Raw genomic sequence first — 72089 nt, forward strand, 5'->3', positions numbered from 1 at the left:
TGTTTTTGATGTTAGCTGTCCATTTTAGATCTTGCGATATGATAGAACCTAGAAATTTGAAAGTTTCTACTGTTGATACTGTGTTGTCTAGTATTGTGAGAGGTGGAAGTATGGAAGGGTTTCTCCTAAAGTCTACCACCATTTCTACGGTTTTGAGTGTGTTCAGTTCCAGATTGTTTTGGTTGCACCACAAGGCTAGTCGTTTGACCTCTCGTCTATATGCGGATTCATCATTGTCTCGAATGAGACCAATCACTGTTGTGTCATCTGCGAACTTCAGTAGCTTAACAGATGGATCATTGGAGATGCAGTCATTGGTATAAATAATAATAAAGTAATATCATAAAATAACCTCCCATCCCCACCTCCCCACCCTGGCGGCAACACAACTGGGTATTTTCCTTGCATACCCATCTAACTTTGTTGGTATCTGTTTGTGCATTCCAGGTGAACGGGCTGCCGGTGAGAATCCCATTCGAGATCACCAACGTGGTGAAGTCTGACTTGACCGGTGAAGTGATTGTCCTGCAGATATCTCGGGTTCAAATAACATTTGGCCCAAACCGCAGAATAGCCGTGTCTGTCAGCCCAGCTTTGGCAGGGAAAGTGTGCGGAGCATGTGGAAACTTCAACTACACCCCGGCGGATGACTTGAAGGGACCAGGTGGAGTGGATGTCGGCAACGTTCCAGAGCTCTTGTTGTCTTGGACGGCCAGAGATTTCGCTTCTCTGGTAAATTTTTGATTATTCCTCCCTCCAGATCCTTCCTGCTCTGTCTCCCAGGCTAGTCTACTGATAATAAGGCTTTACTTGAATTAAGGGGGAGGGGCACGATGTCTCAATGGTTAAGGACGCTGAGCTAGTTAGCTGGAAAGTGGACAGCCCATGTTCGAGACCCAAACGGCGCGAGACGGGGTGAGTTCCTGTCCTTGCCCCAGCTCCTGCCCACCTAGCAGTTGGAAAGTTATGCAAATGTGAGTAGATAAATAGGTACCACTTTGATGGGACGGTAACAGCATTCCATGTGCCTCGGCATATAGTTCACATGACCACAGAAGTGTCTTTGGATGATGCTGGCTCCCTCGGCTAAGAAACAGAGATGAGCACTGCCCCCTAAAGTTGGACACGACCCGATAGAGGAAAACCTTTACCTCTGCTTGAATTAAAAACAGCAAGCTGAGCCATCAACTTTCTAAAAGAACCATTGACTTGAAAGTCTAATGGAGATTCTCAGTCATCCAGGTCATGGCTGTTCCAAAGGTGCTTTTTTCAAGCGGCACCTGCAACTGGACTTTCTTGGTTTTTTTTCTTTGAAGACGTTTCGCTTCTCATCCAAGAAACTTCTTCAGAGCTGAAGAAGCTTCTTGGATGAGAATTGAAAAGTTTTCAAAGAAAAACCAGAAAGCCCAGCTGCCTCTTGAAAAAAAACACCTTTGGGACATTGTCTTGAAACCGCTGTAGGGCAGCAGTGCTGGGGTAAGAGAAGAACATTCGTTGACATTTCAAAGGCTTCTTTATGGCTTTGAAATGCAGTGAAGGTATTTGCGGACATCGGTTTTTCCATTTAACATTTTTGATGCCCTTCTCTGGCTCTTAGCCGGGGATGGGATTCACATAATTTACCAACCGGTTCGCTGAGCACCGAAAATGTGAGCGTGCATGTGCATGGCCTTCTATGTTTTGCTTGCACGTGTGGCTTCCACGCATGTGCATGGCTTGAAAATGTGGCTAAATAAGACGGCATGGCACCAGGATGGGAGGGCAGGTGGGAGGGCAGGTGGGCGAAGGCAGGCCCATCCCACCCCACCTACAGATCGTTACTACCGGTTCGCCTGAACGAACCGGCTGAATACCACTTCTGCTCGTAGCTATTGCCTCCAATGGTTTCTCCAAAAATGCTCTGGAAAACGGACGGTGCTTTGATGATGACCTGGTGGTGTTTGGAAGAGGAGAACGAGGGGCCACTAATGTTTGACAGACAGAGCTAAGAGCTTCTGCTGCCCTCAATGCAGGAGAAGGATATGCTTGCATTTGGAAGCCATTTGTCACTCACCGGAACGTTTCCCCTCTGAAATAGATAACAGCGTTTTTTATTCTGTTGTAAATCATGAAACTGTAAATGTACCAGAGCGAATGGCTGGAAATACTGAAGTCTGACCTCCTGGACATATTTAACAGAGATCAGATTTATACACATTCCCTTGCAGTGAAAATGCTCTGGTGTGTACCTTACGTCTCCCAGACGCTCCATCCATTTTAGAGGAAGCATCAGGGTTCCTGAGGCTTCTCTTTCTGCAGACACGAATGAAAAAAAGAAAAAAAAATCTGCATGCAAATAAAGCTTTGGGTGGCATACGTGGGACTTTGCAGATCATTCCAGAAAGCAGGTGCCACAACTGTAAAGCATGTCGCCTGGTCCCATCCGATGGCATTGTGTCGGGGAAGGAACATGAAGTATGCCCAGTCTTTTGGAGGGTATGGGATGAGTATGTATCAATATCTGCAAATAACTTGCGCAATGTAGGGCGGCAAACAGACCTTGAACTACCAATCATCATCATTTAATGACCCCATAATCCCTTGTGGAGTGGAGTCTGGGCAATTGAATGGAGCTAGCAGAGTGTTTTAATGGCCGGATGCCCTTCCTGTCGCCAATGTGGAACAGGGTGCAATTGGGGAGATTAAATGGAGCTGAGCATTTAATGGCTGGATGCCCTTCCTGACGCCTATGCAGAGGTCACAGCAGATGTATTCTCATTGTGCCCAGAGAGAGAAATATCTGCCTCTAGCTAGGATCGAACTCACAGCCCCCTGATTGTGAGGCGAGAGATCCACCTCTAGGCCACCGCACCACTCAGACCTTGAACTACCAATAAAGGAGAATATTTGTAGCTCAGGGTTGAAATGAGGCATCCTTGGTGTTCCCTAAGGAAGAAACCACACATCCTCCACACTGGCAGAGCAAGCTATGAACAGAGAGCAAACCCCACATTACTTGCACTGATGATGTTATCAAGTTGGGTAACGAAATGTCTGCACTTGGGTTATTTTTCTTGCAGACATTTCATTACCCAAACTAGGTAGCATCATCAGTACTGGCAGCAACCAAGCTGTCGTGTCCCACTCCTCCGCTGACGGCTGGGTCAGGGAAATCCGAATCAGGCTTGCCTCTGCAGCTCTGCCCAAAGTCCTAGCAAAGTCCTCAGAGCAGGCAGGAGACCAGTAAGTGACTTCAGCAAGATAAGTTCGACTTTTGCCTGACTCAGACACTGCCAGAAAGCAGATCCTTTATATAGGCCATGGGGTGTGGCTCCATGACTCAGCACTCATTAAGGCCTGCCCCTCCCTTCCTTCTGTTGCCTCCGCCTCTCCAATCTTCTGATGCGAGGATTACTCCAATCAGCTGTTGTTGGAAGTAAACTTTCCTCAGGCTCACATGCTGTGGAGGAGGGGGAGGGGTCTAGCTGCTCCGTTTGCCTGGGCATGGAGCCAGGGCTGGGGCCGGGGGATGCTCCCTCTTCTGCAGCCTGCTTGGGCATGGAGCCAGGGCTGGGACCGGGAGGTGCCCCCTCCTCTGCAGCTTGTCTGGGCATGGAGCCAGAACTGGGGCCGGGAGGCATACATTCCTCCGTGTTCAGGAGCAGATAAGCAGACCCCGGCTGCGGTGAGAGCGGACAAGACACAACACAAGCTCAGAGAGGACCAAGGACCCCTCAGACCTTGAATTGCACCTGGAACCTATAGGAAGCCATTGTAGTTTGGAAATGAGTGGTGTTGCCTGGGGCATACTTAAATGCACCTTCGCTACTCGTGCTAATGTATTTTAGATCAATTGTAATCCCTGAGTGATTTTCAAGGGCAGCCCGTGTAAAGTGTAGTACAGTAATCCAGTTTGGAGGTGAGCAAAGAGAGTATCCATGACAGTGAACAGGATCTTCTGATCCAGGGCAAGGCACGGTGGGATTCAACCGGTGTAACAACCAGTTCGCTGAGCGCACGTGTGCCAAATGCGCGCTCCGTTTCCTAACTGGTCTAAAACCTACCTTTGACTGCAGCCCCAGTGAGTAAAAACAGCTGAGGCATGGCAATCCACTCTGCCATGCCTATCAGCTGGGCTTCAAAAAGAGAAACTAAAGGTCAGTATAGCGCAGCGGCGGGCGGGTGCACATAATCGTCATAGCGAACCGGTTCGCTCTCAGCTGATAGTCGGCACAACCTGTTCGTCTGAACCGGTCCGAATAGGTTGAATCCCACCCCTGATCCAGCTCCTGAGTTGTGCAAAGGCTCTCCGAGGGGCAGTTGTTCTGGAAAAACATGTAGCTCAAGATTGAAATGTTGGGAATTAGGTGTTTGTTGTTTATTCTTGTAAACAGTATATCACCAAACCAGGCATCATCATCATCATCAGAGCTTTGGCACAAGGTAGTGATGGCTTCTTATGAATGGCTGCCTTTGACCCTATTTTTTTATAGTTTGTGTTCTTCTTTCTCATTGATCTACTTGGCTCAGTCACTTCCCTATCACAACTCTCAGCCGTCAACACACAGATAAAGGAGAACCCACATAATAGATCGGAACGGCTGAAGATGAGACAGGAAAGTTAACCAAGCCAAAGGAGACCAAGATCTCAGCAGTAAGATCGGTCTGATGGGGAAATTAGTATCCTAAGTTCTCTTGTGCTCTCTAAAAACTCCTATTTGCTTCGTGTTCTTTGCTAGATGCCGTTTCTCAAACATCCTTCCTTTTTCTCTTACACATTTTTACTCCTTAGTGTGCCTAGGGATAAGTTTGAACCGGCTGATCTGATGATCGGATGGCGGATTGTAATCAAGAAGAAAGTCTTCAGCAAGCCTCACCATCAAAGGACATTGACGTGAGAAACAGAACTTTTCGGAGGTCTGAGTTTCCATAGGAATTGCTCCAATGAAGCTAAGCGACGCGGAATTTAAAAACTCTGTAAAAGTAGATTCTCTTAATTAAAAATTGATTCGTTGTACGAGGAGCCCCTTGCCATAATTTAGTTTAGTGTCATCCTGTGGAAGAGGGTAACAAGGCTTGTATTTTGTGGAGAAGGGTGAAAAAAAGGCTCATCTGATCATCATAACAAAAGGAATAAATGAGAGCAGGGAAATTGGGGTGCTGTTTTCATGGCCAAATCTAACTACCTCATTGCCCATATAGATTTGGTTGCTTTTTCTGTCTGCCTGCTTAATGATTGTCAATACACCTTTTCCATCTCTTATCAAATCTTTTCTCAATCTATTGTCTTTCTCGCTATATCTCAGTCGGTTTTGCTGGGAGCCCAGGAATCACTGCTATAGGGTATTTTAATAAAGAATCTTGCTTCAAATCTTCATTGTTTGGATTGCTATTTTTTTTGCCCCATGGCAGCTAGATCTTGGTTTAACTTCCTCCTCTTGCTTCTAGCATGAGGCTTTGCTTGTGACGAGGGATCATTGTTTATTAAAATGGGCTAGTGGGCTCTTTGAATGCAAGACAGGTGATGGATGGGAGGTTTGAATGAGAGAACACGTTTACGGAATTCTTCTGACTTATCTTTGGGGCCGAATCAATGAAGCAGCTACAGCCTTCAGCAAAGTTGTAGGTGGATTTCTTCATGTGTACCTGCATTTGGTTGCCTCTGTGTGTACAAGAAAGATTTAAAACCCAAAGACATTGCAACCAATTAAATTCTACCTTCCCCTATTCTCACCATTCTACAGAGCCTGCTGAATTCTGCCTCCTCGGAATGGCTTATATAGAAAACTGTATGAGTACAGTGTAAATGTTTCTGTTAAAGCTGCAACAGGTTTAATGTAAACAGCATGGAAAACTGCAAAATCTTTTATCAAAAGCTTTAATTGATTCTAACAGTTTCAACAGCGCTAGTTCAAAATGATTCAAAACACTCAACCTCCCTCACCAAAAAAATAAAATAAAATAAAAGCTATATATCTAAACCTTATGTTGCCATAAACAGCTACTATGTATATTTAGAGATACCATGTATATTTAGAGCTACCATTATCTAGATTGCAAGTATCTGAATAGCCACTAGACAGCAGTGAGGAGGTGGAAATCTCTGGTGATACCTTGTGGTCAACTGAACTTTTGCACCTCAAATATGGTAGCGACATTAATTCAGCAGATCATGTTGGTGTTTTGTAGGTAAACTAATGTAAAACATCAAAGAAAGTAGATTTTTTTTTAAAAAAAAGCAGATCCTAGCTAGAATCCGAATTAAGTACAATCATCTCAACTGCTGGGGCTTCAGTATTTGTGAATCAATGGCGGAATTCAGACATCACCGTTACATTAGTAATAATGTTGCTTGTTTGATGTAGGCTTCGCTCAGTGTTAGAAACAAACCAGAGCTTATGCGGGTGATCTCAATTAATAAGTAGGTTTATAGGATATGTGAATCCATTTGGTGGGAGGTAGCTGTTGGCAATAGAACAAAAGATGCTATGTTGTGCTTACAAGACCAATGGCTCACTTGTGGTCTGGGACCCTAGAACAAAATTTCCGAACCTTGGCAAATTTAAGACACATAGACTTCAACTCCCAGAATTCTATAGCTAGCTTTAGACTATAGACAACTTTAAGAAATGTGTACTTCAGCTCCCAGAATTCCCCAACCAGTCATGCTGGCTTAAAGTTACTAAGGTTAGGAAACCTTGCACTAGAAGATATTCCTGCTTGTAGGAAAAGGTAAATCTGTCAAATTTGCTGAATTTCCCAGCATTCAGTATTCAATATACATTTTTTTAAAAAAATACATGAAAATTCACACAAAATTTGCACACATTGGGGAATCCCTTTCTCATCCATTTCCCTTAACGCAATGCCATTGTGGATTCTCTTCTCCAAATACTTACGCGCCTGTGGATTTTTAATATACATAATTTTACCATTTTAGTTGTAAACGCCACTGCCCAATGTGCTCAAATGCAGATTTTTCAGAGATGCTAATCGAATGGGCTCATATAAAGAAAAAAAATTTCTCTTCCATCCATCCGTGATATAGTCCAGACTGCATTCCTGGGAATGTTGGTGTTATGAAAACTGATCTTGAATCAAGGTGCTGTATAGGAGTGGCTTTTGAAATAAGCTTAAAAAAAAAAAAAAGGAAGGAAAAAAGTGTTTGGTTTTTTGAATTTCCAACAATCATATACCACCCCTCCCCCTCAGGCAATAAATGCTCACTGCAACAACATTGTCAAAAAGGCATTAAGAGTTGTTAACCTAATCTTGTGTAGCTTCTTCTCCGGTAATATTGTACTGCAAACTAGGGCATACAAAACCTTTGCTAGACCAATTCTCGAATATAGCTCTTCTGCCTGGAACCTGCACTAAATATCTGATATTAATACAATCGAGCGAGTCCGGAGATATTTCACAAGAAGAGTATTCCACTCCAGAATAATTTATGCCACCAGGTTTGAAATTTTGGGATTATAAAATTTAGAACTACGTCGCCTTCGGTCTAACCTAAGCATAGTACACAAAATTATCTGCTACAACGTCCTACCTGTCAATGACTACTTCAGGTTCAACCGCAATAATACACGAGCACACAATAGATACAAACTTAAGGTAAACTGCTCCAAACTCGATTGCAGAAAAGACGACTTCAGCAACAGAGTGGTCAACGCCTGGAATGCACTACCTGACTCTGTGGTTTCTTCTCCAACCCCCCAAAACTTTAACCTTAGACTGTCTATTGTTGACCTCACCCCATTCCTAAGAGGTCTGTAAGGGGCATGCATAAAGGCAACAACATGCCTACCATCCCTGCCCTAATGTCCCCATTTATTCGTATCCTTATACTGTATTCATAATCATGTTTTATACTTATATCTGTTATCTTACGTGTTTGACAAATAAATAAATAAAAATAAATGTATGTTTAGCACTTCCATATGAAGCTTGAAAAGACGTTAACATTAAGAGGGGCAAACATTTAGTAGATTCTTAAGCATGAAGGGTCAAATGCCAGGCTATGGAGCACTAAGATGTTTGCACCAGTAGGCAGTGATGGGAACATGATGGTCAGTTTCTTCTTTAGCAGAATAACATTGGAAGAATGAGAATAAGTTGGAAGGGACCTTGGGATTCTTCTAGTCCAACCCCCTGCTTGAGCATGAAACCTTATACCAGCGGTTCACAAACCTCAGGCTGAGGGCTGTCATTGGGCTGCAGCACGTTCGGAACTGGGCTACACCAGTGGCGGTTATTCATGCTCGTGCATGCAGCTCCATTTGCATGAGCAGTGGGCACTCATGCTTGCACACGAGGCTCCATTTGTAAAAGTGGCAGGTGCTGTCTCTCAGAAAACTCGAGTTGTGTGAGCGGTAGGTGCATGGACCTACCACCTGCGCAAATGGAGCCACGCATGTGAGTGTGCATGCCCGCTGCTTGTGTGGAATCATACCCTTACTCACCCCACACCGCCAGTCTGCAAAGCTGGAAAAATTGGAGACCCCTTCCCTATACCATTTCAGACAAATGATTGTCCAATCTCTTTTTTTAAAAAAAACTTCCACTGTTAGAGCACCCGCAACTTCTGGAGGCAAGTCATTCTACAGATTAACTGTTCTGTCAGGAAATTTCTCCTTCGTTCTAGGTTGGTTCTTTCCAGGGGTGGAATTCACTTACCTTCCCTACTGGTTCACAAATGTGCGTGCGCCGCGTGCTCGCTTGCTTTGCTCACACACATTGTCATCCACGCACGCGCAAAGCCTTCTGTGCATGCGCAAAGGTTGAAAATCGTGGCAAAAACGGGACATCAAGATGTCCGTGCAGGTGGGTGGGGCTTCAGGCAGTCGGCCCTACCGGATTGCGCGATCCGGATAGAACCGGCTGAATTTCTATCCCTGGTTCCCTCCTGGATTAGTTTCCACCTTATTGTCTAAAGATGGGGTTAAATTAGAGAGCCAAAGTGGAAAAATGTTAAGAAAAAGGAATAAGACGTTGCTATCCTTACATACCTTGTTGTATTCCTGTTCTGACTCTCCAGTAGTTTAAGACCTCAGTAATGGTGTGGGCCTTCTTCCCATGTGGAAGCCTCAGGTCATCTGCACCGTTACCATTGAAGTTCCCACAGGATCTGAACACTTTGTTGGCCAGGGTTGCGCTGATTATCACTGTTAAGTCACCCCCAGTACTATAGAGAACCCGTACACCTGATTCATGTGCTACGATCACCGTATCTTGGACGAGGGTTATGGATACCTCCTTGGAAGGTTGAGCTGGGAGGTGCACAGGATGTCCATTCACCTAGAAAATGCAAATCCACAGGTTACCTGAAGACATCATGCACTGAATTGTGGAAGATACGTGAGGAAACCAGCAATGAATAAGAATACTAGAAAGTGGCAATTTCCCCCCCTAGAAAAATCAGTACTTACCACAGCCAGAGAATGCAATGTTGGCTAAATTTACAGTTCCTTTAGCATCAACACATGTTAGTGTTCAGTCTCTTCATTTCTGTCACATTTACTCTCTAACAAGCAATTTGGCTTCAGAAAAAAAAAAAAGCCTGTCCTGCAATTTGCAACTCTTACACTGCAAAAACATATGGACTTCAAAACTCGACCAGGGTAAATCAATAGACACAATTTATATAGACTTCTGTAAAGCCTTCGATTCAGTGGTACACAACAAACTACTTCTAAAACTAAAATCTTATGGCATTTCCAGATTCCTGCATAAAAGGATAGCTGCGTTCCTGTCAAACAGGCAACAAGTAGTCAAAATAAGGAACACCTTCACCTGTTAACAGTGGTGTCCCCCAAGGTAGCATTTTAGGGCCCACATTCTTTATACTTTACATAAATACCCAAGGTATTTTTATACCTTTATATATATCTTTATACTTTACATAAATGACCTTTGCGATCATAATATAAGCAACTACGTTCTCTGCTGATGGTGTAAAACTATTCAACACTGCTACTCTACAAAAAGACCTTGACTATGTGTCAGTTCAGCCAAAACAATGCAAGAGCACACAATAGATGCAAACTCACGGTAAATCGCTCCAGACTCGATTCCACAAAATACGACTTCAGCACCAGAGTGGTCAATGCCTGGAATGCACTCCCTGACTCTGTGGTTTCTTCCCTAAACCCCCACAACTTGAACTTGATTGTCTACTGTCGATCTCACCCCAGTTCTAAGAGGTCTTTAAGGTAAAGTGACCAGATTTCAGCGATGGCAAAGCGGGACACCATTGATGGGGGGGAGGGGGGGCTGCGCATGTGTGCTGAGTCTTGCCATCTGCCTGAAGGAGGAGGAGCGGCTGCTGCTTCTCCGCTCTTCCAGGCAGACTCGGCTCTTCTCTTCCTCTCGGGTGAAGTCAAGCGGCGCCTCTCCTCCCTCTTGCGCCCCCTTCTCTGCCACTCCCCCTTCTCCTCCTCCTCCTCCTCTTGCATTGCTGCCTCCCATTTTCAGAATGGGAGTGAAACAAAAAAAAAATCGGGACTTTTTGGAATTGCCACGGGACGCGGGACAAATTATTAAAAAGCGGGACTGTCCCGCCAAAAGCGGGATGTCTGGTCACTATACTTTAAGGGGCGTGCATAAGCACACCAGCGTGCCTACTGTCTCTGTCCTAATGTTCCCTTTTTATTTGTACCCATTTCATCTATTCATAATCATGATTATACTTGTATCTGTCATCAAATACATGCTTGACAGAAATAAATAAATAAATAATAAAATAAAAATTTCCTTTTTTTTAAAACTCAAAACCTCACTGCCAAGAATTGTATTGCCTCTCTCCGTTCGCTGCTGTTTCACATTATGCAATTTTATTAAAAGGTGCTATCAGAACCTTTTTACCTCTCTTCTAGGGTTGTACAGGAAAATCTGGTTCCTGAATTAATCCATTTTCTAAGTTTTCCTAATATATGAAATCATAAATTAACCAAGTCGTCTGGTTTCATTCAAAAGTCTAGGCCACAACAACAAAAGTTTATTCTAACCAAGCTTACTACCTGTGTTTATATTAGTTAAGCCTACTGTGCTGGTTTGGTTCTGCAACCCAACAAGACAGACGCAGACTTCAGAAGATAATTAGAACTGCAGAAAAAACAATGGCTACCAACCTGCCTTCCATTGAGGACCTGTATACTGCACGAATCAAGAAGAGGGCTGTGAAAATATTTACAGACCCCTCGCATCCAGGACATAAACTGTTTCAACTCCTATCCTCAAAATGATGCTATAGAGCACTGCACACCAGAACAACTAGACACAAGAACAATTTTTTCCAATTTTGGGAAGGAGAAACAGGTATTTGAATGTTGACCTTTTAAGATTTTCTGCTTTTCCCCCCCACAATGAATTTACTTTAACTAGATTTAACTGCCTTCCATTGAGGACCTGTATACTGCACAAATCAAGAAGAGGGCCGTGAAAATATTTACAGATCCCTCGCATCTAGGACATAAACTGTTTCAACTCCTACTCTCAAAACGACGCTATAGAGCACTGCACGCCAGAACAACTAGACACAAGAACAGTTTTTCCCCCGAAGGCCATCACTCTGCTAAACAAATAATTCCCTCAACACTGTCAAACTATTTACTAAACCTGCGTTACTATTAATCTTCTCATCGTTCCCATCACCCATCTCCTTCCATTTATGACTGTATGACTGTAACTTTGTTGCTTGTATCCTTACGATTTATACTGATATTGTTTCCTGATTGCTTAATTGTAGCCTACGCCTATCATTAAGTGTTGTATCATTAAGTGTTAAATTTGTACCCTATAACTATCATTAAGTGTTGTAAATGTTGTACCTTGATGAAGGTATTTTTTCTTTTATGTACACTGAGAGCATATGCAGCAAGACAAATTCCTTGTGCGTCCAATCACACTTGGCCAATAAAAAATTCTATTCTATTCTAAAAGTCTACCCACACTAGTTAACACCACGTCCAAATTAACTTCCAGACTTTTGTGTTTAGAAGAAAGAGACCGGACATTTCAAGTAGAATGTCACTTGTTGGGGTTCCTGATGGATCCTCTTCATATAAAACTCAGGACGTAGAGCCTTCAGGGGAGATGGATTAGTTAGGGCCTTGCAAGAGATCCCATAGATCAAATGGATCAATTGGGTAGTAGGGTACAGTTGGGCCTCCCACTAGAATTTCAAGAGTTAATTATAAATCTACAAACCTTTGGCTTTTTTTCCTGAAGCCTGTGATCTCAACCCTTGGTTTTTTTTCTCTTGTCAATCTACTTCTCTCTCTTCTTGTTTCTGCTTCACATTCTTCCAGACTTTTCTTCCTAATTCTCACCAGCTTCATCCCCTCGGTTTATCAATCTGCACCTACTTCTTCCATCCTGAATTGCCATGTTAACTCACAGATGCTTAATCTCTGGTATATACAGTCAATGTTGTAGCTACTAAGATTGTTGGATGAGCAGGTACAAAAGCAGCCAGGGAAGTGGTTCCCTGGGGAACAAGCCAGTGGTGAAATCCACATATTTTTTTTTATTACCGGTTCTGTGCACGTGGCTTGGTGGGCGTGGTGTGGCTTGGTGGGCGTGGCAGGGGACGAATACTGCAAAATATCCATTCCCACCCCAGTCCAGGGGGAAGGATATTGCAAAATATCCATTCCCACCCCACCCTGGGTCCAGCTAGAGGTGGTATTTGCTGGTTCACTGAACTACTCAAAATGTCCCACCCCACCCTGGGTCCAGCTAGAGGTGGTATTTGCTGGTTCTCTGAACTACTCAAAATGTCCGCTACCGGTTCTCCAGAACCTGTCAGAACTTGCTGGATTTCACCCCTGGGACAAGCTCCTCATTGGTCAACAGGGGTGCTGCTTAACAGCACAAGAAAACAACAGCCAATGACTTAATAGCCAGCCATCAACACCCCAAGTCAACAACTTAAAAAGCCACACACAAAAGGCCCCATATAAATACCACACTCAGAATAGCTGAAATCACACACTCTGCTAGAGAGAAGTTCCCTGCGGATGGGCTCTAGCATGAGTCTGAAAGCTCGGAAGACTAAACCTCTAGTCCCAGTGACTGACCCGGATCAGACCCTGCAATATTATCCTGGGACACGTATATTCATCTTCATTCATTTGTGTTGCATCCTAGCCTTGTAAGAGTACATAGACTATAACTTCACTGCAGCTGGATCTCAGTTGCTGCTGGTACCTTTCATTAGAAAATTTACACCTCATTGATTTGTTCATTAGTCATGGCATTCTAGGTCAGACAGAGACAACTAGGTGAAAAGGAAAGGGAGTAGGAAAGGCAATTAGGTGATTAGAAATCCCGTACTTTTTGTACGTGGAAGGTGAAGAAGGAAGAAAGAAAGAGATAGATAGTATTATAAGTAGAGTAGAGTAGGTGAATAAAACATGAGAGCTATCAACTGCCAGTCCGTCGTTTCTTACCGAGACTGAGCTATCCTTATTCACCAGCACAATCAGTTTGTGGAAATAGACAGCGACAGAGATCACACTGGGCGTCGCACACTGGGGACACTTCTTCACCTGCACCACCACCCGGAACCAAGATTTTGACTTCGCATTGACAAGGGCCGTGATCTCAAAGGAACCTTCACTTGGAAGCTTTCCAGATACTCCATCAAAAGAGGTGAAGATGTGTTCGTGGGCAACAGTGCAGTGTCCCTCCTTCCGGACACAGTCCCATTTGTTATTATTCAGTACACAGGTTTCTCCAGCAGCACACGGGAGCGGAGTGCACGCCAGATGACCTTGGCGTTCACAAGTACATCTCTCCATGCAATTGGATGTGATCGTTGGCGTTCCAGGCTGCAATGTGAAAAAAAAAATACAGCAGGTTTAGGGGTGATAGCTAAGAAATGGCCAGCATCCATGGCAGGATGTATTTATATCTTACATTAATAAGATGATGGTCACAATTGCTGTGCCATCATTGCATAGTTGCAAAACCTTCTTATCTGATATCTAATTATCAACCTTCCGCTTCCATTGGATTTGATAGATGGTTTCCTTAATTTCTATTAATCTGGATCACCCCTCTTTTCCCACTGTCTCTCTGGCACCATCATTATTCCCATTTTTATTTCCATTCCTCTTTCCGTTCAGAATAGAATACAGAATAAGAGAGTTGGAAGGGACCTTGGAGGTCTTCTAGTCCAGCCCCCTGCTCAAGCAGGAGATCCTGTACTATTTCAATCAAGTGGTTGTCCAATCTCTTCTTAAAAACCTCACGTGAGGGAGCACCCACAAATTCTGGAGGCAATGTGTTCCACTGGTTAATTCTTCTCACAGTCAGGAAATTTCTTCTTAGTTCCAGGTTGGTTCTCTCCTTGATTAGTTTCCATCCATTGCTTCTTGTTTGCTTTCCGGTGCTTTGCAAAACAGGTTGACCCCCCTTTTCTTTGTGGCAACTTCTCAACTATTGGAACACTGCTATCATGTCACCCTTTGTTCTTCTTTTCCCTAGACTGCCCATACCCAGTTCCTGCAAACATTCTTCATATGTTTTAGCCTCCAGGCCCTTAATCATCTTCGTTGCTCTTCTCTGCACTCTTTCCAGAGTCTCAACATCTTTTTTATATTGTGGTGACCAAACATGGATGCAGTATTGCAAGTGTGATCTTAGGCATGATGAAGCAGTACTAACCCTTCATGTGATCTTGATACTATCCCTCTGTTAATGCAGCCTAGGATTGCACTGGCTTTTTTGGCAGCTGCAGCCCATGGCTGGTTCATATTTATCCCTCTCGCAGTTACTGCTATTGAGCCAACTTTCATTCCTCCTTATCCTTTAATATTTTACTTTTTTGGGATGCAGCAGTGAGAATGCCAACATGTTTTTGTTTGCTGGCAACCCCGGTTCATCCAGAAGATCTGTTTTGTACAGCTATAGTTCTTCTACTTCGGAGAATCAACAACTTGCTACTATGCAAATGCTATTCTGCTTCCTAAATCATCAACCCTGCAGGGCCATTCAACATGCATCACTGAAATGGAAAAGGCAGAAAGCCAAAATCAAGTAGTGACGAGATGTCTCCTGCTCTGTTCTTTTATTGAGATAATCAGTCATTTCCTTTCAGCTCAGTCTATTCCATGGGTTGCTATGAGAAAAACTGGAAGAAGATAGAATGTTATGTCTACAGGTAGTCCTAGACTTAACAACCATAATAAAGCATCCACCTAACCCTGGTGGTGCAGGGGGTTAGAATGCAGTATTGCCGGCTGACTCTGCATTCCACTGCCAAGAGTTCGATTCTGACCAGTTCAAGGTTGACTCAGCCTTCCATCCTTCCAAGGTTAAGTCGCCCGGACTTATTTAGTTGAGTTGGCATCTTATAGAAATTGAACGAATAAGTAAAATTAAGCGGGCACCTTTGGGATTTTCAGCACATACGACACCATTCTCACAAAATGTGGGCTCTGGGGAGAACCTTGCCTAGCTGGAAATGGCTGCAGTCCCCCCACCCCACCCCATTAACCCAGGAGTCTCCCTCCACTACCCATTACATATTGTCCAGGCAAAAGGGAGAACAAGGCGCTTAGCTGCACCTTCCTAGTCTCTTATCCTATCCTATCCTATCCATCAGGAGCTGAGGTGGCACAGTGGTTAGAGTGCAGTATTGCAGACTAACTCTGTCCACTGTCTGGAGTTCGATCCTGACTGGCTGAAGGTTGACTCAGCCTTCCATCCTCCTCAGGTCGGTAAAATGAGGGCCCAGATTGTTGCGGGCAATATAGTGACTCTGTAAAACCACTTAGAGAGAGCTGTAAAGCACTATAAAGTGGCGCATAAATCTAAATGCTGTTGCTACTGCTATAATGGAGCCTGCTCATGACGGTTGTGAGTCATGACGGTTGTAAAGTGGGTCACCCATGTGACAGACCCAATTTTATGACTCTCCCCCCCCAGCAGTCATTACTGTTTGCTCTGGACCTTTTTTCCCCAAAACCTGTTTTTAACAAAAAAAATATTATAAAACGTGGTCACGTGATTGTCAGATGCTGCAAATGCAGGCTGGGAGCTGAGTTCCCAAAATAAAGTCACGTGACTCTGGGGAGCACTGGAACTTTGGAGCTGGATTCTAAGGATCCTTAGGGAGACTTCAGTCAAGCAACTGGTCATAATTCGCGGACTACCTGTACTACCTCTTTGAAAAAAGAAAAGCTAAACAGAACAAAACTAAACTTTGCAATTGTGAGAATTCCTGCCTTCACTTCAGAGGTGGTACTCAGCCGGTTCTGACCGGTTCTGGCGAACTGGTAGCGGAAAGTTTGAGTAATTCGGAGAACCGGTAAATATCACCTCTGACTGGCCCTTCCCCCGATCTATTCACTGCCTCCCGAGTCCCAGCTGATCGGCTGGGTCTTCTTTTGTTGCCCTGAACAGAACAGAGCTGGAAAGCAGGTTAGTAGGGTGGGGCGGGAATGGAGATTTTACAGTATCCTTCCCCTGGAGTGGGATGGGAATTGTTGCAGTCCGGCAGCAGCCTGCGGAGCTGACAATAGAGTCAGACAGTGATGAGGCTGAGGAAGAGCATGGGCCAGTCCTGGAGGCTGGGGACTGCGCTAGGATGAGGGCTCTGCGTCGGAGCTGAGGTGGAGCCAGGGAGGAGCTGCCAGAAGACAAGAGCAGCTCAAGCAAAAAAGACAACTCAGGAGTAGGGCCAAGAGATGATTGGCCCCTCCCATAAGGCTTAAAAGACCAGCAACGGCATTTGGGCTCTTTGCTGGAAAACAACGTTGATAGCTTCAGCTTGTTGCATTTGTTTTTTATTGGTGTCTTCTGAACTTTTGCCAAGAAAGGCCTTTGGCAGTTTGCCTAATTGGACCAAGGTTGGTGATAGGACTGAGGAATTGTGTTGGGAGGAATTTGCTTTAATTTAGTTGAACTACACCGAGAATGAAGTCATTCTCAGCTGTTCGAATAAAGTTTGTTTGTTTTTACACTGACTGAGTTTCCTACTACCTACTTGGGCCTGGGTCACAACAGGAATGGAGATTTTGCAGTATCCTTCCCCTGCCATGCCCACCAAGCGCCACGTACAGAACCGGTAGTAAAAAAACTTGAATCCCACCACTGCTTCACTTGCCTTAAACCAGATGCCTTTGTGGAAGCAGCGACATTGACTGACGGGGGCACAGTGGTACCCAGCCATAAAGAAGCCCTTTCTGCACTGGCAGCCTTCAGCACAGTGGTTGGGGCACTTCGTGATGCTGGTTGCCTCTTTGCATCTGACGGGACAAGCCCGGGTACAGAGTTCATAATGACTGTTGACCGGGCATTTCATAGCTGCAAGAAAGGAAGAAGACTAGGTTACTTGAAAAGAGAAGGTAGGCAGTAGCAGCAGCAGAGCAATAGGAGAAGCTGCAGGTTAGAATAGAGATTGTTCGAGTTCTGTATTGACTAGCTTGATAGCCAAAACGAAACCTTCATCTGATACTGCTTGGACTTGAACTAATAATCTCCTGCAGGCAAAGCCATGTACTTTTCCTCCCCATTTGAGCTACAGCTCTTCTTCAAATAACATGCAATGGATTTCCTCCTGCAAGGAGAAGAAAACGTTACTGCCAGAGTGAGTTCTTCTCTTGTGGATATTAGAATGAGGTCAGCTAAACGTGCTTAAAATCAGGGCGTCTCAAATGGGTGATTGTAAAATACTCTTTAATGCCATCAAATGACATCTGCCTAACTCAAATCCTTGGGAAGAACTCGATAGCTGGGTGAAAATGCCAAATCCAGTCTAAAGCATCTGGCTGGCTATACAACCAGCAATAATAACAACAATAGAGGGAGGACAGAAGTTGGTGATTGGGGGAAGGAACATAGACACTTAAAGCTGAACTGCTATCAAAGAAACATCTTCCAACTCAGAAAGAGTCAACAAGGAGTTTAATGCTTCCGGTTCGGACCGGATCGGCCAATCGGGTAGTGATGGCGGCAAGTGGTTTGGAGAACCGGTAGCAAAAATCCCTGCCCTCTCCCCCATGCCCAGCTGAGCCACGCGATTGTCAGAACCTTTTTTTTTACTTTTAAAAGCATTTTTTCTACAACCACTTCGGCCAAAGAGGTTGTAGAAAAAATGCTTTTAAAAGTAAAAAAAAAAAAAGGCTCTGAGGATCGCACAGCTCATCTGGGATCATCAGAACCTTTTAAAAGCATTTTTTTTACAACCTCTTCAGCCGAAGAAAAGCCATTTAAAAAAAGGCTCTGACAATCACAGCTGAGCCGCGCAATTGTCAGAGCCTTTTTTTAACTCTTAAAAGAGGTTCAGCTGAAGAGGTTGTAAAAAAATGCTTTTAAAAGTAAAAAAAAAAGAGATCCCACAATAACTCCCCCTGCACGCTGTTCTACTTACTGCATGGCTCCTTTTGGCATGCACTGCATGCACACACTTCACTTTTGGTGTATGGTGTGCATTGCGCATGCGTGCACAGCGCACATGTGCAGCCAACGAACCGGTAGTAAACAGGTTCAGATTTCACCACTGGAGTCAACAGATGTGCCTGGTCTGACTCTGCCTATTTTATGCCCTGTAATCTCCTGATCACAAAACCCATCACATATCCAACCTATGTCAGGGTTCCAAGTAACAGACCCAACTCCATCAAAACTCTGAGGTTTCCTGGGGTTTCCTCAAAGTACGAATTTATTAGGTGTGTCATATTGGCACAGCTGGTGAAAACCTGATTCTGAAAAGTCCAAGGTTTTCCCTACCCAAATCAAAACCCAAAGTTCATGCCCCCCATCCACACATCCATCACATGGTCCCATCAGGTCACAGTCCCAACTCCTGTTGGCTTTGGTCCGTGCCTCCCCAGCACCTGGTGAGAACATCTTCACCTACAAGTCCCCAACTATCTCTATGTTGTGACCTAGGCCCAAATAGGTAGTAGGAAACTCAGTCCGTGAAAAACCAAACAAACTTTATTCGAACAGCTGAGAATGACTTCATTCCCAGCATTGTTCAACTCAAATTAAAACAAATTCCTCTCAACACAAATTCCTCAGCCCTATCGCAAACCTTGGTCCAATTAGGCAAACTGCCAAAGGCCTTTCTTGGCAAACATTCAGAAATCACAAAAATAAATGCAAGACATAAACGAAGCAGAAGACGAAGCAGAAGACACAGCTACCAACGTTGTTTTCCGGCAAAGCCCAAATGCCACTGCTGGTCTCTTTTAAGCCTTATGGGAGGGGCCAATCATCTCTTGGCCCTACTCCTGAGTTATCCTTTTTGCTTGAGCTGCTCTTGCCTTCTGGCAGCTCTTCTCATGCATGCATTAGGAACAGGCTCCTCCTGTTCCTCTGCCTCACTATTATCAGTCTCTGGAAGCTCTGGAGTCTGCACCTCACTCCCCAACGGCCCTGGCCTCACCTCAGCCTCATCGCTGTCTGACTTGGTTGCCAGCTCTGCAGGCTGCTAGTGGACTACAACACTCTATTTTCCCCTCTTGTTCCCACAGCTCCAACCAGCCTCACTGTGGCAGCCCTGAAGATGCTCCAATATGGCTTCGGGGCTGACACCTAACCCATCACAAGACCCATCACAAGACCCTCACTTGACACAGTCACACCTAAAGCCCTTATAAACAGAAGAACACTGACACCCCCAAAACTCTGACAAAGATGCTACCTAGCCTGGTAATGAAACGTTCAGAAACCAACCCACAGCTCAGAGAACGAACCTTCACCCTCATCCTACACCCAAGCTATAGATATTCACCGCTATTGCAAACCTCCCATTCTTCCTACTCTGCCTTAGGAGATGCTCCCACTCTTTGTAGAAACTGCCTTCCTAGGAGAAGACTTACGACAGAAGTTTGTTGTCCTCCAGGGTTTGATCTGGATGCCAGCTGCTTGACAAGCAGCAACGTAGCTATGGATAGCTCGGCAGAGAATAACAGGGTTCCCCCTTGCCTTGCAGAGGTCATGCACGCAATTGTTGTAGAAGTCCATAGGGTTTATGGTGGAATAGCAAGCACTGAAAGGTCCATAAGGGGACTGCAAAATGCCACACTGGGTGCTGTGTATGTAGCTGGCCTTCCGGCTCTCTTGGCATGCACCACACACTATGGCGGCACAATCTTCGGTGCAGGTGGCAGACGGAGCAGCTACTTTCCAAGCAGCTGAAAAGGTTTGCACGCTTAGAGCCGGCTGGCCAGTGGGCAGAGCGATGTCATCAAGGGGATGCCCATTGTAATTGCCACATAAACCGCACATCTGGCTATGATAGGCTTCCGGCACCTGGACGATCAAGTGGTAGAGTTGATCGAAAGAGACAAACAAGCCAAAGTCCGTCCGAAGCACAATGTTGTCCCCATGATAGAAGACCCACACACTATCGCTTTCAAGGCGGAAAGGTAAGTAGGTCGTGGCACCGTTCACCTGTAGTGGTGGTAAGGAATGAGAACTAAGCAAGGAGACATCGAAGAAGATCATTTGTCTCTGGTTTGTCTAAAAGAACATGTCACTTTTGTCCATGTATTGATTTATTACACAATTTATATAGCTGCCCACACATAGGTGACTCTGGGAGGGTTACAACATTTAAATATCCATCAGATTAAAAAACCCATTACCCCTTCCACACACACACACACACACACACACATACACAACCACACAATACAATTAAATAACCTTCTGATCAGCTTTATCTCTATTCATGGCCCAGACGTCCACTGAGAAAAACCACATTTTAGGGCCTTTTGGAAAAGCAACAGGGTGAGGACCAACCATATCGTGAGGGGTTGGGGAATGATATTCCATAGAGAAGGGACCACCACCGAGAAGGGCCTTTTTCATGGTCCCACCAGGTGTACACTCCTAACTGATGGGTCCCATAACATACCCTACCTTCCCTCTAAGATTTTGCTGTCTGATATAGCAAGGTGAACAAACCGGTCAGTCCTAGAGGAGATCAACCCTGACTGCTCTTTAGAAGGCCAGATCCTGAAGATGAATCTCAAATACTTTGGCCACCTAATGAGAAGGAAGGACTCACTGGAGAAGAGCCTAATGCTGGGAACGATGGAGGGCAAAAGAAGAAGGGGACGACAGAGAACGAGGTGGCTGGATGGAGTCACTGAAGCAGTAGGCATGAGTTTAAATGGACTCCGGGGGATGATAGAGGACAGAAAGGCCTGGAGGAACATTGTCCATGGGGTCACGATGGGTCGGACACGACTTCACAACTAACAACAAAAATAGCTAGAATCATTCTTCGCCCACATTCTATTATATTCATATGGGCATCTCAACATGTACATCGTCAATATTTGCACTCCCTTGTGGCTGATACAACCATTTGCTTCCTTAACTTACGTGCTATCGAAACTCCCAACCGAAAGCAACCCACCCATCCCTACTTGTAATGTTTCAATTTATATCTCCTTACCAGAATAATGCCTCTCTTTTCCCGCAAGAGAGAAATGGTGTTTTGGTAGGCTGTGATAGATACAACTTTAGTGACGGAGATTTTTCCCCTGGATCGCCTTTCATTCTGTACGTTGACTGAGAAAGGCGGAAGGGAATGTTGGCGTGTACAGCTCCTCGCCAGCGTATAAGTGCAGTTGCTCTGAAGGTCAAAGGTGGTGCCATCAAAGGTGATGTAGTGAGGGTCTCCAGCTACATGGCAGGTCCCAGTCTTCTTGGGAGCATTTGAATGGCACTTCTGGATACCTTCCACCACCCGGCATTCCTCGTGAGGTCCACAGGAGGAACGGTGGCACTCCATAATACCACCGATGTGACAAGTGCACCGCTCCTTGCAAAACCCATTGACAAAGAATGACTCTCCTGCCTTGTAGTAGAGACCTTGATGGACACAGCCACATTGTGAGATGGGGACACACTGGTCACCGCTCAGGACAAAACCTTGGTTGCATTCACATCCCTCTCGACAGTTGGCAGTGCAGAGGACTGGATTAAAGAGGCTGTGACAGGTCACCGGGCAGTGGCTGGCACAGACTTCATAATGGCTGTTTGGGGGGCAGTTAGGTTCTGGGGAACACAAGAAGACATTGATGCATATTGCAGAAGACAGTCTGATTGTATCACATGTTCTTTAAACAAGTTTTTTAAAAAATGTTTATTTAACATTAAAAAATCCAATGTCTACATAAACAGTATGTTGTCTGGGTACAGTTAATTTTGAGAAATAGTAATGATAATAATAACAATAATATCAGTGGTGGGATTCAGCCGGTTCTCTCCAAATCGCACGAACTGGTAGCGGCGACTGCGGGAGGCTCCACCCACCCACCCGGATGTAATGTGCAACTACTGTGCATGCGCAGAGGTGGGCACATGCACTCACATTTGCGAACCGGTAGGGAAATTAAATGAATCCCACCTCTGAATAATATTCGTAACATTAATAATGGTCACATAATAATAGTAGAATCTGCTTATCCATTTTAGTGAACTTTCCTTGTGTCATTAATCATTCTCTAATGCTTTTAAATGTCTAACTTCTGTTCCTGTTATTTAGCCATTGATAAAACAAACCCCATGTTAAAAAGTACTCAGTTTCTTCCTTCTCCTTAATTATGTGTGTTGATCGATCCATTTCTGCGCATTCTAAAAAATTTTTTAATTACATTTTCATCTGTAGGGATCTCTTCATTTTTCCACTGTTGTGCAAACACAATTCTTGCTGCTGTTAACATGTGTAAAATTAAAGTGGGGTGTGAATAGAGATTTTGCAATATCCTTCCCCCAGGAGTGGGGAGGGAATGGGGATTTTGCAGTATCCTTCCCCTGAAGTGGGGTGGGAATGTGGATTTTGCAGTGTCCTTCCCCTGCCATGCCTACTAAGCCATGCCCTCAGAACTGGTAGTAAAAACAATTGAATTCCATCACTGTTTTCAATGCACTTCTAGGTACCCTCTAGATGTGATGATGCCCTTTCAATAGCTGAATTAGGCAAGTTAAAACCTGACGGTAACATATTTAGCCAGATAGTTTCTAGTTGGGTTAACCAATTAAAGATCATCAAGGTCATCCTTTTGAGTCTGAAGCTAGGAACAAAAATATGAAGGATAGACTTGCTTATTAGAACCAAAGGCAATCCAAGAATTGCCCATCTAGCTATTGCTGAATTATTATTCCCCCAAACCTTTGCCACTGGATGTGAAATCTAGAGCTGCTGGGAACCGTAGTTAAGAATATGCGGATGACTGTGTGTTCCCTACCTTGATCTAGTGGAAAGTTCTGTTTTTCATAACGATTAAGCGCAGTGTTTTTTTGGCTGACCCAGCTTCCAGTCTGGGTGAGCAAGAATGTTATCTCCCTAGCCACTTTCTCATTAAAATGAATCCCACCTCTGAATAATATTCGTAACATTAATAATGGTCACATAATAATAGTAGAATCTGCTTATCCATTTTAGTGAACTTTCCTTGTGTCATTAATCATTCTCTAATGCTTTTAAATGTCTAACTTCTGTTCCTGTTATTTAGCCATTGATAAAACAAACCCCATGTTAAAAAGTACTCAGTTTCTTCCTTCTCCTTAATTATGTGTGTTGATCGATCCATTTCTGCGCATTCTAAATTTTTTTTTTTATTACATTTTCATCTGTAGGGATCTCTTCATTTTTCCACTGTTGTGCAAACACAATTCTTGCTGCTGTTAACATGTGTAAAATTAAAGTGGGGTGTGAATGGAGATTTTGCAATATCCTTCCCCCAGGAGTGGGGAGGGAATGGGGATTTTGCAGTATCCTTCCCCTGAAGTGGGGTGGGAATGTGGATTTTGCAGTGTCCTTCCCCTGCCACGCCCACTAAGCCATGCCCTCAGAACTGGTAGTAAAAACAATTGAATTCCATCATTGTTTTCAATGCACTTCTAGGTACCCTCTAGATGTGATGATGCCCTTTCAATAGTTGAGTTAAAACCTGACGGTAACATATTTAGCCAGACAGTTTTTAGTTGGGTTAACCAACTAAAGATCATCAAGGTCATCCTTTTGAGTCTGAAGCTAGGAGCAAAAATATGAAGGATAGACTTGCTTATTAGAACCAAAGCCAATCCAAGAATTGCCCATCTAGCTATTGCTGAATTATTATTCCCCCAAACCTTTGCCACTGGATGTGAAATCTAGAGCTGCTGGGAACCGTAGTTAAGAATATGCGGATGACTGTGTGTTCCCTACCTTGATCTAGTGGAAAGTTCTGTTTTTCATAACGATTAAGCGCAGTGTTTTTTTGGCTGACCCAGCTTCCAGTCTGGGTGAGCAAGAATGTTATCTCCCTAGCCACTTTCTCATTAAAATGAATAATTCATATCTTTTTCACTCAGAGTAAAAAAAAAAAAAAGTGGCTTGCTTGTTGCTTTGCTCATCATTCTTGGTAGGAAATTTCTACAAGCTTCTTATCCGTAAATAGTCTGCTATGGATGTGAATATAATTCGTTCATCTTAAATTTCAGTAGGAACTGACCTAATTCATAGTTCTGATCAGTTTCCATAACGCTGAAGCACATATCCTTTCCTTACCTCATGCGATGCTGTTCTCCAGTACATAAAATCATGGACATTAAGGAAATACATAAAACTAATCTAGATCTTTGTGCAGAGTGGTTTTGACCCAAACCCACACGTTTGTATAAAACTCTTTTGTTTGTATAAAAACATTTTTTTTCAAACAGTTACAGAAATGGGTGGGTATAGATTGACAGAAACTATGAACATTATATAGCAGGGGTGGGCTGCTGGAGGTCCCCAGGGGTTTGGGAGAACCTCTAGCTAAGATTCTGTGCAGTTCAGAGAACCCCCAAATCTCACTCCTGGCTGGCCCCGCCCACCCTGCCCCTCCCTTCACAGGAGTCCCCATGCGGCCAGTTTTGGATGCAGGTAAGTGCAGGGTGCGTGCAGAGCAGAGGTGGGTTTCAGCAGGTTCTAACCAGTTCTGGAGAACTGGTAGCAGAAATTTTGAGTAATTCGGAGAACCAGTAGTAAAAATTCTGTCTGGCCCCGCCCCCATCTATTCTCTGCCTCCCAAGTCCCAGCTGATCGGGAGGAAATGGGGATTTTGCAGTAACCTTCCTCTGGAGTGGCGTGGGAAGGGAGATTTTACAGTATCCTTTCCCTGGGCTGGGCTGGGAAGGGAGATTTTACAGTATCCCTCCCCTGGAGTGGGGTGGGAAGGGAGATTTTACAGTATCCCTCCCCTGGAGTGGGGTGGGAAGGGAGATTTTACAGTATCCTTCCCCTGGGCTGGTGTGGGAAGGGAGATTTTAGAGTATCCTTCCCCTAGGCTGGGGTGGGAAGGGAGATTTTACAGTATCCCTCCCCTGGAGTGGGGTGGGAAGGGAGATTTTACAGTATCCTTCCCCTGGGCTGGGATGGGAAGGGAGATTTTACAGTATCCTTCCCCTGGGCTGGGGTGGGAAGGGAGATTTTACAGTATCCCTCCCCTGGAGTGGGGTGGGAAGGGAGATTTTACAGTATCCTTCCCCTGCCATGCCCACCAAGCCACACCCACAGAACCGGTAGTAAAAAAATTTGAAACCCACCACTGGTGCGGAGGTTTATTTATTTATTTATTTATTTATTTATCAAACTTATATACCGCACCATCTACCGTAGGACTCAGGGCGGTTCACAGGCATATTAAAAACAATATAAAAACAATATTCAGGTTCAGGGAGGGTGAAAAACTGGCCTAATGGAAGTTTGGGAAGGCCAGAAATGGGCCTATTTCCAGCCTCCAGAGGGCCTCCAGAGCCTGGGGAGGCCGTTTTTGCCCTCACGGGGAGTCAAGAAAAGCCTCCGCAGCCCAGAGAGGGAAAACTCTCCCTGCCTCTATGGTGCAGGAGGCCGACTAGGCCACGCCCACCATGGCCACGCTGACCCAGCAACCGGGCAGAGATCCCCTTGCTAAAATTTTTGAAGGCCACCACTGTTATACAGGCAGTCCTCAACTTACAACCATTCATTTTAGTGACCATTCAAATTGACAATAGCACTGGAAAAAGCGACTTAAAGTCAGCCGTCTCACTTACCGCCATTGTTGCATCCAAATAATAAAAAAAGTGGGCGCTTGGCAACCAATTTGTTAAATTAACAAGTGCGTTAAAAAGTGTTGCAGGGTTCCCCATGGTTATGTGATCATCATTTGTAACCTCCCCAGCCTATTTCCCAGCAGCAAAGTCAAAGGGAGGGGAGCCGGATTCACTTAATGACCATATGAGTGACATAGCATTGCAGTGATTCACTCAATAACCCTAACCCTAACCCTCACACTAACCCTAATCCCTAACCCCTAACCACTAACCACTAACCCTAACCCTAACCACTAACCACTAATCCTGACCCTCACCCTCACCCTCACCCTCACCCTCACCCTAATCCCTAATCCCTAATCCCTAATCCCTAACCCCTAACCCCTAACCACTAACCCTAACCCTAACCACTAACCACTAATCCTGACCCTCACCCTCACCCTCACCCTAACCCTCACCCTAATCCCTAATCCCTAACCCCTAACCACTAACCACTAACCACTAACCCTAACCCTAAAATCTAACCCTAACCCAAGAGGTCTGTAAGGTGTGTGCATAAGTGCACCAACATGCCTACCATCCCTGTCCTAATGTCCCTTTTTATTCGTATCCATTTCAGGTATTCATAATCATGTTTATATATTTCATGTATTCCTAATCATGTTTATATTTTTATCTGTAATCTTATATATGCTTGACCAAAGTAAATAAATAAAATAAAGTAAAATAAAAAGATCAGTCAAGATTCACACTCAAAAACCATCATTGCTTAGCAACGGGAATTTGGGTCCCAACTGTGTTCGTAAGTCGAGAACTACCGGTAAAAAGCAATATACGTTTCCCCGTCCTTACTTACTGCAAAAGTGGACGGACCTCCACTTGGAAATCTGGATCCCCAATGTTTGGCAAGCTGCAGCGTAAGACGAGATAACGTGACAGATGACATTCTTGTTGGCCTTATGGGAACAGTAATCAAAGACACAGTTTGTGAAGTACGACTGTGGTGGCACCTTGTTATGGCAGCTCTTGAAAGGGCCGTGGACGTCTAGTAGGAGACCACACTCCTTGCTCATTCTCTGCGTGTACTCCATATGCACCATGTCCACACAGGACTCTCTTTCCTTCTCATGGCATCCCGGGATATCCCGGATCTTCCAGCTTCTGCCCAGCTCTCCCGGATTCGTGGTTGGCACTCCGTTTTGTTGCATCATGTCGTCGTCGACTTTCCCATTGAAATTGCCACAGAGACCGCACGTTTGTCCCCTGTAGCTTCCGGATACTGTGATACGAATATTATTCTTCATGTCGAAGGTGACCATTAAACCAAAGTCGGTCAGGACCACGATATCCCATCCCAGGTGGTAGAGGGAAATTTTGTTATAATCAACATTGTAAGGCAGGTTGATCAGGAAGCCGTTCAGCTGGAACGCAAAGGGGAAAGAGAGAGAGAGAGAAAAACATTTTGCAATATACGTTGAGCTACGGTGGCGCAGTGGTTAGAGTGCAGTACTGCAGGCTACTTCTGCTGACTGCCTGCAATTTGGCACTTCGAATCTCACCAGGCTCAAGGTTGACTCAGCCTTCCATCTTTCCAAGGTGGGTAAAATGAGGACCCAGATTGTTGGGTGCAAAAGGCTGACTCTGTAAACCACTTAGAGAGGGAGGTATATACCGGTAAGTCTAAGTGCTTATTGCTCAAGTGCTTAAACAAGTCTTTTAGAGTGAATCCAGATGGAAGGAGCATTCACATCTCGAACCTGGTAGATTATAAAGATGTCCATCTTGAAAATACATCAGGTCCAGGGTTAGGGTTAGAGTTAGCAGCAGGTTCTGCCAGGTACTGGAGAACCGGTAGCAGAAATTTTGAATAGTTTGGAGAACTGGCAAAGGCCACCTCTGGCTGGCCCCAGAGTGGGATGGGAATGGGGATTTTGCAGTGTTCTTCCCCTGGAGTGGGGTGGGAATGGGGATTTTGCAGTGTCCTTCCCCTGGAGTGGGGTGGGAATGGAGATTTTGCAGTATCCTTCCCCTGCCACGCCCACCAAGCCACACCCACAGAACCGGTAGTAAAAAAAAATGTGGATTTCACCACTCATCAGGTCCTTTCAGCAGGTCCTTTTCCGGCATTCTCCATTAAGACAATTTCCCAGTAGGAAACAGAGAGGTGATCAGGGCTCAGCCAGATGTGTTATCTTCCTTAGAAGAAGACAAAGTTGGTATGGTCAATTTTCCTTGGTGCTCCTCTGAGCTTGCGAACTTGTGGACGTTTCATTACCCAAACTAGGTAACATCATCAGTGCTAGAAAGGAAAGGGGATTGTGGAGTGGAGGAGGAGGAGGAGGGGGGAGGAAGAGGATTGTGGGGTCTTTGTTGCGCTCTGAGCTTGGTTGTTCACTTGCAGATGTTTCAGTAACCGAACTAGGTAACATCACAAAGGCTAGAAAGGGCTGGGTTTGTTCTCAGTTTATATTCTAGTGTCTTTCCCTTCAGTGTTGGTGGGGGTGATCTTAGAAGTTCTTTGGGTTGGGCTGTTTATGTTTGGCTTGTTTGGCAGTTACCTAGTTCAGGTGTCTGCAACCTTAAGCACTCAAAGAGCCATTTGGACCCGTTTCCCACACAAAAGAAAACACCGGGAGCCACAAAATCCCTTCCCGGGCCTGACTATTTCTTGAGCGGCCACAAAACTAGCAGATGTAGTTGAATTAAAAGTTCTGTTTTCTTCTGAAACTTTTCTTTTCTTGGATTTATCCATGGTTGGCTTACCGGGGGTTGAAAAGCTCAATAAATGGAGTGCTGGCGGATGTCGCACATTGACGGTTTGTGATGCATATTTTGAGTGACAGGGAGCCGCAGCAGAGGGGTGAAAGAGCCACATGCGCCTCCAGAGCCGCAGGCTTCTGACCTCTGACCTAGTTTGGTTAATGAAATATCTGCAAGAAAATAACCAAGCCCAGAGAGCACCAAGGACCCCTTATGTCAACCCTGAGCTACAAATCTCCTTTATTGCTACCCAATTTTGCAGGTGTCCCAGAATCAAGCCCCAATATTTGCGCTTATGCCTCGAATACTCTGATGAGGAGACAAGACTACCAGCATTGGAAAATGCAGGTTGAAAAAGCTGAAGAGCCAGAAGGTGAAAGAATGACCATGGGCAGGGGAAACTTAAAAGCTCTGCGTAATCAAATTCTAGCAAACTCAAAGCTTCTTAGGTTCATTTCTCCTTGGCTGGGGAGCGCGGAAGGCTTGAGTATTAAAAATTCACTCAGAAAGCAGGTTTCTAGCTAGAATAACTTTGGGGGGTCAGTTTTACTTTGAAGCTCCATATCTTATATCTGCCAGGGTGAATTCCTTGATCCATTAACCAGGACTCAGAGAAGAGGATTAGCACCAGATAAACAGGAACAATCAAGAAAGCAAAAAGAAAAATATATGAAGGAAGCCAGGCTAGAAGGAGAAGCTGCTACAATATATATAAACAGCCAGCAAATGTCATCCCCCCATGCACCAAAGATGCTACCTAGCCTAGCAAGGAAACATCTGCAGCAAGAAAAGCAAACTCTTAAGCCTTTAAGTGGGTTGTTGTTGTTTTTTTGGTCAGGGCAGCCTGGTCTACCCAATTATGGGACGAAGTATCTTGCTTCCATTAGAGGTTAGTACATCTACCTAATATGCAAGCAGACCAGGTTCAAATCCCCAGAAGGGATTTAGGCAAGAAAAACAAAATGCACAGGTACAACAGTATATAGGTGGTACCTTGCTCAATAGTCGTAACTGTGAGAGGGATCTTGGAGCCCTAGTGGACAACCATTTAAATAGGAACCAGCAGTGTGCTACAGCTGCCCAAAAAGCCAACACTGTTCTAGGTTGCATCAATAGAGGGATAGAATCAAGATCACGTGAAATGTTAATACCGCTTTATAATGCCTTGGGAAGGCCACACTTGGAATGCTGTATTCAGTTTTGGTCGCCACGATGTAAAAAAGATGTTGAGACTCTAGAAAGAGTGCAGAGAAGAGCAACCAAGAGGATTAGGGGACTGGAGGCTAAAACATGAAGAACGGTTGCAGGACCTGGGTATGTCTAGCTTAATGAAAAGAAGGACCAGGGGAGACATGATAGCTGTGTTCCAATCTCTCAGGGGCTGCCACAAAGAAGAAGGAGTCAAGCTCTTCTCCAAAGCAACTGAGGGCAGGACAAGAAGCAATGGGTGGAAACTAATCAAGGAGAGAAGCAACTTAGAACTAAGGAGAAATTTCCTGACAGTGAGAACAATTCCTCAGTGGAACGACTTGCCTCCAGAAGTTGTGAATGCTCCAACACTGGAAGTTTTTAAGAAGAGATTGGATAACCATTTGTCTGAAGGGTTTTGTCTGTAGGGTTTCCTGCCTAAGCAGGGGATTGGACTAGAAGACCTCCAAGGTCCCTTCCAACTCTGTTATTCTGTTCTAAGGGAATGGCTACCTGATGAGAGCTAAATAACTTGAAAGAGATTTATACTAGTCTCCCTTTATTTTTTTGTCGGTAAAACGTAAATTCAACTCTCAAGCCTTAAAGAGCCCAACAGTTCAACCTTGAGCTATTCTCTGCTTATTTTAATCAATCCCTCTCTTGACTGGGGGAACTGGTATGGTCTCGTCTCTTGCACCTTGACTCGAAATGTGGATTGCTAGAATTTGGCCTAGGCCCTCGTAATTCTGCTAAAAAGCTAATTTCTGGCTCCGTGAACAAATATGACAGAAAGTAGCCTCTATTACTGTAGTGCTTTCCTAGAGCCCCACGGGGAAAGACAGAGGACACTAAAATAGAACACCTTAAAAGTTAATTTCAGTACAACAAATGTGACTCTTAAAAAGACTCTCAGCGTTACAATGATTCTCTAAGGCAGGAGTGGGCAACTATGGCCACTTTGTGATCTTTTGGCACCATGGAATTGTGGGAGTTGAAGTCTCATAGGTCATAAAGGTAAAGGTTCCCCTCGCACATATGTGCTAGTCGTTCCCGACTCTAGGGGGCGGTGCTCATCTCCGTTTCAAAGCCAAAGAGCCAGCGCTGTCCGAAGACGTCTCCGTGGTCATGTGGCCGGCATGACTCAATGCCAAAGGTGCACGGAACGCTGTTACCTTCCCACCAAAGGTGGTCCCTATTTTTCTACTTGCATTCTTTTTTACGTGCTTTCGAACTGCTAGGTTGGCAGAAGCTGGGACAAGTCATGGGAGCTCACCCTGTTATGTGGTGCTAGGGATTCGAACCGCTGAACTGCTGACCTTTCGATCGACAAGCTCAGCGTCTTTAGCCACCTGAGCCACCGCATCCCTCATAGGGGACCATAATATGGCCCTTAAGGGGGCCATAATTGCCCACCCTTGCTCAAGAACCATCTAGAAACTTCAAAAGGGGGTTCCGCTTTGATGATGGAGCAAAATAAGCCCTTGAAACTTCTTTGTAAGTCAACAGGGTTGGGTGGTTTTCCAAGAGCTGCCTGCCTTTTTACCTTCCCTACCTCAGTAACAGCCACACAGTTGCCTAGTTAAAAACGGTTTCTGGGCAAGCTTAGTACTTTTGCAAACCCCTCTGCTTGATTTTGCAAGTGCTAGAGGAGGCTGAGAGGGGAGTGCAAAAGGGATGAGAAGCAGCTCATTGAGTTAAATTATGTTGCCTCTTCACCCTGATAAGGCCACTCAAGTTGCTTTTACAGCATAAAGAGCCTCATTGAAATAAATCAAAACCTTCTTGCACGAGCCAATTATCTTAAATATGCCTGAGTGAACAAGCATGTCTTCAATTATTGTTTAAAACAAGATTGCACGGGGGCCAGCTGTTCTTTTCTGGGGAAAGAGTTCCTTAATTGGAGGCAGGGGCTCCCTCAATTTCCTTTTTAATTTGAGCAGTGGGGGCAGGCATTTGTTATCTCCACGGCTGCAAATGCGCACGGTAGATTTTCCTTAGAACAGGAAAAGGACACCTATGGCACTCCAGCTGCGGAGAAGCTATACATCCCTGGGAATCACAACCAAAAATGGGGAATGTTGGAGAGGGTCGTTAAGTGACATCTGGAGGATAGATAACAGGTTATATTTGCCTTTACCTGAAAGAGTAATATGCAAATAGAAGAGGTTTTATAATTTCTGATCAATAATTAACAATTTGCCAATCATCCTATTTTGATTGTGCATTCTCTTCTGAGAGGATAATAAACCCTCCAGAAATCAAGATGATGTAGTGACTCAAAGAACCACGTAAGTATAAATAGAAGGGTAGAAGATGCTAGGTGATCTTGACGTATAACACAGGTGGGTATCAGCAGCTTCTGACCAGTCCTGGAGAACTGGTAGCGGAGATTTTGAGAAGTTCAGAGAACCGGTAAATAACACCCCTGACTGGCCCCGCCCCCATCTATTCTCTGCCTCCCAAGTCCCGGCTGATCGGGAGGAAATGGGGATGTTGCAGTAACCTTCCCTCACCACACCCACCAAGCCACGCCCCCAAGCCATGCCACACCCCAAGCCATGCCCACAGAACCGGTAGTAAAAATTGTTGAAACCCACCACTGACTTACAACCATTTGTTGTTTTTTTATTTGCATTTATATCCCGCCCTTCTCCGAAGACTCAGGGCGGCTTACACTATGTTAGCAATAGTCTTCATCCTATTTGTATATTTATATACAAAGTCAACTTATTGCCCCCAACAATCTGGATCCTCATTTTACCTACCTTATAAAGGATGGAAGGCTGAGTCAACCTTGGGCCTGGTGGGACTAGAACCTGCAGTAATTGCAGGCAGCTGTGTTAATAACAGACTGTCTTACCAGTCTGAGGCCCTGCTTGAAGTTACAATGGCATTGAGAAAGGGGATTAATGGCAGCTTGCACAACCTCCATGGTCAAGTGATCAAAATTCAAATGCTTTGGCAACTGGCTAATGTTTATGACGGTTGCAGTGTGCAGGAGTCACGCGATCACTTTTTGCAACCTTCTGATAGTCAATGGGGAAACCCGGTGCACTTAACAACCGCTCTTATAGGTAGTTCTCGACTTACAATAGTTTATTTAGCGGCCGTTCAAAGTTACCCATGGCACTGAAAAAAAGGCTCATGACCGTTTTTTACACTTGCGACTGTTGAATCATCCCTGTGGTCACGTGATCAAAATTGGGATCACCTTTTGAAACCCTCTGACAAGCTTGGACAACCTTTTGTCTGAAATGTTATAGGGCTTCCTGCTTAAACAGGGGGTTGGACTAGACGTCCTCCAAGATCCCTTTCCAACTATCCTATCCTATCCTATCCTATCCTATCCTATCCTATCCTATCCTATCCTATCCTATCCTATCCTACTCTTCTATTCTATTCTATTCTATTCTATGCAAAGTCAATGGAGAAACAAGATTCACGTAACAACTGCAGTGATTCTATTAACAACGGGTGGCAAGAAAGGTCACAAAATGGAGCAAAACTCATGAAACAAATGTTTCCCTTAGCAACATAACTTTGGGGACTCAGTTGTGATTGGAAGTTGAGGTCTACCTGTACTAACTTAACTGCTGCGATTCACTGAACAACTGTGGCAAAAAAAAAAGGGGGGTTGTATAATGGGGCCAAACTCACTTAACAACCACCTTTTTTTTAAAATTTGCATTTATATCCCGCCCTTCTCTGAAGACTCAGCGCGGCTTACACTATGTCAGCAATAGTCTTCATCCTATTTGTATATTTATATACAAAGTCAACTTATTGCCCCCCCAACAATCTGGGTCCTCATTTTACCTACCTTATAAAGGATGGAAGGCTGAGTCAACCTTGGGCCTGGTGGGACTAGAACCTGCAGTAATTGCAGGCAGCTGTGTTAATAACAGACTGTCTTACCAGTCTGAGCCACAGAGGCCCTTTGCTCAATGGTGCTCGTAAATTGAGGACTACCTGTATTGTACTCACCAAGACTTTGCTATGGCTGATAAGGATTGCCATGCCGTAAACATGGACCTCAAGTACTTTGGCGGCTGCTGAGCTCTCAGAGTCCTGTCCTTGGTGCTGAACCAGGACTTGAAACGGAGTGAGGTTTGCTGTCTTGTGGCAGAGCTCAGCCAAACGATAAACGCAAGTTCCCGAGAAGTCAAAGTGCACCCCGTCGAAGGTGATGTAATGCAGCTGGCCCAGGGTAGTGCAGGTCCCATAGAAAGTTGGATGGCACTTCCTTACGCCATTAATCACATGGCACCCCTCTCCTTCCTTGCAAGCCGAACTGTGGCAGGCCACTTTCCTGTCTCGTGGGTTGCATACGCATTGCAGGTGGCACTGTTGATCGCCCCAGAACTGTTCATTGGGAGCATAGATCTGACCGCGATAGACGCAGCCACATTGCTCTTTGGGAATGCATTTCCCACCATCGAGCACATAGCCCGGCTTGCACTGACAGGTCTCCATGCAGGGCAGGTGGCATTTCTTTGGCGCATCAGGGTTGCTGCATGTGGCAGGACAGGCTGTGCCACAGGCCATGTGTTGGCTGTGGTAAGGACAGATCAAGGCTGTAGAAGGAAAAACAAACAGGGTTAGTGGTAGGTGTTCTCCTACAAGTTCTCATCTTTGCTGCCTAATAAAAGGGAACAAAACAAAGAAGGTTCCTAGTTTGTGGAGTGCCTCAGGAAATTGACACTCCATCTAGCAGATTAACAGAGTTGGAAGGGAACTTGTAGGTCATCTAGTCCAACCCCCCACATCCAAGCAGGAGACCCTACACCATTTCTGACAAATGGCAGTCCAATCTCTTCTTGAAGGCCTCCGGTGATGAAGCTCCCACAACTTCTGAAGGCAACTTCTGTTCCATTGGTTGATTGTTTTCACTGTCAGGAAATGTCTCCTTATTTCCAAGTTGAATCTCTCCTTGTTCAATTTCCATCCATTATTCCTTGTCTGGCCTTCAGGTGCTTTGGAAAATAGCTTGACCCCTTCCTCTCTGTGGCAGCCCCTCAAGTATTGGAAGACTACTATTACTTCCCCCCTAGTCCTTCTCTTCACTACACTAGCCATGCCCAGTTCCTTTAATCATTCTTCATATGTTTTGGTCTTCAGTCACCTAATCATCCTGGTTTAATATAATATAATATATAATACCCTCTTATTTAATATCTCAGTTAAGGTCATCAATCAATGTGAGGTCAGATATTATTACTATGCTGGTGATATGGGCCTCTGTGGCTCAGACTGGTAAGACAGGTTACTGCAGGTTCAAGTCCCACCAGGCCCAAGGTTGACTCAGCCTTCCATCCTTTATAAGGTAGGTAAAATGAGGACCCAGATTGTTGGGGGCAATAAGTTGACTTTGTATATAATATACAAATGGATGAAGACTATTGCTTGACATAGTGTAAGCCGCCCTGAGTCTTCGGAGAAGGGCGGGATATAAATGCAAATAAAAAAAAAATACTTAGCTATATATTTAGGCCCTCAGTTGACTAAGTAATTCTACTGAGACCTTGATCCATGTCTGGAGCTGTTAGTGTCTAGGTGGGGAGGAACAGGCTTTAAAGCCGGAGTGCCCAAACTTGGCAACCTTAAGCTCCGTGGATTTCAACTCTCAGAATTCCCCAGCTGAGGAGTCAGTAACCTGCAGCTCTGGAGCCGCATGTGGCTCTTTCACCCCTCTGCTGCGGCTCCCTGTCACTCAAAATATGCATCACAACGACACCTGCTGGCATGCCATTTATTGAGTTTTTCAACCCCCAGTAGGCCAACCATGAATAAGTCCAACAAAAGAAAAGTTTCAGAAGAAAACAGAACGTTTAATTCAACTACATATTCTAGTTTTGTGGCCGCTCAAGAAATAGTCAGGCACGGGAAGGGTTTTGTGGCTCCCGGTGTTTTCTTTTCTGTGGGAAACGGGTCCAAATGGCTGTTTGAGTGTTTAAGGTTGCAGACCCCTGCCCCAGGTAGCCATACTGGCTAGGGAATTCTGGGAGTTGAAGTCCATAGGTCTTAAAGTTGCCAAGGTTGGACATCCCTGCTTTAAACTCAAGCCTGACCGCACTGAATTAAGGGCATGGTTCTTCCACTATTTGGAGATTTCCATATTTGGTTTTGAATGGTGTGGCGCTTCCTAAAACAGAACTGCTGTGCAATCTGGGGTCCTCCTGGACTCCCAGCCCCTGTTCTAAGAGCAAGTGGCAGCTGTGACCAGCAAAGCTTTTACACAGAGTTATCTGTTGCCCCAAATCTATCCTTTCCAAACCAAAAATTCCTTTTCTCATTCACTCACTTTGTATGAGTTCTCTCCTCTACGTGGAGCTAATCTCGGACATTCAGAAATTATATCTGGTGCAGAATATAGTGGCTATTACTTCAGGGAAGGCCATTGTGAAGCCTACCATGCCTCTATCTGTTTATGAGTAGCTCCACCCTAACCCTAACCCAAACCCCTAACCCTAACCCTAACCCTAAGCCAAAGCCAAAGCCAAAGCCAAAGCCAAAGCCAAAGCTAAAGCCAAAGTCAAACCCTAACGCTAACCCAAACCCAAACCCATAACCCTAAGGCTAATCCTAATCCTAACCCAAACCCATAACCCTAACCATAACCCTAACCTAACCCTAACTCTAACTCTAACTCTAACTCTAACTCTAACTCTAACTCTAACTCTAACTCTAACTCTAACTCTAACCCTAACCCTAACCCTAACCCTAACCCTAACCCTAACCCTAACCCTAACCCTATCTCTAACCTACACCCTAACCCTAATCCTAACCCTAGCCCCTAATCCTAATTTTAACTCTAGCCCTGAGCTACCAAAGAAATGGCTTTTTTGCTGGCCTTCAGGTCGAGATCCCCAGTTACCCATTCTTATATAGATTGGCTGGTTCTCTTGCTCTCTTTTCACTGTCACTCTTCTCCATCCATCTTAATATAATCAGTGTTCTTATTTTCTGATTATTTTTCGGCAGCCCATCAACTCATCTCTTCTGAGAACCATTTCTTTTTAAACGTAACGTTGTAGTCAATCTCTATTCCATTTACCTGCAACATCTGTCTGGCTATACATATATGCAACACTGATTTATCACACCCATTGCAATCCGGAATGACAGTCCCCTCCTATGAATGCCTCCTGTCACTGTAAACTAGTGGGAGCCCCATCTCCATAAATCCCAGGCTCTACTCACGGCAGCCGGCGTCTTTCCTCCAGGCAGATATTGCCATCCCTTCTCTCTGACAGGCATCAGCGTACGTCTTCAGGGCCCGACACAAAATCTGCTTGTAACCCTCAAAGGCACACAAATCAATGACGCAGTCATTCAAATATGGCTTGGGATCAATCAAGGAATGGCAGCGATGGAAAGGGCCACTCCTGTGTTGAGTGATCATGCCACACGAACTTTCGGTATTGTATCTGGCTGCCAATTCCGCAGAACACCGCAGGCACCTGTCATGGCAGCCGTGTCTGCACGCTTCATCTCCGTCGTCCACTTTCCAGCTCTTGCCCAATTCCACAGCGCTGGCGGCCAAGCTTCCCGAAGGGGTAGCAAAGTCATCGTTGGGATCTCCGTTGTAGTTGCCACAAAGGCCACAAATTTGATTTTGGAAAGCTGTGGTGACCTTCACCACTAGGTAATAGTTCCAGTCATAGTAAACCTTCAGGCCAAACTGGGTTTCGATCACCAGCTGGTTTCCTCGATGGTATAAAGAGACCATCCCATTGTGTAAACTTATCGGCAGACGAGAACGCACCTGGTTGATCTAGAAGAGACAAAGGCAGGTGATCCTTGTTTGTTTTTGAGATTACATACAGGGGTGGGGCTGCTGGGGGTTCGCAGAGGTTCAGGAGAACCTCTAGCTAAGATTCTGTGCAATTTGGAGAACCCCCAAATCCCATTCTTGGCTGGCCTTTCCCACTCCACACTGCCCCTCCCAGGAGTCTCCATGTGGCCTGTTTCGGATGCAGGTAGGGGCAGGGCATGCACAAAGGCTCAGGGAGGGTGAAAAATGGGTCTACTGGTAATTCAGGAAAGTTCTGCTTCCAGTCTCCAGAGGGCTTCCAGAGCCTGGGGAGACCATTTTTTCCATCCCAGAGGCTCAAGGAAAGCCTCCGGAGCCGGGGGAGGGCAAAAATGCCACCCCCACCACTCCCCGAGCTCAAACACAACCCTGATGTAGCCCTCAATGAAATCGAGTTTGACACCCCTGGCTTAGAGTAATGTCCTATTGTCTGTTCTGGCATAGGGAAGATTCAAAACTGTAGAAATGGTGGTAGACTTTAGGAGAAACCCTTCCATACTTCCACCTCTTACAATACTAGACAACACAGTATCAACAGTAGAAACCTTCAAATTTCTAGGTTCTATCATATTGCAAGATCTAAAATGGACAGCTAACATCAAAAACGTCATCAAAAAAGCACAACAAAGAATGTTCTTTCAGCACCAACTCAGAAAGCTCAAACTGCCCAAGGAGCTGCTGATCCAGTTCTACACAGGAATTATTGAGTCTGTCATCTGCACCTCCATAATTGTCTGGTTTGGCCTCCCAAACCCACTGCACACCCCATTTTTTTGCAAAAATGGGCAAAAAACAGGGCGCATAGAGGGTTTGGGAGGCCTACAGAGTGCTCCTGGGGACTGGGGGAGGGCAAAAATGCCCTCATTTTTTTCTAAAAAATGGGCTTTTTTTTTTGCATCAACAGGGGCATTTTTGCTCTCCCCAGCCCCCAGGAGCACTCTGCAGGCCTCCCAAACCCCCTGAGCACCCTGTTTTTGTGAAAAACGGGACATTTTCAAAAATGGGACAAACGGGGCAGGGCTTCAGGAGGCCAAAAATGTATAAGATGCACCAACATTTCCGCCCTCTTTTAGGAGGGAAAAAAAGTATGCCTTATACTGCAAAAAATACATTATGTTACCTGCTTTCTTTTGTCTCTCACGAGCAGAATTTTTATTGGGGACAGCTGAAGTTAAGCCACCAGCACTTTCTCAGTGTTAACTGAGGAAGATGGGCGATGAAGAAATTGGAAAATGTAAATACGTGAAAAATAAATAATGAAACGGTAGGAAGGGGGTTCTTACTCTGACAAGACTGTACTCATGCTTGATCATGGTGATGTTGGAGTTGTAGATGGTGACAGTGACATGATTGATGAAAGAGAAAGGGAAACTCTTCTGACTCTTGGTGAAGATGTGGAAGAACGGCAGGCTGGAGCTGGTACTGCAAGTCTTAGCCACTGTATAAGTGCAGGTACCTTGGAAATCAAAGCTGTGTCCATCAAATGTGTGATAATGGGGCTGACCAGAGGCCCAACACATCGCTTGGGGAGATACAAGAGGAAAACATCTAGGTAAACCATACACCAATCTACAAATGGTCCCTTCCGAGCATTGAATTGTCTGGCATGAATGGGCAGGGGCCACACATGTGGGCCAACCATTTACAACTTGACAAATAGTCCCACTTTGACAATGGGTGTTTTCACAGGAGGTTGGCAGAGGAACGCATTTGGGCCAGCCACTGGCCATGTCACAGATAGTCCCAGCAGGACACTGAAACTGGCTACAGGAAGGTGTGCTGGGCACGCATTGTGGACTTCCATCAATGAGTTGACACATAGTTCCCACTTGACAATGCATAGAAGCACACAACGTTGAGGATGCTGGAACACAGGCTGGCCAACCGTTCACCATCTGGCATATCATCCCTTGCTTACAGATGGTTTTGTCACAGGAAGATGGAACTGGGACGCAAGTTGGCAATCCGTTAACAATCTCACAAACTGTACCTTCCTGGCAGTTTGACCTTTCGCATGACAATGGGATAGGAAGGCATTTTGGCCAGTTGTCAACCATTTTACAAACACTTCCTTCATGGCAGGTGAATTGATCACAGGAAAGTGATGTAGGAACACACTGGGGCAAGCCAGTAACCATTTGGCACATGGTCCCAACACTGCAACTGGCATTTCCACAAGAAGTGGGAATCGGAACACACTGTGGCCAGCCATTGTTTATTTCACACACTGTTCCGCTCTGACAATGGAATTGGTGACATGAGGGAGATCTAGGAAGGCATTTTGGCTGCCCTTCATATATCTCGCACACAGTTCCTTCACTGCATTTGAAGTTCTCACAAGAGAGTGAGAGAGGGACACATTTGGGCCAACCATGGCTGATAACACAAACGGTTCCAGAGCTGCACTGAAAATGGTTACAAGAAGATGAGATGGGGAGACATTTTGGACGCCCATCATATATCTCACACACAGTCCCTTCACTGCATTTGAGGTTTGCACAAGAGGGTGAGATGGGAACACACGTGGGCCAACCATGATTGAGTTCACAAACGGTCCCTTCCTTGCAGATGACATTAGCACAGGAGGTGGTGATGGGGACACATCTGGGCTGCCCTTGAAGTGTGTCACATACCATTCCTGCACTGCAATTGAGTTTTTCACAAGGAGTACGGTCAGGAAGGCACTTCGGCCAACCCTCATCGATCCGACAAATAAACCCTTCTTTACAATGGTAATTGTTGCAGGACAAAGATACAGAAATGCATTTTGGAAGCCCATCGTGGATTTCACATTTGGTCCCTTCCTGGCAGTGGACTTTTTCACAAGAGTTCAACATTCGGCTACATCTGGGCCAATCATCAACCATTTCACAAATTAATCCTTCCTTGCACTCGATTTTATCACAGGAAGCCGGAGTCGGCACGCACATGGGCCAATCATCAACAATTTCACAAATGCTGCCATCTTTGCAGCGCAGTTTGTCACAGGTAGGCGGAGTGGGAACACACTGAGGCCAGTGATCAATTATTTTGCAAGTGGTCCCCGGTCTGCAGTGGATTTTGTCACAGGATGCGGGGATTGGAACACATCTGGGCCATCCTTCCACAATTTCACAAACAGTCCCTTGTTCGCAATAGATGTGCTCACAAGAGGGAGGGAGTGGAACACATACAGGCTGCCCATTTACTTTTTCGCATACAGTTCCTCTTTCACATTGAAGCTGGTCACAGGTAGGTGGGGCTGGGACACATTTGGGCCAGCCATCAATTATGTTACAAACAGAGCCCTGCGCACACTCTATTTTCTGACACGAAGACGCCACAGGTATGCACATGGGCCATCCATGGAAAACTTCACAAACTGTTCCCTCTCTGCACTTGTACCTGTCACAAGACAGTGGGATGGGTGTGCAGGTCGGTACACCGTTCACCATTTCACACACAGCTTGCTCCCTGCAAACAATGGACGCACAAGTGGTTGGCACAACCGGAATACAAGTCGGCCAGCCGTTGACGATGTCACAGACCGTTCCATTCTTACACACAATGCTCTCGCAGGAGTGTGGGCGAGGCCTACAGGTGGGCCAATTGTTGACCACTTCACAGATGGTTCCCGTCGGGCACTGTACATTGTTACAAGAGGTGATGGCAGGCACACATTCGGGGACATCGTCGATGATCTCACAGATCGTTCCTTCTTCACAATGGATCCTGTCGCAAGAAGGTGGGATGGGCACACATAAGGGCTGACCATCTTCCAGCTCACATACGGACCCAGGCCTGCAGTGAATTTGGTCACAGGAGACAGGGACGGGCAAGCATCTGGGCAGGTGGTTCACCATCTTGCACTTGGTACCAGCTTCGCAATTTAAATCTTTGCAAGTTGGACTCGGGACGCATTTTGGCCACCCGTCAACCATATTACACATGGTCCCTTGCCTGCATTCAATATGGAGGCAGGAGGGCGGCAGTGCGACGCACCTGGCGTGGCCGTCGACCATCTCACACATGCTTCCTCTCTCACACAGGATCTCGCTGCACGAGGCAGAGGCTGGAACGCATTGAGGCTGGCCGTGAACGATCTGACATTCGGTCCCATCTTTGCAGTGGACGCTGTGACAGGAAAGCGGGCGGGGCACACACTGCGGCCATCCATTAATGAGTTCGCACACCATTCCTGGGTTGCAAGGCGTGTTTTGGCAAGACTCGGGCCTCGGAATGCACTGAGGCCAACTGTTAATAATGGCACAGATGGTGCCTTCTTTGCACTGAACGGCGGCACAGGATTGCGGCACAGGCACGCATTTGGGGAAGCCATCTGTCAGGCTACAAATTGTCCCTTCTTTACACTGGACCTGATGACAAGAGGACGGGTAAGGGACACATCTGGGCAAGCCATCGACTATGGCACAGAGCGTCCCTTCTTGGCATCGGACAGAATTGCAGGACTGAGGTTCTGGAAAACACTCCGCCTGGTTGTGGATAGCTCGGCAAACATATCCTTTCCCACAATTGACTTCATGGCACGGATCAGGATGAGAGCTCATCAGAGTCAGCAGTGCTAGAAAAGAAACAAATTACAGATGATATATGGGGGGGGAAAAAAACCCTGCTGCCAGGATGGAAATGCCTTGAGAGTTTCAAAGCGTAAAGAGATGCCATTGGGCTGCTACATAGAACTGCAATTCCCCCCCCCCCAATGTTCATTGTTTGTATTCATGGAGAATGTGATTTTTTTTTTCAAAAGAAAAAAGAAAAATCAATACACCTTGACTTGTAGTTGGACTGCCAGAATACAGTATGGCACGGCTGATTAAAATGCTAATGCCCTCAGCAGAAATCAGTACGGATGTAATTTGTGTAATGTAAAAAAGGATGGCAGGGAGGAGAGTGAAAACCCTATTTATATCTAATTCAGACTGAAAAGCAAATTAAAATGATTCTGAATTAAATAATTCTGAATTAACATTCTATTTCAATCCCCTTAGACGGCCCCTATTATACGGAGAGGGGGAAAGAAAAGAATTTGCTCTACCAGGTGGTGGAGCAGGCAACGTTATAAGAAAAAAAAAAGCAATATTCATCGCCTGGACAAAAAACATATTTGCATACCGGATAGAGCTGCAATTTTTGATTTACTGAATTGCTGGAATACATTAAAGGAACAAATATTTGGTGCTTTCATGCTATTTACACGGACTTGGTAAAAGTAAGCCTTAGGTGGCTGCGTGCCTTAAGATTATAAGGGTCCATATCTTCATTATAAGTGGGACGTGGTGGCTCAGTGGTTAAGATGCTGAGCTTGTCGATCAGAAGGTCGGCAGTTCACCAGTTCAAATCCCTAGCGCTGCAGAACAGAGTGAGCTCCCATTACTTGTCCCAGCTTCTGCCAACCTAGCAGTTCGAAAGCACATAAAAAATGCAAGTAGAAAAATAGGGACCACCTTTGGTGGGAAGGTAACAGCGTTCCGTGCGCCTTTAGCATTTAGTTATGCCGGCCACATGACCACGGAAACGTCTTTGAACAACTCTGGCTCTTTGGCTTTAAAATGGAGATGAGCACCGCCCCCTAGAGTCCGGAACGACTAGCACATATGTGCGAGGGGAACCTTTACCTTTACCTTTTATTGGTCAGTGGCTGCAGAGAACAAAAGCAGCCGTAACATTCTTCAGCTTACCCCATTACGCGGCACTAGGGATTCGAACTGCTGAACTGCCAACCTTTCGATCGACAACCTCAGCATCTTAGCCCCTGAGCCACCGCGTCCCTTTTTATTATTGGTCTATCTCATTCCAAATTGATGTGATGTCCTGCACTGGAACATCCATGGATATGTATAGACACACAACAATAGGAACTGTTTGCTTAGAGAGGAATGGAATCAATGCTAATTGACATGCTTGATATCTAACCTACGAAGGTCACCCAGAAGGATAATATGGCTAATGGCCATCCAATGAAGCCAATATTTGATAGGCATTAAAACAAACTAAGGGCTTGTTTGGTTGTGACTGTGGGATGCAAACTTGGCCAGCTTACAGGTTGATCTTAGCTGACAACGGCAATTGAACCTAAACTTTCCATTGCTAAGCAAGATATGAAGTGGGTTTTATTCCATGTTACGGCCGTTCTTGCCAGAGTTGTTAAATGAATCACTTAAATGAATGCTCTCTACATGGGGCTCCCCTTGAAGGGCATCCGGAGGCTGCAGTTAGTTCAGAATGCAGCTACGCGGGTGATAGAGGGAGCCCCTCCTGGCACCCGCGTGACACCTCTCCTGCGCAGACTGCACTGGCTGCCTGTGGCTTTCCGGGTGCGCTTCAAGGTGCTGGTAACTACCTTTAAAGCGCTCCATGGCATTGGGCCGGGCTATCTACGGGACCGCCTGCTGCTACCAAATACCTCTCACCGACCCGTGCGCTCTCACAGAGGGAGACTCCTCAGGGTGCCGTCGGCTAGGCAGTGCCATCTGGCGACACCCAGAGGAAGGGCCTTCTCTGTGGGGGCTCCCACCCTCTGGAACGAATTCCCCCCAGGACTTCGTCAACTTCCGGACCTCCGAACCTTCCGCCGCGAGCTTAAAACACATCTATTCGTCTGCGCAGGGCTGGACTAGGTTTTTTAAATTTAGATTTTAAATGGGTTTTATTATATATATTGTTTTAATTATCGGGCTATATTTAATAAGTTTTTTAACGGACATTTTATCTTGTATTTATATGTATTTTATTTGCCTGGGAACCGCCCTGAGTCCCTAGGGAGATAGGGCGGTATACAAATCTGAATAAACAAACAAACAAACAAACAAACTTCAGTTTTTATATTAATAATGTGATCGTTAAGTGAATTAGGCTTCCCCCAACGCTGCTTGTCAGAAGGTGATCACACGACCTCGAGACACTGCAACCGTCACAAATACACGCCAGTTGCCAAGCGTCTGACTTTTGATCACGTGACCATGGGGGTGCTGCAATGATTGCAAAGTGTGAAAAACGGTCATTTTTCAGGGCCGTTGTAGCTTCAAACGGTCACTAAATGAATGGTTGTAAGTTGAGGAGTAGCTGTACTCAATACTGAAATATTTGGTTGTTGTTTTTTAATTTTATTGATTTTCTATTAAAGACATTTCTTAGTGCTTAATAAACATCGTGTTGTCTGGGTATTTAATTTGCTGAACAATACAGATTAACATTCTTAATCTCCACCCCCTTTTTCCCCACCAACCGTTGGTAAAATAAATTCCACGTTTGATAATATTCTACGTCCCCTTTTTGTTCAGTTTTCAAATGCCACTATTTCAATCCTGAAATATGTCTATGCGGCCCATAATACGCTATGGTTTGCTTACCCAGGGTCCCTTGTTAGCACGATGTACAAGCCACACATTTTGCCCGCCTTCCCTGAATTGCTAAAGGCATTCCTTAACTAACAACAACAGTTGGAACTGGAATTTCTATCGCTAAGAGACATGGTCAGAAAGTAAGATCTTAGATCATACAGTTGAGCGTGTCCAAAGGTATTTTACGAGAAGAGTTCTCCACTCCTCCGTAACCAATAAAATACCTTATCCCACCAGACTTGAAATCCTAGGCTTAGAAAACTTGGAACTCCGGTCGCCTTCGACAAGACCTAAGTTTAACTCATAGAATCATCCGTTGTAATGTCCTTCCTGCCAATGACTACTTCAGTTTCAACGACAATAACACAAGAGCTACCAATAGATTTAAACTTAATGTCAACCGCACCAGTTTAGATTGCAGAAAACACGATTTCTGTAACAGAATTATCTATGCTTGGAATGCATTACCTGACTTTGTGGTCTCTTCTCATAACCCCAAAAGTTTTATTAAAAATCTATCCACTGTTGACCTCACCACATTCCTAAGAGGACTCTAAGGGGTGTGCATAAGAGCACAAATGTGCCTACCGTTCCTGTCCTATTGTTTCTTCCCCTATATATATATATATGCTTATACTACCTTGTTTCTTCTCATATATATGTTTATATATTATATAATTTTTTTGTGTTATGCTTGTTATGCTTGTGTATATTGTTATGACAAAATTAAATAAATAAATAAATAGATAGATGGATAGATACAGCATAGCAGCAGCAATTCTGATACTCTCGGTTGCTGCCGTTAAGCAACTCCCATTGCTGTCATTAAGTGAGGGTGTTATAGGGGCCATGATGGTGAACCTATGGCATGTGTGCCACAGGTGGCACATGGAGCCCTCTCTGCGGGCACGCGAGCCGTCGCCCAGCTCAGCTCCACTGCGCATACTCGAGTGCTTCCCACCAGCCAGCTGATTTTCGATCTCTGCCCTGCAAGCGGGGGACAAGCGTGCATGTGGGGGGGGGAGCTACCTTTCTCCTCACTTTCTGCTACCTGTGCCTTCCCAGATCTCCAGAGATTCCCCTCCCAGCCCTGTTTTGGAAGGTGAGGCTTCCCCCACCAGGCGCTGTTTTGGAATGTGAGGCCAAAAGGGGGGATCGCGCACGTATGTGAAGGGGGCGGGGTGTGAGGGAGGGGCATTGCATTATGGGTGTAAGCATGAGTGCGTGCGCGACAGCTGTTGTGTCTGCCCCCCCCGAGCTGGGCCTCCTGCCAGAAAGTGACTTGGAGCCAGGCCTCCTGCCAGAAAGTGACTTGGAAAGTGAGGGGGAAGGGCTGTCAGGACTTACCTCAGGAGCACCGGCTTCCCTGGCTCAGCTGCAGGAGCCAGAGGCAGGCCAAGTGGAAGAGATAATGAGGCCTCCGTCCCCTGACTCTTTCCCCCACGCCTTAAGACCCAGCTGATGGCAATCAGGCTTGGTTGGACCCTAGGTTTCGTAGGCAGGAGAGGAGGGAACAACAGAAGCAGGGGTGGGGCAGGCCTAGAAAGTGCTGAGTCATGGAGCCACACCTCACAAGATATAAAGGCAGGAAGAACTGCTGTGCCTCTTCGTAGCAGGCAAATCAACTGATTAACTAAGAGCTGAAGTTTGTTCCTGGGTGACTCATCGGCATTGAGGGAGATAATAGAGACACCTTGCATACGCTCGCTATTCTGCTGCCAGAGCGGATAGTGCCGGCTAATTAAGCCATCACTCGGACGGAGGCAAAGGGGGGACAGAACAACAGCACACGGACACATGCTTTTGACACCCGAGGAAAAAATGGTTAGCCATCACTGTTATAGGGTTATCTTTTGGGAGATCCTGCTGGTTTCCCCATGGATTCCCCAGCAAAGGGTGACTTTGACCATGGGAATGCTGCGACAGCTGGAAATCTAAACATCGGTTGGAAGTCTGACTCGCACAGCACCGTCGCAAGTTTGAACGATGGCTGAACGAGTGGTCATTCAGTTTGGATAAACCGAGTAAGATAAATCATCCATGTCCCAAAAGTCCTTCTTTCTTTCTTTCTTTTTTTTCCAAGAGGTAACTGGATTTTCTGTTTTTTCTTTGAAGACGTTTCGCTTCTCATCCAAGAAGCTTCTTCAGTTCTGACTGGATGGAGGGGAATGGAAGGATTTTGAAGTCTTCCATTCCGCACCATTCCAGTCAGAGCTGAAGAAGCTTCTTGGATGAGAAGTGAAACGTCTTCAAAGAAAAACCAGAAAGTCCAGTTGCCTCGCAGGGCGAAGCAAAAGCACCTTTGGGAACAAACATGACCTGGATGATAGAGAATCTCCACAGACATCAATCGTCAATGATTTTGAGGAACTCGCTTACAGATTCCTCAAATATATTTAAAATCCAAGAAAACTGTACTTACAGAGCACGACAACCAATGTCTCCAGAAGCCACTTTCGGGACATCTTGCAGTCTGAATGCCAGAAAAACAAGAATAAAGTGCATTAGAAATATCTTGGGGGCTGGGTGGGTGGGGAGAATGGTTGCCTTCCCCTCTGATTGTTTTAAACGAGGAAGAAATGACCAGTTTCTAGCAAATGGCAGGGGTTAAAAAACAAAAACAAAAACCAGCTTCCACACAACGTCTTGGGATTTCTTTTGAATAAATGTACTTCAGGTTGTTTTCCACTAGCTGTTTCATTTGACAAATGAAATCCCTCTGTGCTTAAGATTATAGACTAAAGTCATATCCGTTGGAAATAAGAACCCGAAAGATATAAACGGAATCCATCTTTGGGTGCAATGCAGGTTAGCGTTGGATAAGCAATCTGGTTTATCAGGAATTTTTTTTAGAACAACATACCAATTTCAAACCTGCCAAAATATATGCAGACTATAAATGCACCTGAATGACATTGCTTTTTAAATATTCCGAGGAAGTGAATTGCAAAAGCACACTTTTTGTCCACGTTGGATGGAGTGACAGAGTTGGAAGGAACCTTAGAAGTCATCTAGTCCAACCCCCTGCTCAAGCAGGAAAGCCTATAGCATTTCAGACCAGGGGTCTCTTCTTACAAACCTCGGAGGACCCACAAGTTCTGGAGGCAAGCTTTTCCACTGATTAGTTGTTTTCACTGCCAGGAAATTTCTGCTTAGTTCTAGGTTGCTTCTCTCCTTGATTAGTTTCCATCCGTTCCTTCTTGGCCTGCCTTTGTGTGCTTTGGAGAATAGATGAACCCCCGTCTTCTTTGCGGCAGCCCCTCAAATATTGCAGCATTGCTTTCATGTCACCCCCCCCACCAGTCCTTCTTTTCATTAAACCTGACATACCCAATTCCTTCAAATATTCTTCATATGTTTTAGCCTCCAACCCCCTAAGCATCTTTGTTGCTCTTCTCTGCACTCTTTCTAGAGCAGTGATGGTTAACCTTTTCGGTGCCAAAAAGCTTGCGTTGGTGTGCAAATGTATGCATGCATGCCCCAAACCCCAAAATGCAATGTGAGCGCCCCCCGTGCATGCGCCCCGACCCCCACGCATGCGCACAGGGCCCCCTGTGCCCCGTTTTGGCTTCCAGGTTGGTGCAGGAGGCTTGCCAGGCATAAAACGTGGTGCTGGGGGGGGCCTTGTGCGGCACCCCTGCACCCAGTTTTGGCTTCCAGGTTGGTAAAGGAAGCTTTCCAGCCCACACCCCATTTTGGACCTAGAAAGCAGAGGTGGGTTTCAGCAGGTTTCTGACCAGTTCTGGAGAACTGATAGCGGAAATTTTGAGTAGTTCGGAGAACCGGTAATAAAAATTCCAACTGGCCCCGCTCCCATCTAGTCTCTGCCTCCCGAGTCCCAGCTGATCGGGAGGAAATGGGGATTTTGCAGTAACCTTCCCCTGGATTGGGGTGGGAATGGAGATTTTATAGTATCCTTCCCCACCACGCCCACCAAACCACGCCCACAGAACCGGTCGTAAAAAATGTTGAAACCCGCCACTGCTGGAAAGCCTCCTGCACCAACCGGGAAGCAAAAACAGGGTGGGGTGGGAGGCGTGTGAGCCCCCCCCCCCGTGCCCTGTTTTTGGCACTCATGCACACAACACACCTGCACATTCGTGTGCACATCCCCCGCATGTGTCCACCCCTTGCACATGCGCGAAAGAGACCCGAAGACCGGGTGGCCAGCGGGAGTCATGCGCGCATGCGGTGGAGCTGGGCTGGGGCGACGGCTGGCATGCCCGCAGAGAGGGATCTGTGTGGCACCTGTGGCAGGTGTGCCATAAATTCATCATCACGATTCTGGAATCTCAGTACTGTGGTATCCAACACTGGCTGCATTGCTAGATCTGCACATATCTGCCAAAAATATGTGCGAAGTTCATTTATTTCAGCAAAAACAACAGTCTCCTTCTTCAGGCACCTGAATTAACTTATGGCATCGTTGCACGACCTTGCAAGGACCCCCCACCCCCGACCCCCGTCATTGTTAAGGAAAAAGCTGCACATTTTCAAGAATTAGAGACCCAAAGATTTAAGCATTTTTTTTCCCCTGCAGGGGAAAAAAACCAAACAAACAATTCCTTGTCCCAAATGGCACACTATGAAAATAGAATACAAAAACTCTTATATTTGAAATTTGTGCGCAGCAACGCATGTAAATATTTGTTGTGCATTTTTCTGCATAAATAGTAGGTTGATAATTTATGGTTGGTAAGTCGGGGGGAAAAAAAAATGCACACCCAACAACAGCCCGATTGATATTCATTTCCATACAATAATAGGAGTGATTTCGCTCTTTTCATTACAGCGGCATTAATCCTGCGCAAAGATTGTTGGCTAAATTCATGCAAAAATACAAAAAGAAAAAAGTGGGTGTAAAGAAAACAACCACCCAGCCTTCCTCTACTTTCCTTGACTAAGTGCAGCTTCTGATCTCTCCAATTTCGTAGCAGGAAGGAAAGAACCTTTGAACTTGTAGAAGAGAGAGTACATTTTATCTAATATCTTTACAAAAAGATCTATTGTAGAACCCTACAATGAATATTTGAAAGGCTACCGGGATTCTCTTAAAGGTATGTGAATTTGCATAAATCCTTTACCGTGTTAAAAAAAAAAACAGTTTTTATATTAAAAAGTGGTTTAAAATGCTCCCAGCATAGCGTCTATGTGAGAGAAATAGGTGATGACTTAAGTAGGATCCAGCAGAGTTTTGACCAACATAGAAGAGAGAACAAAAGACCATGGATTTTACGATCAGTTCTGAATTCTTCACTGTCACTTCTCAGTTGATGCTATTTGAGGGCCTCTTTGCTTTTTTTTTTTTTTTTTTGCAACTGATTAATGAAGAACTGATGCCATTGGTTTAAATATCTATCAATGACTTCTCAATAGGAGCGGTTCTTTGAAATTGTGAAGGCAGGCTCCAATGATTTTTACTTAAATAATTGGTAAATTCCAACTCATTGTTAGATCACCTTTCATTAAAAAACAAAATACAAATGCCCAACATCCAAATGAAAAAGGAACATTGCAACCATAATAGATTATGACAAGGACAATGATGACCTGCTTGTCAATTATGGTTAGTTCCACCAGCTACTCATTTAGTATAAAGATGTGGAGGCTCTAGAAAGCGTGCAGAGAAGAGCAACAAAGATTAGGGGATTTGGAAGCTAAAATATAAAGAACGGTTGGTGGAATTGTGTATGTCTAGTCTGATGAAAAGAAGGACTAGGGGAGACTTCATAGCAGTGTTCCAATATCTCAGAGGTTGCCACAAAGAAGAGGGAGTCAAGCTATTCTCCAAAGCACTTGAAGGCAGGACAAGAAGCAATGAGTGGAAACTAATCAAGGAGAGAAGCAACTTAGAACTAAGGTGAAATTTCCTGACAGTTAGAAAAATTATTCAGCAGGACAACTCGCCTGCAGAAGTTGTGAATGCTTCAACACTGAAAGTTTTTAAGAAGAGATTGGATAACCATTTGTCTAAAGTGGTGTAGGGTTTCCTGCCTAAGCAGAGGGTTGGACTAGAAGACCTCCAGGGTCTCTTCCAACTATTCTATTCTATTCTATTCTATTCTATTCTATTCTATTCTATTCTATTCTATTCTATTCTAGTTTCGCCCAGTTGAGCTGAATAGTAACTCTCGTAATCTTTTGACAAAATTATATATCTGTTTCTTGTCCGTGTCCTTCTGGCTTTCTCGACTGCAATTTTCTTCCAGACTCAATGCACAACAGTGAGCATTGAGTCAGTGAACAAATAGGAAAAACAAGGATCTGAAATTAAGATTAGGAGGCCTTGAAGATTAGAACCTAATATCCTTAGAGAAATATGATCTGGGCATATGCTCTGTGATTCCAGCCCCAATGCTAGTTCCGCTTCAATCACTTTTACAGGACACTTATCCGTATTTTTATCACCTTACAACTCCAAGAAGTCCACCCAATTAAGTACATTGTAAAGCATGGAGCAGCAAATTGCAACATTTGGACCATGACCTTCCATGGACAGAAATGTTTAGTTAGGGGAATCTGTTGCCTACATTCCTGTGCGAAGTTGGCCTCATTCTCCTGCATATAATATGTATTCCCTCCTACCTTGGTTGGCTTGATCTTCCAAGTCTTGATCTTGATCTACCTCATTCCTGGCTCCTAGGTGAAAACTTGGGACTCAACATCTCAGTTTTCTAGGTTTCGGGACCAGAGTCCAGCCAATGAGACAAGGGACACTCCTTGACTTCAGAAAACCTGTATTCAGCATACATAATTGAAATGGGATACAAGGGGACCGGAATTCATTTCTGATTGGTTGCTTCAGAGCAAAGAAAGCGGACTCTAGTGGTGACATCAATCTAGTAATAGAGACAGGTTGCCACATGGGGGCAGCCCTAAAACTCAAACCATGTGGGGCTTCCTCTCTATAAAAACCCTTGGATTTTCTGGAATCTGTGTGAGCCAGTGGTTAGGACGTTGGGTTAGGAATTAGGAGACTCATATTCAAATCTACCTTCGGGCCACATTAACTTAATTGGGCAATTTTAGGCCATTGATTTTCCCTTGGCTAAGCCTGCCAGTTAGGAGTGTTGTGGGAGAACATAGGAGGAGGAAAAGCTAGATATGCCACCTTGAGCTCCCGAATGAAAGGCAAAATATAAGCCGCATACATAAGTTTTTCTGTACAAAAAAATTCAAGAAGAGGAGGGAGAATGCGTAATGCATGACTTTTCATTTTAAGGATTGTTTTCGAAATGGCAAACTTGGACTTCTTTCTTTTGTGAAAAGGGACATGGTGGCTCAGGGGCTAAGAGGCTGACCTTGTTGATCGAAAGGTTGGCAGTTCAGCGGTTTGAATCCCTAGTGCCGCGTAATGGAGTGACCTCCCGTGACTTGTCCCAATTTCTGCCAACCTAGCAGTTCGAAAGCACATAAAAAATGCAAGTAGAAAAATAGGGACCACCTTTGGTGGGAAGGTAACAGCGTTCCATGCGCCTTTGGCATTTAGTCATGCCAGCCACATGACCATAGAGACATCTTCGGACAGCGCTGGCTCTTTGGCTTTGAAATGGAGATGAGCACCACCCTCTAGAGTTGACTATCACCTATGTGCGAGGGGAACTTTTACTTTTACCTTTATCTTTTGTGAAGTGTTCATGGAAGGCTGAAAGTGAGGACTGTTGAGGTCAGGGGCACAAAACTTGCAGCCCTCCAGATATTACTAAACCACCCCATCCATCACTTTCAACTAATCATGGAAAGAAAGAGCTGGTGCTCTTATGCACGCCCCTTACAGACCTCTTAGGAATGGGGTGAGGTCAACACTAGACAGTTTTAAGTTAAAGCTTTGGGGATTTTGGGAAGAGATCACAGAGTCTGGTAGTGCATTCCAGGCATTAACAACTCTGTTACTGAAGTCATATTTTCTACAATCGAGATTGAAACGGTTCACTTTAAATTTGAATCTATTGTGGCCACCGCAAACATGCCTTCCTTACTTGATTTTGATTGTGAACTAAAATCCCCCAGAGATGAAGAGCTGGACCGTCCGTTCCCCCCACCCCCCACCCCCCCACCCCGTTCCCTCCCCCCCAGGCTAGGGGTAATCATTTTTTTCACCCCACCAGTTGGAGGCCGACTTGATTTATTTGTCTTTCTCTGATCGGATTCATTAGCCCCATTGTGTCATTCTGCTGTGGGTCAAAGGCAGGATCATGTCACCACCCAATTATGCCTTTTCTTCCTTTTAATTGCTGAGTAAATCAAAAGCCGAGACACAGTCAGAATCACTGGCCGGAGATTTATGGCCGGAGTGTCTCAGAGCTGGGAGACGCTGAGACCCAACTCTCAGGTTGATCCATGCACTGTGGCAGATCAGCTCCTCCACATCATCCATCTTGGGCACAGGAACAAAGCAAAAAAATAAAAAAAAAATTGCCCTCCGCATGCAAGACATTTTCTTTTCAATTATATCAAATCATAATTTTTGAAAGGGGGGCGGGGGGGAAGAAGTCGTCTCAGGGACCTTTATTGATCTACTTATTTATTATTTAATTAGTTTCTAGGTCACTCTGGTCAGCTTCACAAGTAAAATACCCCAACACATTAATCTACCTTCAGCCGCTGCTGTGTGTAGAAATCCTGCAACTGCGCAGACGATCGTTCGGCAACTCTGACAGACGACCCAGGCCAATAATTTAAATTCCTCCAATGAAAGACCATCTGCTACTTTCTAAAGTGGTCTGTTCAAGACTCAGATTTTCCTGATTGAAATCTCTCCCCTCTCTCTTTTTTCTCTCCCCCTCCCTCTCTTTCTCTCTCTCTCTCCTCTTTCCCTCTCCTCCCACCCTCTCTCTTTCTCTCTTTCTGTCTTTCTCTCCCTCTCCCCCTCTCCCTCTCTCTCTCCCCCTCTCTCCCTCTCTCCCTCCCTCTCTTTCCCTCCTCTCTCTTCCTCTCTCTCTCTCTCCTCTCTCTCCCCTCTCCCCTCTCTCTCCCTCTCCTCTTCCTCTCCCTCCCTCTCTTCCTTTCCTCTCTCTTTCTCTCTCTCTCCTCTCCCTCTCTCTCCCCCTCTCCCCTCTCTCTTCTCTCTCTCTCCTTCTCCTCTCTCCTCCCTCTCTCTCTCTCTTCTGTCTTTTCTCCCTCCCTCCCTCCCTCCTCTTCCTCCCTCCTCTCCTCCTCTCCCTCCCTCTTTCCTTTCCTCTCTCTCTCTTCTCTTCCTCTCCTCTCTCCTCCCTCTCCCCTCCCTCTCTCTCCTTCTCCTCTCTCCTCTCCTCTCTCTCTCCTCCTCCTCCTCTCTCTCCCTCTCTCCTCTCTCCTCTCCCTCTCCACCTTCTCTCCTCCCCCTCTCCTCCCTCTCCCTCCCTCTCCTCCTCTCCTCTCCTCCTCCCTCTCTCTCTCTCCTCTCTCTCCTTCTCTCCTCTCCTCCTCCTCCTCTCCCCTCTCTCTCTCTCCTCTCCCTCTCCCTCTCCACCTTTCTCTCCTCTCTCTCCCCTCTCCTCCCTCTCCTCCTCTCCCTCTCCCCTCTCCCCCTCCCTCTCTTCTTCTCTCTCCCTCTCTCCCTCTCTCTCCCTCTTTCTCTCCCCCTCCCTCTCCCTCTCTCTCCCTCCCCCCCTCTCTGAAATGACTTCCTTTCCTTTTCCAGTCATCTCCGATCTTCTGGAGAAGATCGAATCACCCTTAAATCAGAGTAGATTGGAAGCACCTGAAGATGGCGGGACCTTGCTCTTGGATCCTAAAGAAGCAGCTTAGGAAGAGTATTATTGGAGCTGAGCTGGAGGAGATAATGGAGGAAATCAATCAGAGTGTTCACTTGAGAGGCATAAACAACTAGGCTCAAATGATCCTGTTTTTTGGACTCATCATCCAAGATCCAGCTCCCTCGAGAAATCCACAAGGCTGGGAAAATGGAAGGAAGGAAAGAAAGAAAGAAAGATAATGATGATTAGTAGCAACATGGATGGACTTGATTAGAGCAGTGACGGAAGACCTGAGGGCCAGGTTGGGATCGGTAGATCATCCTAAAGTTGTCTATGGTGATTTAAGAATTGACATCCAGTTGATGGCAGGCAATCGATCATTCAATCTAGTTCATCAATCAACGTCCTTCCATCTTTGCGAACTTCCTTTTTTTTAAAAAAAAAATTAAAATTAAATTAAAATAATTAAATTAAAAACCCTAGCTTGACTAGGTAAGCCCAGTGGCTAAGACACTGAGCTTGTGGATCAGAAAGGTCGGCAATTCGGCGGTTCGAATCTCTAGTACAGGTCTCCTGCGTGAGCAGGGGGTTGGACTAGATGACCTCCAAGGTCCCTTACAACTCTGTTACTGTTTAAATGGTTAAATCTGCTACTGTTAAACTGCTAAATCTGGGACACAAAATGCTTGATGATTTGGACTCTGGGTCTGATCAAACAGGTGTTTGTTTGTTTTTTGACTATTCTGATAAAGCTTCCATCTTAGGAGTCCTAGGGGAAGTGTCTATATTGGTTTCTTCCGTATTTCTTTTTCTTTATTTAAATCGACTCCAGGGGTGGAGCTGCTGGGGGTTCGCAGGGGTTCAGGAGAAAACTCCAGCTAAGATTCTTTGCAGTTCGGAGAATCCCCAAATCCCACTCCTGGCTGGCCCCACCCATCCCTCCCCTCCCCTCCCAGGAGTCCCCGCTTTGGATGCAGGTAAGTGGACGGCATACATGGAGGCTCGGGAAGGGTGAAAAACAGGCCTACCGGAAATTCGAGAAGGCCAGAAACAGGCCTGTTTCCAGCCTCCAGAAGGCCTCTGGAGCCTGGGGAGGCTGTTTTCACTCTCCCGGAGGCTCAAGGAAAGCCCCCAGAGCCCGGGAAGGGCAAAAACATCCCCCCTACCATAGTGGAATAGGAAGCTGACTAGGCCACACCCACCATGGCCACACCCACCCAGCAACCGGGCAGAGAACCCCTTGCTAAATTTTTTGAAGCCCATCCCTGATCAACTCCTTTTTTGTTTTGTTTTTGGTTATGAAAGAAAGTGTGGATTCTTTAGAACAAGGATCTCCAACCTTGGCAACGTTAAGACTAGGGCCGTGGGTGGCTCAGGCTGTAAAACAGCCTGTTATTAAACACAGCTGCTTGCAATTACTGCAGGCTCGAGTCCCACCAGGCTCAAGGTTGACTCAGCCTTCCATCCTTTATAAGGTAGGTAAAATGAGGACCCAGATTGTTGGGGGGGGGCAATAAGTTGACTTTGTATATAAATATACAAATAGGATGAGACTATTGCCTTACACAATGTAAGCCGCCCTGAGTCTTCGGAAGAAGGGCGGGATATAAATGTAAATAAATAATTAAAAAAAAACACCTCCCAGAATCCCTCAGCCAGCAAAGCAAAGCTGGCTGAGGGATTCTGGGAGTTGAAGTGCACAAGTCTTAAAGTTGCCAATGTTGGAGACTCCTGCTTTAGAAGGACCTTGTCCAGATGGGTTGGAATTTGCAGAACTCTGCAAGGTGCCATGACAGAGGAGATTTGTATTAAACAAACCATACCAAAAATATGATTCTTTTTTTGTATGTTCTTTGTACTGTGTTATTCCTTGATGAAGAACAATTAGACAACAATCGTTTAAGCATTACTGTTATCAAACATAAGAAGGTATGGTTCATTGACGTGGCAATATCTGGAGAGAGTCAGTGTTGGTGAACAATAACTAGAGAAAATAACCAAATATGAGAGGGATCTTGGAGACCTAGTGGACAACCATTTAGATAGGAACAAGCAGTGTGCAGCAGCTGCCAAAAAAGCCAACACAGTTCTAGGCTGCATAAACAGAGGGACAGAATCAAGATCACGTGAAGTGTTCATATCACTTTATAAGGCCTTGGTAAGGCCACACTTGGAATACTGCATCCAGTTTTGGTTGCCACAATGTAAAGAAGATGTTGAGACTCTAGAAAGAGTGCAGAGAAGAGCAACCAAGATGATTAGGGGCAGTGGTGGGTTTCATTTTTTTTTTACTACCGGTTCTGTGGGAGTGGTTGGTGGGTGTGGCATGGCTTGGTGGGTGTGGCGTGGTGGGCATGACAGGGGAAGGATACTGTAAAATCTCCATTCCCACCCCACTCCAGGGGAAGGATACTGCAAAATCACCATTTCCTCCCAATCAGCTTGGATTTGGGAGGCAGAGAATAAATGGGGGTGGGGCCAGTCAGAATTTTTACTACCAGTTCTCCAAACTACTTGACCTTTTCGCTACCGGTTCTCCAGAACTGGTCAGAACCTGCTGAAACCCACCTCTGATTAGGGGACTGGAGGCTAAAACGTATGAAAAACGGTTGCAGGAATTGGGTAGGTCTAGTCTGATGAAAAGAACGTCTAGGGGAGACATGATAGCAGTGTTCCAATCTCTCAGGAGCTGCCACAAAGAAGAAGGAGTCAAGCTGTTCTCCAAAGCACCTGAGGGCAGGACAAGAAGCAACGGGTGGAAACTAATCAAGGAGAGAAGCAACCTAGAACTAAGGAGAAATTGCCTGACAGTCAGAACAATTAATCAGTGGGATAACTGGCCACCATAAGTTGTGAATGCTCCAACACTGGAGGTTTTTAACAAGATGTTGGATAACCATTTGTCTGAAGTGGTGTAGGGTTTCCTGCCTAAGCAGGGGGTTGGACTAGAAGACCTCCAAGGTCCCTTCCAACTCTGTCATTCTATTCTATCACAATTTACAAATTGAGATTATAGCGGAAAAATAACCCACATGCTGATTGCAGTCTTTGGTTGCAATGCCCTGGGCGGGGACAAAAAACAAGTATTTAGACATTTAAAACATACTGGAATGTGATGATGGAAAAGACTACTTGGCACAGCATACATTTTAAAGCAATACTTCCATGACGTTTAGGTTACAACTCAACTTGTTGGAATCCATATCCAGTTGATTAGCCTATGATAGTCCTTTGGATAATAATGATGATGATAAAAATGCCTCTCCTAAGTGAGCCAGTTAGAAGTTGGCTATTTCTCCTGCTTATTAGAATGAGCAAAACTCTAGAAGAAGTGTCAGGAAAGCTTTCCAATCCCGTGAAAGCAGATAATTGGTAAGAGTTCTTCAGGCCTTCGCTGGGACAAGATTGTGTGTGTGGTGTGTATGTGTGTTTGTTTGTTTGTGTGTGTGTGTGTGTGTGTTCTCCTTTTCAAAAGGCGGCAAGTACTTATGAGTTACCTATTGCATCAGGAACAAAAGCTTTGTGATCAGGATGGCGGTTCTTCCAGGGTGCAATTAATGTGGGCAGAGGAGCATGGGAACCTCAACTGGGCGTCAGAGGTACGGTGTGCTACACAGCAAGGCGCCTGAATCACAATGGGACCCATGCTGAATTGCCATTCGGAGGGGGCCGCCTTGACCTGGTCGGGATCAATGTGTTTTTAGACAATCTCAAAGCAAGGCTTGAATGTAGAACAATGGGCGAGCTGGACCTTCTGCTCATTGGGGTTGTCTGTTCAAAGATGAGAGTGTCCTACCGGTTAAAAAAAGAAAGGACAATTGACCACCACCAGGTGCCTTTTCCAATGACTCTTTTTCTTGTTCCCATAGGAAGAACAGTTCCGCTATATTGTTACCCCAAAGGCGGAGACAGAAAGCTCTATTTTTTTTTCTTGGATTTGATTTTTGTTTTGAAGACATCCAGAAGAATTAGAATATTCGCCCACTGGTCTTATTTCCTGTCGGACAGAAATGAGTAGAGCAGTGGTGGTGAATCTTTTCGGCACCAAGTGCCCAAACTGGAATACGTGTGGATGTGTGCATGCCAGAAACCCCAAGATCAGCTGACCGGCGTGCATGGCCTTCTGGTTTTTAGCACACCAGCTGGTCTTTGTGTGTGCTGGAGCGCCAGAAACCTGAAGACCAGCTGGCCTTCTTTGGGTTTCCAGCGCGAAGACCAGCTGGCCGGCACACATGTGCACGCCGGAAAACAGCAGAGCAGCTGGTGACGCTGTGCATTCCCATAGAGAGGGCTCTGCGTGTTGTGACCTAGGCCCACTTAGGCATAAAAGACACAATTAGTCTTAAACAACCCTATTTTATTATAACAGCTGGGAATTACTTCATTCTCATCTTAGTCCAAATTAATTCCAAAACAAGTCTTTTAGAAAAAGTCCTTCAGGCTTATCACAAGCCTTTATCTTCTTTGTCACCCTGCCAAATACTTTTCTTGGCAAAGCCCCATGAAGTTCAGAAACAAGAGATGCCGACTAGAAACAAATATAGCAATGTTGCTTTCCTACAAAGAGCCCAAGAGCCTTTGCTGCTCTTTTAAGCCTTATGGGAGGGGCCAATCATCTCCGGGCCTTACTCCTGAGTCGTCCTTTTTGCTTTAGCTGCTCTTGCCTTCTGGCAGCTCTTCAGATGCGTGCACTAGGAACAGGCTCCCCCTGTTCCTCTGCCTCTCTGCTGTCTGCCTCTGGAGGCTCCAGAGTCTGCACATCACTCCCAGATGGCCCTGGCCCCATCTCGGCCTCCGAAGCAGAGCCCTTGTCCAGGCCTTCCCCTGACTCCAGGACTGGCCCATTGTCCTCTCCAGCCTCCTCACTGTCCAACTCCGCTGACAGCTCTGTGGGCTGCTGCTGGACCACAACACTGCATGCCACCTCTGGCATGCATGCCATAGGTTTGCCATCATGGGAGTAGATTATTTAAAATGGCAGCAGCAACTTCTACAACTAAACTAAATTGTTTATTTCTGCAGGAAAAGTCTTCAAGGGAACAAAAAAATGAGCCAGTAGCCAGGCAACAGAGTTGCTCATTTCTTGGTTAACTCAGGATGTCTTTTCAATTGCTTGAGAACAAGCAATTCATGTGCCATTTGGAATATTTTTTTTTAATTATTCAAACTAAGAGAAAGCCCCAAACAAACAAATAAAAGAGAGAATAAAGGAAAAATGGAGGGAAAAAAATATCCTGGGAATTTGTTGACGTTCACCTCTTTTCTTCCCCCATCCCTCACCACCCACCTCCCAATCCTGTAATTGTTAAAATGCTTCCTAAAGAGAAGCCAAGGATTGGCGGTTCTTCTGATTCTCCATCGGTTTGTTTTGGGAGGGGGAAGGGGCAGCTTGCTTGCTTTAGAAATTGCCATGTAGGTCAAGGATGCGTTAAGCTGGAAGGTCAAGATTAATGTGGCTGCATCCTTCCTCTTTATCTATCAACCAGTCATGTATTTTTGTTCACTGCGCATCCACTGGATATTCAAAGGGTTCTTATCCCTTTGAAATAAAGACCCTGCATTTATTGAAGCCCCTTAGAGTGGTGCGATGGCCTAGAGGTGAAGTTCTCGCCTCACAATCAGGAGGCTGTGAGTTCGATCCTAGGTAGAGGCAGATTTCTCTCTCTCAGCACAATGAGAATATATCTGCTGAACAAAACTCCGCATTGGTGACAGGAAGGGCATCTGGTCACTCAGCTCCATTCAGTTGCCCACCCCGCGAGGGATTATGGAGTCATTAAAAGAAGACAATTTATTGAAGCCCTCTCTGTCGAGACTTCTGAAAACTGAAGGAACAGTTTCCCACACTGTTGGTGTCGACTTCACGGCAGTTGGAGTAGGAAGCAAGACAAACATAGTGCAGACACCCTAAACAGGCACACAATTGTTAGAAAAAGAAGAAGAAAAACTCCAAATCTTTACCCCAAACCTACAACTTATGTGGTTTGACTCCTACTTTCTTATTGCAAAAATGTTGAGTGTGGTCCTTGAGCCATCAAAAAAATGACCATCCCTGTTTTAGGTGACACTTGATTTGCTCCTCAGCTGATACCTGCAAGTCGCTGTCCCAGCTATGATTAGATACAGGCAGAGGTGGGTTTCAGCAGGTTCTGAACAGTTCTGGAGAACAGACAGTGGAAATTTTGAGTAGTTCAGAGAACCGGTAGTAAAAATTCTGACTGGCCCCACCCCCATCTATTCTCTGCCTCCCGAGTCCCAATTGATTGGGAGGAAATAGAGATTTTGCAGTAACCTTCCTCTGGACTGGGGTGGGAATGGAGATTTTACAGTATCCTTCCCCTGCCATGCCCACCAAGCCACGCCCACCAAGCCACACCAAGCCACACCACGCCCACCAACCCACACCCACAGAACCGGTAGTAAAAAAATGTGAAACCCAGCACTGGATACAGGGAAGGAATGGAACAAAAATATTTGGCCTTCTGTTGTGTCTGCGCCCCCGAACCAGGCCTCCTGCCAGAAAGTGACTTGGAAAGTGAGGGGGAAGGGCTGTCAGGACTTACCTCGGGAGCACCGACTTCCCTGGCTCAGCTCCAGGAGCCAGAGGCAGGCCAGGTGGATATAACAAGGCCTCTGTCCCCTGACTCTTCCCCCCCCGGCCACGCCTCCAGACCCAGCTGATGGCAATCAGGCCTGGCTGGACCCTAGGTTTCATAGGCAGGAGAGGCAGGAACAACAGAAGCAGGGGTGGGGCAGGCCTAGGAAGTGCTGAGTCACGGAGCCACACCCCACAGGATATAAAGGCAGCCAGAGCTGCTGTGCGTCTTCATAGCAGGCAAATTAACTGCTTAACTGAAAGCTGAAGTATTGTTTTTTCCTGGGTGACTCATCGGCATCAAGGGAGATAACAGAGACACTTGGCAGACACTCGCTATTTTGCTGCCAGAGCTGATAGTGCCGGCTAATTAAGCCATCGCTTGGACGGAGGCAAAGGGGGACAGAACACCTTCTTTGTAACCTTTGATTCAGGGGATGATCCAGTGGTGGGATTCAGCCAGTTCAGATCAGTTTGGGTGAACCGGTAGTGGCGACCTGCAGCACCCGCACCTGACCCAGCACTATGCCGTCCTATTAAGCCACATTTTCTAAGTCGCGCACATGCGTGTAAGCTACGTGTGTGAGCAAAGCACACATGTGGAAGGCCAGGCACATGTGCCGAAGGCGCACACACTCACATTTTCGGTGCACGGAGAACCCTGTGGTAAAATGATGTGAAACCCGTCTCTGCCTAACATAATGGTTAAACCATGCTTGGCAAGGAAGAAGACCCAATTTCTTTCATCCCCGAAGGAAACTACAAAAAAATGCTATCAATCGTGTTCTAAGTCCATTGTCCATGTTGTTCAGGTAATCCTGTCGTGGAAATGATGCTCTCAGATGTTTCAAATATAATTTCCCCAAGCTTCAGAGGTGCTCCTCATCCTAGGCAGAGAAAGTTCCTTCATTCAGCAGAACGTCCTTAAAATGGAGGGAGCTGGGACCTCACTTAGCCACAATCAAGTGGTCTTACTCCAAAAACAGGCAGGGATCCGTTTGTTGTGACCGACGCCCAAGTAGTGATTGCCAAACACAATTCAGTCCTGAACAAACTTATTTTATTAGGACAGCTGAGGATTAATTCATTCTCAGCTTAGTCCAAAACAAATTCTTCATAAATAGTCCTTCCGCTTTATCACCAACCTTTGCTGTCTTTGGCAACCTGCCAAAGGCTTTTTTCTTGGCAAAACTCCCACAAAGTTCAAGAGACACTGACAAGAAGCAATGGAATCAATGTTGCTTTTCTACAGAGAACCCAATAGCTCGTTGCTGCTTTTTTAAGCCTTATGGGAGTGGCCAATCATCTTCTGGCTTTACTCCCAAGTTGTCCATTTTGCTTCAGCTGCTCTTGCCTTCTGGCAGTTCTTCTCATGCATGCACTAAGAACAGGCTCCTCCTGTTCCTCTGCCTCTCTGCTGTGAGCCTCTAGAGGCTCCAGAGTCCGCACATTGCTCCCAGAAGGCCCTGGCCCTATCTCTGCCTCCAACGTAGAGCCCTTGTCCGGGTCTTCCCCTGACTCCAGGCCTGGCCCATTGTCCTCCCCAGCCTCCTCACTGTTTGACTCCGCTGCAGACCCGCAGGCTGCTGGTGGACCACAACACCCTTTTTGAAGAGGATTTCAGAAGCTTTAGGATTGAACTGGGTACCTTAGACGTATACACTAGAAAGCTTAAGGTTTTGACTATAACCTTCCAATGCTTAAATGCAAAACAAAGTCAACTTCATACGCTCACTGACTCTGGAAGCTCTGGAATCAAGTATTTTGGGGCTACAGAAGAAAGGCTGGAAGTGTGCCTCTAATCACCAGGCTACACTTCTTCCATCCCTGCTCTAGAAAGTGTGCACACATTTTTAGAATGCAGCTAAGCCTGAGTCATTCCTGTGTTTTTTGTGAATGGTGACTCACACCATGGACAGTGATTTGGCTGTTGGGGGGGAGGGGGGGAGGGAGATGGGAGGGCTAAGAGCGCTGCAGCAGAAACAGCCCAGCAGAGGGCACTGTTTGTCTATTATCAAAAAAGTGTCTTTCTTTAGCTGCAGGAATGCAATAAGAAGCAATTAGATTTCTTGGTTGGTTTTTTTTTTTTTTTAACACTGCAGTGAAATGTCCTCATTGCAGGAATCATTTGGAGAATATGAATTAACTGCAGTTTTATGACTGAGTCGCAGTCGTGGCTAATAAATATGGAAGAGCCTTTTGGCATGCCTGACATTTCTGCTTTCATTTCCTTTTCAATGCTGTTAGGTCTCTGCTATGCTCCGTTCCCCTCCCCCTGCATCCCCATCTCAGTATCCCAGTATTTTCTTCCCAAGGACTTTTAAGGGTCTTCCTTCCTTCAGTCTTCATAAGCCTAGTAATCGGAAATTGCGAAGGGAGAATGATTGGCCTACGATTGTTTAGTACTGCAGGGCTCAGAATTTAATCTTGGATGGGCTACACCTTACACTGGAACAGCTGCAATTAAATATGACCTTGATTTATCTCTTTGCTAAAGGCACCAAAAAACAACAACAAAAAACCAGAGCCAGCAAAAGAACTGGCAACTCTGCAGAGAAAGAGGCCCAACGTGGTTCCTGAGCAACGAAGGTGAGACCTTAAATCAAGGGTGTCCAAACTTGGCAATTTTAAGACTTGTGGACTTCAGCTCCCAGAATTCCTCAGCCAGCAAAGGAATTCTGGGAGTTGAAGTCCACAAGTCTTAAAGTTGCCAAGTTTTGGACACCCCTGCCTTAAACCAACCGAGGTTGCTCCTCAATCTTGCCAACTTTTAAGATAGTTGGACTTCAACTCCCAGAATTCTTCAGGGAGCATGGGAATTGATGGGAAAGAGTTTTGGTTTGTTGAGAAATGTGCCTGATCTGGGTGATTGGAGATGTATAATTCCAAGCCCCATGGGAAAACTTGACATATGTGTGTAGGCAGGCAACCTTGTTATTTGTCTAACACTTTCTGCTAGCACGAGATAAATTTCTGCTTTAATCTAAGCCAAACAGTGTAAATTTCCCAGTGACGGTTTAGGCAGGTGGCCAAAGTGCAAAAGCATGGAAACTTAAGACTCTTAATTATAAATAAGCTGTTCAATCCCAGTTAAAATATTGACCCTTTGGGATGGGTTTCTTTGTTAGTCTATATTCGGTTTGAGTACATGAAATATATTTTCATTAGTCAGGAGTGGAGAGCCAAATCAGTAAACACCTGTTTCACTGAACAATATGGGACAACTCTTACACATTGTCCTTGGGCTCTAACAGCTGGAAGGAAAAATCATTCCAGAGCATACCTTTTCTATATAGTCCAGGGATAGAATAGAATAGAATAGAATAGAATAGAATAGAATAGAATAGAATAGAATAGAATAGAAAGTTTTTTTTAATTGGCCAAGTGTGATTTGACACACAAAGAATTTGTCTTGGTGCATATGCTCTCAGCGTACATAAAAGAAAAGATAAGTTCATCAAGAATCACAAGGTACAACACTTAATGATAGTCATAGGGTACAAATAAGCAATCAGGAAACAATCAATATCAATATAAATCGTAAGGATTGCCAACAACAAAGTTACAGTCATACAGTCATAAGTGGAAGGAGATGGGTGATGGGAACGATGAGAAGATCAATAGTAGTGCAGACTTGGTAAATAGTTTGACAGTGTTGAGGGAATTATTTGTTTAGCAGAGTGATGGCCTTCGGGAAAAAACTGCTCTTGTGTCTAGTTGTTCTGGTGTGCAGTGCTCTATAGCGTCGTTTTGAGAGTAGGAGTTCAAACAGTTTATGTCCAGGATGTGAGGGGTCTGTAAATGCTTTTAAAAGGCTCTGGTGATCCCAACTGAGTTGCCTGATGGTTACAGGCTTTTTTTTTCTTTTAAAGGCAAAAAAAATGCTTTTAAAAGAAAAGAAAAGCCTCTGACAACTCAGCTGGGATCGTCCGAGGAGCATTTTAAAAGCATTTTTTCTACAACCTCTTCGGCTGAAGAGATTGTAAAAAAACCGCTTTTAAAAGTTAAAAAAAAAGTTGACCACGCCCACCCAGTCACATTACCCCACCCCCACCACCAAGCCACGCCCATAGAACCGGTAGTAACAAATTTTCCATTTCACTCCTGGAACATATGGACTGTCCATTAAGACACCAGGAGTCGAACTCGGCTTGAAGGAGAGTTGACCTTTGCCTGGCTAGAAAGGCATTTCATTGGGGCATCCATAACCCATCATCTCTGTATCAGAAAGTGGATGTTGAAATGCAATACTCAGCTTCTGGCTCACATGCCAGTGGTCCCATCCCCAAAAGTGTGGCTGCCAGCCAAATAAATCAATTCAAAATACATTTCTAAAATGAAATTAATGGTGTACAAATACAGCTACTCTCCATAAATCTAACCACGTTTCCCCCGTTTGCTACAGTGCAAATTACAAATTACAGGCTACTGAGGGGCTCTCTGTGGATCTCGCAAGCATCTGTTAATTATCTGCAGTTCTGGTTTTCCCTTTCGGATTTAGCCGATAAAGTTCTGTTAGCTTTTCATCCACTTTTGTGGCTTTATTAGTCGCAGTATTTTCCAGGGGCCTGTAATTTCAATTTCTAAAATGTCTGCAGAGTATTCAGCAGTAGTTATTTTCCACCCTTGGAAACAGAGTGGTGGATGGCTTATAGATATGAGGGGATGACCAGAAAGGATTATTTCAAATTAAAGATGTGCTCTTCCTTCCTTGCCTAAGGATAAGGTTGACGGAGAAAACTCAGCAGAGAAATAACTAATCAGCCTGCTATAATCATAGCAGTTAAAGCTCATATACATGCAAGCATGGATTTCTAGTCTGATGGCATGGTCTGTTAAGCTAAAACCAGAAAACAGCAAGCATAAGGAAAATTCTGTTCTGATTTGAATAATTTGAATATCTCAGTGGTTTTTATTGCATTGGTTTCATGGGGGAAAGAATAGGACTATATGAACTGGAAAACAATTATACACTTTTTTTTTTTAAAGATTTGCAAGGCAGTTTTCATCTTTAAAAAAAATGCACCCAGCAGTACATATTAGGGGGAAAAGTTTCCTTTACACACTGTTGTAATTTCAGATACTTTAGGAACATTCAACTTCAGATTTTTTTCTTCTTCTTCTTCTTTGTTTTCTTGTGCTTTCATCTGGCCATCTAAGTAAAAAATTCTGTCTGGATTTGGTCAAAGCTGACATCCGCTTCTGTTTGAAATTCCTCTTCTAGGCAACATTGGAAGGGGGATTGCTTAGGAGTCTTAGTGTGAAAACACCCTGTTAAATTCCTCTAACCAGCATAGGAGTTTTGGGAGTTCTGGGGGTTGAAGTCCACACATCTTCAAGTGGCCCTGTTTGGCTACTCTAGGATGGGGGTGTCAAATTCAAGGCCCATATCTATCTGCTGATATCTATACTCAAGAATCCAGTCAACTAATGGGTTAGCACTAAATTGGTGCTAAATAAGAGTTAACGGGATTTATGAGGGGTTGGACATGCACCGCTTGTGGGAACGTGATGATTCCAGGCTGATTCTTCTCTTGACTCTGCCCCAGGCTTTTTACTACAACCACAGTTCCCATCAATCCATGATCTAGATTAGGGGTCTCCAACCTTGGCAACTTCAAGACTTGTGGACTTCAACTCCCAGAGTTCCACAGCCAGCAAAGCTGGCTGAGGAATTCTGGGAATTGAAATCCACAAGTCTTAAAGTTGCCAAGGTTGGAGACCTCTGATCTAGAGCAGGGGTGTCAAACTCAAGGCTGGATTCGGCCCATGGGGTGCTTAGATCTGGCCAATAGGGCCACCATGGAAACAGTGAAGGACCGGCCCGCAGTGCCTCTGCCAGTGAAAATGAAGCTTGGGAGGGCCAAAAGAGGCCCTTGCGAGCTCAATTTTCTCTGGCAGAGGGTTATAGGAGGCTGTTGCAGCTGAAAATGGAGCTCGGGAGTCCGTTTTCACTGGCAGAGCGCTTGGGCCAACATAGGTGCCCCTGAAACGAGTGATGTTGAGCTGGCCATGCCTCCGCTGCCCCGCCCGCGAGGTCAAACACAACCCTGATGTGGCCCTCAATGAAATCAAATTTGACACCCCTGCTCTGAACTGAGAGATCACGCTTGCTCTGTTAACATCTCTGCCTGACTCTGCACTAGGTTTCCAGAATCTATGATGGCTTTCTACTAGTAATCAAGGAAACAGCTATAAATCGTGGCGAAGTATAATTCATCATGGTTTAATGAGGCGTAGCGAAAGAAAAAGTGCCACCTAACTTAACTGGACAAAGCTCATGTAGCTAGAGGATAGATGGGACCGGAAATATTTGTATCATTGCTTTATTAAGAAATTGTCTTCACAGAATTTACTCTTTGAGAATATTATTTAGATTCTCCTCAGGCATTGTTCAGCACTGAATCAAGGAGCAACAGTGGCTATTCTAGCAAATATTTCATGACATCACAAACTCCTGTTGGTTCTTTCTGAATCAATAGATCGATGCTGGATTTGTCCTGACGCAAACAGAGATGGAAGGATTACATTTCAACCTGTATTAAGTCTGATTTTTAACTGCCCTCTTTCTCCACATCTGTTGGCATTTGAATTTGAAAAATGCCTATGTTAGAGGCGAGGCTGCTTATATACTTCAGACTAGGTATTATACATTCTTATAAATATTTATCCGATTTTTTTGGGGGGGTACATAATTTAAATTGAAGGAGGGATGAAGTCTCTAATCTGAAAACGGTTCTCTATAAATTGACTGTGCTAAGATTTGTAGACTGTGGAATGCAAAATGACACAGAACGTAAACTAAGATGTTCAAGGGGCTGGAGCAGTTTTCTGATGAGGAAAGGTTTCAATATTTGGGCCTTCTTAGTTTTTAGAAAGGAGGCCAAAGAGAGGGGACATGATTGAGGATTACAAAATGATGCCTGGTGTGGATAAAATGGAGAAGGAGAAGTTATTTCCCCTTCCCCAAATAGTAGAACCAGTGGTTCAGCCTATAAAATAAAACTGAATCCTCAAAGAATCTGGACAGAAAAAAAGATTACATGAGGTGCAATTCAACTTTGGAATTAACTACTATGAAAGGTCCAGAGTCACTTTGCAGGGGAATCACCTTGTATGTGACCCAGAGTCATCTTGTAGGGGAGATGGGTGGATAAAAAATTAGATGAATGAATGAATGAATGAATGTTGTGCAGGCTACCAGCTTGGCTGGCTTCAAACAGTGGTTCAACCAGTTTATGGAATTCAGGGTGAGCCATGGCTCTTGGCCTTGATGGAGGTGTGTCTGAAGGCCATCTGCTAGGAGATGTGTTGGCTTCTATGTGCCATTGGTTGGTCATGGTGAGAATAGATTGCTGGACTAGGGAATTGGTTATGTTTTTATGTAACCCATGGTGCTATCAAGAGTCTATACAGATTACAGCAATATGTAAGTAATGGATGGATGGATGGATGGATGGATGGATAGATGGATAGGAAAGAAGGAAGGAAGGAAGGGGCTAATTGGATGATAGTCAACAAATGACCTCTGAGTGACATGTGAGTTTCATACATGCCCATTCAGGAAGCTTAAAATATCTGGTACAAAATATGTGGTAACATTTGGGGACAATATTATGTGTGAATGCAGCCTTTGTGATTCTCATTGTCTGTTAGACTTCATGGTAGCAATAGGAATAGCAATAGCACTTATACCTTCCATTGAGGACCTGTATACTGCACGAATCAAGAAGAGGGCCGTGAAAATATTTGCAGATCCCTCGCATCCTGGACATAAACTGTTTCAACTCCTACCCTCAAAACGACGCTATAGAGCACTGCACACCAGAACAACTAGACACAAGAACAGTTTTTTCCCCGAAGGCCATCACTCTGCTAAACAAATAATTCCCTCAACACTGTCAGACTATTTACTGAATCTGCACTACTATTAATCTTCTCATAGTTCCCATCACCAATCTCTTTCCACTTATGACTGTATGACTATAACTTGTTGCTGGCAATCCTTATGATTTATATTGATATATTGACCATCAATTGTTTTGTAAATGTTGTACCTTGATGAACGTATCTTTTCTTTTATGTACACTGAGAGCATATGCACCAAGACAAATTCCTTGTGTGTCCAATCACACTTGGCCAATAAAATTCTATTCTATTCTATTCTATTCTATATACCGCTTCATACTGCTTTACAGCCTCTCTGAGCAGCTTAAAGGATCAGCATATTGCCCCCAACAATCTTAGTCCTTATTTTACCAATCTTGGAAGGATGGAAGGCTGAGTCAACCTTGAGCCAGTCAAGATCGAACTTCTGGCTGTGGGCAGACTTAGACTGCAATACTATTTCTAACCACTGCGCCACCACCACAGCTCTTCAGCACCTTCAGATTTATGGAGGCAAGCGTGCTTCTATGTGGTGTCATGGTTAGACTATTGAATTGTGCTAAAGTGAAACCCTTAGTGTTCAAAAACCCACTGATCATCTGCTCTTTTGGTAATAAGTGATTGGTTTAACCTAACGGAGGAAAGGATTTTGAATATAGAAGGTTATGATTGGCATGCATATTTATTGTATGATAAAAAACTCTATAGAGCCTTTAAGAACCATGTGTTAAGAATTGCTCTTCTGCGTGTCTGCAAGAAATACTATTATAAGTTGAATTATAAAATTCTTATTTGGGCAAACCCCAGGCATGCAATAGAGAATATAAATATAGAACAGAAACAGGAAATGATTACTTATGAAGAACTTTTATATTTTGAGAGAGGTAATTTACAATTAAAATCCTTGCAACAATTAAAAGAAGAAGGGAGAAACTATACTTGGTTCCAATATGGGCAATCACGAGCTAGGTGGAAAGAAGACCAGAAAATTGGCATCATGCAGAATGAAGAAAACTTGATGAAACAAATTATAAATCAAACTCAGGCGCATATAAAGAGATTGTATAATGTGTTGATAGAAATAGACTCTGAAAGGGGTTTAATAAAGGATTGTATGATAAAATGGGCACAAAATATTCAAGAACCAATATTTTTGGAAACTTGGGAAAAAAATTGGGTTAGAAATGTTAAATTTACGCAAGCACAGAACTTGAGGGAAAATTTTTATAAAATGTTTTATAGGTGGCACTTAGACTCTAAGAAATTATCATGTATGTATCCAGATATGCAAGCGAAATGTTGGAGATGTAATTGTGATGATGCTACATGTTTTCATATTTGGTGGACCTGTAAGAAGATTAAGGCTTTTTGGATAAGGATCTGGTGGATTATACAAAATGTTTTGAAAAAGAAGATAAAGTTCCTACCGCAATTTTTCTTATTGGGACTTATTACGGACTGTACTGTAATTGAGACTAAGTTGATTTTAAATTTAATAACAGCGGCAAGACTACTGATAGGACAATACTGGAATTAAAAAGAGTTACCTACAATAGAAGAATGGATATTGAAAGTTGCTAATTTGGTTGAGATGGCTAAAATCTCAGCCTTTTTGAAAGACACTACACAAGAAAAATATCTAACTGAATGGGAAAAATGGATTGAATATACGCAAAATAGATATCAGATTAAGAGATTTCAGATTGCTTTTGAATGATTAGGATGTATTTATCTTTGATTTGTATGGGGGAAGTTAGGATTTGAGAAGAAGGGGAGGATTATAATTTGTGTTAGGGAAAATTTAGCGAATGATTGTTTTTTCTTTTGAACTATACCTTGTGTTTGTTCTGGGAAGTCGGAGGAGGGGGGAGGGAGGAGGGTGGTTTGGAGGGAGGGGGAGGGGATGGAGGGGGGGATGGGGGGAAAAGGGTGTGTGTGAAAATTTTTGTAAAAACTTTTTCAATAAAAAAAAACAAAACCCACTGATCATAAAACACACACTGGTGATATGGGGCCAGTTACTTTCTTTCAGCTTAATCTTTTTCACCAGGTTGATGTTGAAGGGATAAAATAAAAATGGCTTCTTGTAAATCATCTTGTGCTCTTTAAACATAGAGAGGGAGGAATGAATGAATGAATGAATGAATGAATGAATGAATGAATGATTCCTCTGAACTAATCCTGCTGTGGGTTTTCTAGACTTCTTGCAACACCCCTGTATATACCTGACTGCTTTATCTTTGAAACACAATGTAATCTAAGAAGATGTGGCCAGCTAGTCTGAAATAGGACCCATCGTCTCACCCTGACTGTAAATTGAGAAAGTGTTCTTATTATTTTCTTTATCCACAATACTTTTATTGGCAATTTTGCAGCCCAGGTCCATAAAGTGGTGTATAACAAAAGGCATCCAATTCAGGAAGTTATCAAAACGGTATTTGTGATGTGTCATGGTTGACTTCAGAGGAGCTTCATGAGACCTTAATTCCTTTGCTGTACATAGTTTCAGTCAATAGCAGATTAAAGAGCCATGACGGTGAAAATCCCTTGCCATTTAATCCCCTGTGAAAGCGGGCAACAAATATTGATAGGATGGATCGGCAAACATTTAAATGTAAAGTTCCAAGAGAGGCTAACTAAAATAAAAAAGATGCTGAAAATACTTGGAGCAGAAAATGGCCTAAGGGATAAAGTAGAGGAAAATGATAGAGGCTCTGAAACTCCTCTGGAAATATTCCCATCCAACATTATGTTATGAGATAAATGCTTATTTGAAAACTATGCATTAGACTCTAAGAAACCTAAACTGCCCGATT

At 44.8% G+C, this 72089-nt stretch overlaps 1 protein-coding gene across 1 annotated transcript; it reads right to left on the bottom strand.

The window, feature by feature from the left end:
• Positions 1–8982: 8982 nt before the first annotated feature.
• LOC131204546 (IgGFc-binding protein-like) lies at positions 8983–53491 on the bottom strand. Its single transcript, XM_058195935.1, has 10 exons — positions 53386–53491; positions 39058–42335; positions 37162–37735; positions 33946–34535; positions 26870–27434; positions 21404–22008; positions 19818–20391; positions 17096–17295; positions 13434–13814; positions 8983–9279 (listed from the first exon to the last, which is right to left on the bottom strand). Exons 1-10 carry the CDS (start codon positions 53489–53491, stop codon positions 8983–8985), a joined length of 7170 nt encoding a protein of 2389 aa, XP_058051918.1.
• Between the last annotated feature and the right edge of the window lie 18598 nt (positions 53492–72089).

Source organism: Ahaetulla prasina, chromosome 10, assembly GCF_028640845.1.
Source record: "Ahaetulla prasina isolate Xishuangbanna chromosome 10, ASM2864084v1, whole genome shotgun sequence".
NCBI lineage: Eukaryota > Metazoa > Chordata > Lepidosauria > Squamata > Colubridae > Ahaetulla > Ahaetulla prasina.

Bases quoted from the DNA above. Each gene is read 5' to 3' on its own strand.
- LOC131204546 (XM_058195935.1), bottom strand. From the start codon at position 53,491: ATGGATGATGTGGAGGAGCTGATCTGCCACAGTGCATGGATCAACCTG. The intron at 42,336-53,385 runs GTGATTCTGACT...TTTCTTTTCTAG, and splicing joins CGGCCATAAATCTCCGGCCA to CACTGCTGACTCTGATGAGC. The intron at 20,392-21,403 runs GTAAGGAGATAT...CCACCACTACAG, and splicing joins AAAAGAGAGGCATTATTCTG to GTGAACGGTGCCACGACCTA.